The sequence below is a fragment of the Chiroxiphia lanceolata genome, chromosome 6, assembly GCF_009829145.1.
Source record: "Chiroxiphia lanceolata isolate bChiLan1 chromosome 6, bChiLan1.pri, whole genome shotgun sequence".
Lineage (NCBI taxonomy): Eukaryota > Metazoa > Chordata > Aves > Passeriformes > Pipridae > Chiroxiphia > Chiroxiphia lanceolata.
The window spans coordinates 10,686,567-10,758,655 of record NC_045642.1 but is presented as its reverse complement, the minus strand read 5'-3'; the positions used below and the strand labels follow the sequence as shown (position 1 = coordinate 10,758,655).

The 72,089-nt window shown below is 38.0% G+C and overlaps 1 protein-coding gene and 2 long non-coding RNA genes across 3 annotated transcripts; 2 read left to right on the top strand and 1 right to left on the bottom strand.

The window, feature by feature from the left end:
- The first annotated feature begins 5,343 nt into the window (after window positions 1-5,343).
- LOC116788358 lies at window positions 5,344-8,835 on the top strand. The gene is made up of 3 exons (XR_004357610.1): window positions 5,344-5,458; window positions 6,949-7,229; window positions 8,707-8,835. It is a non-coding gene; the product is annotated as an uncharacterized LOC116788358 (long non-coding RNA).
- Window positions 8,836-46,936: 38,101 nt separating this feature from the next.
- LOC116789101 lies at window positions 46,937-50,233 on the bottom strand. Its single transcript, XR_004357887.1, has 3 exons — window positions 50,055-50,233; window positions 47,788-47,808; window positions 46,937-47,142 (listed from the first exon to the last, which is right to left on the bottom strand). It is a non-coding gene; the product is annotated as an uncharacterized LOC116789101 (long non-coding RNA).
- A 558-nt stretch (window positions 50,234-50,791) lies between these two features.
- LOC116788043 (inositol 1,4,5-trisphosphate receptor-interacting protein-like) lies at window positions 50,792-51,920 on the top strand. Its single transcript, XM_032690341.1, has 2 exons — window positions 50,792-51,010; window positions 51,455-51,920. The coding sequence occupies exons 1-2, from the start codon at window positions 50,792-50,794 to the stop codon at window positions 51,773-51,775; spliced, it is 540 nt and encodes a 179-aa protein (XP_032546232.1). The 3' UTR covers window positions 51,776-51,920.
- The last annotated feature ends 20,169 nt before the right edge of the window (window positions 51,921-72,089 follow it).

Here is a 72,089-nt window from a genome sequence, read left to right as displayed (position 1 = left end):
GAAGCATGGAAATGTTTTCAGAGGTGGTATCACTGTTCTGCTGGTGGATCCTGGCAAACTAGGGCAAAAACCAAGTGTGCACCAGACTTTTCACTTAGTAACATGCTCATGACCAGACATCAATATATGGGGGTGAAGGGAACAAACCTGTGTAAAGTCTTGACTCCTTCAAAGTGCCCAGAATTTCAGAAGGACAGAATTTCACCATAATATTTTCAAAGAGATGGGAATTACTGCAAGGGGAAATGGCAGCTGTGAGGAAACAGCCAATGCTTGTGTTCTGTTTTGTGAAAAATGTGCCTGATGCTCTTACTCATTTACTTTTGCATTGTATCTCAACAGGACCAAAGGGAGTAATGTCTCTCTTGAGCTGTTGGTCAGAAAGGCAAATCTAAGTGAACTTCCAAGAACTGTTTTAAAGTGAGCAGTGTCCCCATGAAGGTACAGCAGCCACACCATGATGGGATATTTGCTGCTACACAGTGAAGAACATAAGAAATCTCTACAAGAGCAGCCTGAAGTGCAGTGCTGAGTTGATGGACAAGCACATGGAGAGAATAAATCACAAACTGTTCTTCAGGAGAAGAAAAGTTAATGTAACTCTTTGCTTGTCTCTTCTGACCTAGGGACCTTAAGGTGCTGTATGCTGAGCAGTTAATAAATATTGTCTTTTCTGTCCTATGTCACTGTAAAATGTCTCCTGTTGGATGTGAATCATGAGAAGGCTAATGCTCAGTGGAGATCCACTCCCCAAGGGAAAAAAACCAAAGTGAGAAACAGGATGTATGGAGGGAATCCAGCCAGAATGGACAAAAAACTTTTGCAAAAAATAAAAGGAATGATGATAGGTTGCTTTAAGCTGAGGGGGGGTCAGATTGCTGCATTGTAGTGCTCTTTGAGGCAGCCAGTTGTGGAAGCTGTAACAACAAAATACTAGTTTAAAGAGTTTTGTGAACAATTTGTGCTTTAGAAGGCAGTGATTTTTTTTTTCCCCTTTTATTTTGGGTAAACATACTCCAGGAAGCCTAATTGAAGGATGTGAATATTTCCATTGAATGTAATAAGATTAATCATGCCGGGAGCCAACAACACTGTTAAGTATCTTCCTAAACAATGACTCCAGAATCTCAAACAACATTTTCTTGGGCTTCCTTGGGGCCCTTTTGTTTTGCTGTAGTACCTCCAAAGGAAAAATTATGCACAGTAAATTACTGAGCTGATAAATCCTGTTTCTTTCCATGAATGCTGTCCATAAGTCCCCTAAACATCAAAACTTTGTTAGCCTTTTCAATTTTATTCTTCAGTACAGCCATCTCCTCTATTATTTCATCCATATTTTTAAATAGATTTCAAAGCTTATAAGTGTTTTATAGCTAAATCAGTAGATATTTATAGGTAACAGTAAAAAACAGTGTAAAATATAAATGCATATCAGAATACAGAAGATATAAGTAAATTAAATATGTTCCTATCTGCTAGGTGGGAAGGTGAGTAAAACCTTTACTCATGTGATACAAAGTTTTATTTTGTGTATCTTTCATCCTAGAATATATGGGAATGTAATTTAAGGTATCAGCATGGATAGTTTGTATCCTTTGGTGGAAGAATCTTCCTATCTTTTTTTCATCCATGGCTTATGTGCATGATTGAGAAGATTGTTCATTCTGTAAAGAACTGCGTCTTTGGAGAAATGGCACCAAATCAGTTGTGTTGATGTGAAACACATGTATTCCAGATGCAGGTAACAGAAAAAGTCATCAGGCTTTGTGGGACCTGGTTAGTTTGATAGTAGCCATCCTATTTCAAATCTCAGTTCTGTTTTTGTGAGCAGATTCAGGGCATCTTTATTCTAACTTTGTCCCACGTGCTTTGATACGTTTCCTGATCTTAAGTTCATGTTCTTTTCATTTGTGCTGTACTGGCCATTTAATCAAGGGAACACTGTATGTGCACATAAAGAATTCAGAGTTCAGGGCCTTGGTGAAAGCTTTTAAACACTGAAGTCCTTGGGGTGTGTGGTCTCCTTTGTATGGACACCTTCCTATTAGCAATAATGGCAATGGTGTCCATGAATACTGTCCCTCCATTAGACTTTAGGCAGACATAAAGCACAGCTTTTGGTCCTTGCATATCTGCTGGATTATCAAAAGCAAATATACACATGCTAAAATGAAAGTCCCAGGTTTTAGAGGACCAGTGAAGTGCATCAACTTAACTCTATCTTTGAAGCTGCACGGTGAGGTCTGAACATTTCTAGGCAGCATTCCTGACCTGGTGACTTGTGGGTCCAAAATGGGGATAAGAAAAGAGTATAAGGTGCCACGTGTGAAAAGATGTCCCTCTGTTTCTGCCAACTTTTATACGCAGATACTTTCTGTTAAAAAATAACCCATTATTAAAGAGATAGACTTTTAAACAGATAGTTGACCTGAAAACTGTGCAAACTGTGCCTGGGATGTACAGTGTATATGATTTTTAGATTAAAATTGGTTTTAAGTGAAAGAAAAGCTGGTAGCCAGTTTGGAATTTGCATTTTTGGCAGCTTTACACAAGAGTTCCAATTTGTGGTCTGGGCTGAGCTCTCTAGAGGAGACAGCTGAAGACAGAGTCACAGTCCGTGATTCATTTCATTTCATGACATTCTTTTAGACACATGAAAAATTTTCTGATGGCTGTTGTGCTTCGGTGTTTATGAATCTCACAGTGAGCAGCATAAATAAGGAAGCAACTGCCCATATTAAGCACAGGATCTAAGTGGCTCACAAGCAATGAATGAGCAATTAATTTTGATTCAGAAATGGTTATGGTATAGGAGAGAAAGAATGCAATTTGCAGCAAAGGTTTTAATGCAATCCTGAGAATATTAAATAGAAGTTTTGTTTTATTTGGCACTTTCAGAGGTCTCCCAGTGGAAGACTAATGTTCACAATTCAGCAAGGTTGTTGATCACCAGTGAGAAGAGCCAGTGGAATAATTAAAGCATAGGAAAAAATGTTATTAAAGACGAAGAGTTCCAGGAGCTCAATCTACTTAATCTATCAAATTTAAGGTGAAAGGATGGTTTCAGCAGTCATTATATGAGAAATATAATTTATATGTTCTCATAATATATGACAAATATAATTTTCCTATGGAGGGATTTCTGAAATCTGTCAGATGAAAATAAAGCGAGTTCTGATGTTTGAAATTGATAAATTAAGAGCCAGAGGATTCAATACTTTTGTTAACAATTGGACCTCCATTTGCCAGGGAAACCATGGATTATGTCTTGCTGGACACATCTTAAATCAAGAATAGATATTGCTTCCTAAAATGTGAATTTCTGGAATGAGTTGTGCCTTTAACTGTCTCTCTCCTGGCTCTTCCAGTTTTGTATTACTCTTGACAAGCAAGTATGTGTTGCAGGTTGGTTACAATGGTTTTACATGTGGGCTAATGGCCTTTATTGCATGCTTGTTTTTCCCTTATGACCTACTAAGATAGGTCCTACTAAAAGTGCATTTATAGAAAAAAAAAAATCTAAAACATTCCCTTTCCCTACTTAGGAGCCAAAACGCAATTGCACCCAGTTATCTGTATTCATGGAAGGTTATGTGCCAGGTCTGACAATGTTAATTTAAAGTGGGTTAAACTTTTGCACATTGTTTACAAATTGGGTTCTATAAAACATCCTGACTACATGGAAATGACAGTGATTGATGGGAAGTAACACACACACAATTAATACTGACTGAATTGCTAATTACAGGATTGACATCCCATTTGCAATGAGATGCTGCGGGTCTTTTGCAAAAAGAACTGACAGTGTTGTCATGTTACTTCTCCATTTCCTTCAGCTTGTAGTCTGATGCCCTGTAGTTAAAGTTCAACTAAAGATTCATTCTTGTCTTGTAAAATTCTCCTGCAATGTGAGAAAGGCCTTAGGAGGAAAAGTGAAGTGGTCACCACTCCCCAAGAATTAACTCTCTCCTGAGACTTTTTCCTATCAAAGAAGATAAATTGTGCTACACTGTTCCTGCTTGTTTTATTAGTTACACCAGCTTTCTTACCCTTTCTGCTTTGTTTCCCTGGCATGCAGAAAAAAGTAAATAGTGCTGATGCAGAGGAAGGTTGTGCAAAACTCCGGCTTGAAAAGAAAGTACACTTGAAATGGTACCTATTATTAAGGAAACCCTTGTATCTGGAAAAAGTAATTTCAGAAGCTATGTTATGGAGTTGCCCTTAAAACAGTAGTTACATGTACTAAATGCTGAGGTTCATGGAAATGGGCTGGCCAGATGCAGTCTCACAGATTTAGCACAGCCCAGCATCTGCTGTGTTGGCCTGGCCACGTGGATACCAAGATCAGTGCAGATACTTGATGACCACAGCAAGATTATCTGTTACAAGGTAAGATTTGAAAGGATTTAAAAGTAAATACTGTGATCTGGCATGTGTTGATGGGTGGTGAAGATAGAGAAAAGGGAACCCTAAGGAAGCAGAGAGTGGCAGCACCAACACTGACAATGGAACCAGAAGCTGCAGGGTATAAAAGAGTGTCTCTATGGGGTGTTCCCAGTGCTGCAGAATTGCCACTACTTCTTCACCACCTTAAAGAATAGGGAAGCCAGTGGGATCTATCCCCAGCAGTCCTGTGGGTTTTGCCTCAGGCTTTCTCAGAAACAGAGACCCTATTTTGTGTAAGAAAAAGAGTCTTTCGGCTCAGGTGATTTCAGAGGTACAGTGCATACTCTTTGATATGATTCCACCCTTCATCTGTTAGCATAATTAATTTACAGGAGTGATGTATAAAATGTGCTCCCTATGGCCTATGGAGAGGATTAAAAAGGGGCTCAATCAAATCCAGCAGAGTCCAGAAATATCCACAAGTCTGAAATAAGAGGAGTCTCAAGTAGTAGCTCAGAGGAGGCTGAACTCTGCATGGACGTCCTGGGGCAGAAATATTTCTTTACCTCTGGGGAAAACACGTGTGCAGAGAAAACCTCTGCATTCCTCCAAGCATTCTGCACATCTGCCTTGCTTGCAAGGAAGAAGATTCAAGGATGGCTTTTAACCACAAGACCTGCAAAATGAAAACAGTAGTTTTTTTTTCAAGAGATAGAAAGAAGCGGCTGTGTTATTTGCATGGCTTATCTGAGACATTTAGTTTCAATGAGAGCTGCATATGCACACAACCCAGTGGAAGAAACTTAAAAATATGCTTTCTTTTGGCATTTTTGGGAGGTGGTTGTAGCATTACAGATAATCTCGCAGAAAGATAGTCTTGGCTTGGGCTGCATCCTCCACATGGCTCATTAGTGAGGTGGGATGAATGAGTGGGCTCACAAGTGGGTAAAAAACTCCAACTCTTTAATCTTGAGGTTTTATAATTGCGGGAGTAGAGTCAGAAGGTGTTTGCAAGTTTCCTTCTGCCTTACTGAGGACTGGTGAGAACAGTGGGGGACAGAAATGTTGTCTTGTAAGTAATTATTCAAACAGTGGGTGATGTGCTTACAGCTTATCACCCTATCTGCACTATTTGTTTAGAAAATCAATCCCAAATGGAACTGTGTTTTACACAGGAAGCACATATGGTGTCAGACTCCCACGACACATAACCTCTTCCCTTTCAAGTTCAATGGTGACAGGAATGGAAAAGAAAAAGTTTGGTTTCTTAGAAGCTGTTTCACGACTTCCTCTGAAAGAATTTTAGGAACTCCAAAGTCTTTTGAGATAGAAAAGTAACTGATAATATTTTTAAGTTTTGAAATAAGAACAGTGTCTAGCAGTTGTTATTCTTTACTGGTCTTCCTAACAAAATATGATATGACAGGAATGCTAAGTGCCTTCATCTTAGCAAATGGACTTCTAATTCCTTCTTCAAAAGTATCTATTTTACTCATTTTGACATCTAAAATGTGAAAATAGCCAGTAGGACACATATCCATATCATTAAGAAAATTACTGTCCTTAATATCCAGGATCTACCAGAAGGAGAATATGCCCCATATCCATCGGTTCTTTTACTGTTCTTATTTATAGTATAAGGAATAGAAATACCATGGTGTTCAGTCAATTTTCTAGATTAAAATTTGCTTACATATCTGACACAAATAATAGGGATTTACTAATGGTAGAGGAAGAAATACAACACACAGAGGCTCAGAAGGGGTTTTGAATAATGTTATGCTTACTCAACCTCCTGTCCAGTCTTTCCCCAGATGAAGTCCAATGGAATATGGTTTTAAGATCAGAGGCAGGAGGATAAGGTACTTATGTTTGCTGACTAAGGTCATAGATAATTTTAATGGGATAGACTGACATGTTCAGTAGAGCATGGAACCTCTACTTTCCATGCATTAATGTGGCTGAACTCACAAAAGCCACCCAGGCCTGTCAGGGAAATCAGCACTTTTCTAGTTCACACTTACACAACAGCAGCATGTCATTCTTTTAATCCCTTTAGGGGGATGAATATTTTATGGCAGATTAGCTAACATGACATACCTAATAAGTTACTAGAAAATAAAGTGTGTGGTTAACATTATTTATGCTAAGCATAGTATGGGTTTATGATAACAGAAGTGCCTGATGGGGTTGTTCCACTGCAAGGAAAGTTACTGTAAGGCCAGCAGTGGTGGATGGAGGTGCAAGAGCTACTGTGTAACTGATTGTTTGACCTGAAAACAAGCACATTTCCATCCTGTAGAAGTGAAATGTTTTTCTGCTACAGCCAGCAGACACAGAATGATAAAGTTTTCCTGGCAAAACCAGTTTATTATGGTGCTAAAAGGAACATAAGACTAACAGTAATAACAAAAAAACCAGATTTCTCATGGAAAGCTGTAGGTGACTTGCAAGTAGCAAATGTGTGAGTGATCTTTCTTCTGGTTATTTTTGCGAAGTACTTATATGCATTACATGTATGCATTAGATTATTAATCTATGCATTACACATTGTCTTTATAGGCTTGATTTTCCCAAGAGTCATGTGAAAACACCTGTAATTTTTAATTGATTTAATTAATGAGTAAACTGGATGAAGCTGAATGTAAGTTTGTGTTTGGAAGAGGAGATGAAGTGGTGAAGCAAGAAAACCAATAGTTTTCTCTACTGGGAGAAGGGAAGAGCCTGTTTTCTGCTACAAAGCTCATGTTTGAGGAGAACAGAGGACACAAGTAGTTTTTACCTGAAAATGTGCTTGTATGTGAGTATGTGCAGGTGGACAGAAAACCCATGTTTTCATTCAGGTGAGCTTAATAAACCACTGCCACTGATGTCAGTTGAGTAGTGATAGTAACGAGCTTGTCTTGAAATTAGATTGATAACTCCAGAGAACTTTGTGATTATTTTGTACATTAATACTTGAAATATGTAGTATATTGAATTTATATTCAGTATAGATGCAGTTGTAATGTGCTGATGTGTAGAGATTGTATCCCACCAAAAGGTGGACTTGAGTCTTCATTTATGAATTATTAATTAATAAATAGACTCACTCTTCAATCCTGACTCACTTTTTTGGTGAAGCAGGCATTCCAAGTCATCCAATTTAAATGGGATTAATACTGGAATTAGAGTTCAGATCTTTCAGTGTGATCCTGTCTCTAAGTTGCCTCATTATAGTTTTTCTTGTGAATATAGAAGATCTAATTTGCAGTTGTCTGTGTACCTAATTACTGGCACTGTGCAGTTTGGGATGCAGAACCATAAAAGGTGATGAGGCACCTTGTGCACACATCTCATGGAACATGTCATACATGCTCACAGAAAGACAGGACATGTAAAGCAGGGATGATGTACAGGGAACCAGGATGTGATAGAACTTTGCTGTTTGGCATTGTCTTGGATCACAAAGCTGCTTGAAATACATGCTGATCTTTCACGTTTTTATTAGAAAGAATTGCCTCTGAGAATCACACTCCTCCTTTCTTTGCTCATTCAATTTCAGACCTAATTGTGAAGAAAGGCTATGAGCTGGGTTATCAACTGGTAAATCAAATCTGTTCACATCCAATAAGGAACCTACATATTTTATGGAAATTAAAAATATATTATGAAATGTAAATTATTACATTATTCAAAATTAGTGAATAGAGCACATAATTGCTTATTATTAATATTGAAATATAGTTACAATATTTAGTTAATGATTTAACGGTCACATACAGCTTCTAAAATGATACTTCTGATTAGATTCAGGAAAAAGCAGACTTTCCTGTACCTCAGAGAACATACAGAAGTTTCCAGATCTTTAGAAGTTACTGAACAAATAACTGGTAGGATGACAAAGGGGGCTGCTGTGTGCCATCTCCAGTACATTCCTCTCTGGAATCAGGATTAGGGACCAGGATACAAGAATGATAGGGAAACAGTTCCTATGACTTGTGGGTAAATAAAGCCTTAGGTTCCAACTTCAAAATTCTGTGCATGAAACTAACTTTCTTCAAATCAGAAGGATGGAGTGTTGAGATCAATATGCCAAAGAAAAATGAACACACTGGTGAACAGGTTCATTCCTGAAAATAATTTCTTTATTCATACCATGTAGTAGAAGAAAAATGAGAGACACCACACTTTGTCAAGCAGTATTAAAATATGTATTCATCTAGCTGAGAGTTTTAGGGATGCAATTTTTAAATAGTTATTTCAGTATTTTATCATTTTACCACTGGCTGCTTTGATTTGCCTAACAGGTTTGTGCTTTATATGGTTCTCTTTTAACAGGTTTTCACTGTATAGCTTTGATCTGAAATAACTGGGACAGAGAAGAGGTTTTAGCAGTTCCTTTCTTACACGGTAAATGGCATTTCTTTACAGATATCACATTCATAGATATATTAAGAAACCACTTTTATTCGGTCTAGTCGCATAACAGATGTGGAAGTTCAAGTATTCAAACTCTATAAATTATGTAGATACGAGGACCAAAGTTTTTTTTCTGTTTCCTGAGAATGTCTATTTTGGATAGGAATGGCAAATGAGCCAAGGCAGCTTACAGGAAAATGTACTTAGCTGTGTGCTGTGCGTGGTTAAGTATATCCAGACCTATAGTACATCAGGCCTCTGTTTGATTCCCATTGTCCTCAGTGAGCCAAAAATACATTATTCAGTGTTTTGCTGAACTGGGCCCAGCTTCATTGAAGTGCTTTGACTCCAAGTGTCAGTGTGGTTTATAACTTAGTGTTGATCCCACAAGAAGTAGGAGCTACATATGTTTTGAATCTAAGCTATAAAACATTTGATTGTGAAAGCGTTTCAGAGACCTCTTTCTAGTAAAGTCAAAAGGAACACGAGATATTCCCGGTAAAATGAAAGTAGGTCTTAAAGAACCCAGTACCATTTCTTGTTTATAAACAGAAGACTGAGAACATTTCAAAGTTTGAAAACTAATTCTAAGGGCAGAAAGTAAGTATTTCCATTTTCTCTTTCCTAAAGCGCTCGTTCATCTATAGAGCAAAATTGCTGTGGGAACAGAAAGAAACACTGGTTCGTATAAAAGCAAATACCTTTGCAACCCTGTAAATAGATTTTTTAGAAATGGAGAAGCAGTCAGAGCGTACTTTCTCTAACAATTCCCAGTTTGATGCTTAGCTAGGCCGTTTCACTCTATTTAAAAGTCACGATTAAAATAATATCTAGAAAGGACTGAAGAGTAGAATCTTTCCTGAGGGAAATGCAATTTCAACATTGCTTTCAGCCCAAAGTAACGAAAAAGTCTAAATATCAAAATGTTTTGCTGAATTGAAAGGCTCAGAAACATCTCAAATTCACAGTAAAGGAATAAAAACCTCTAATTTGAAATTTTTTTACTCTCTAAGTTGGTGTCTGCATAGGCCTGAATGGGAACTTCAGTTTTGGGTGTTAAGACTCTGCTTCTAGAGTTTCACTTTACCTGGGGGGTTACTTTGAGGGAGCCAGGTCAGGGAGCCAGCATGCCCAGAGCGGGAGGGATGACCTGGGACACAGTGAGAAGGGGTAGGGAATGGGATTAGCACAGGCATGTCCTCTGCTGGTGCTGAGAGTGGGCACACAAGTTGACATGGAGAGCAGGTAATCCTTGCTTGGCCATGGGGAAATTAAATAGTTCTTGGGGTCAGGAATTGTTTTGACCAAATCATGGCCAATGGATGGCTTGAAGCCTGTGGCAGGCAGGTGATACAGCTCTGAGTCCAAATATCCCAAATAGCACTTGAAATGGTGGTTTCTCAACAAAACCAGAATTGTAGAACCAACAAACAGAAATTTTGCTCTATAGTGACTCTTTGCAAAGGAGTTACTAAGGATTTAAATGTCTTTGTAGATAAGACTTCCCAGTTGGTATAGAATTATAGAATAGTTTAGATTGGAAAAGACCTCTAAGATCCTCGAGTCCAACCATTAACCCAGCCTTGCCAGGTCCAACACTAAAACCATGTCCCTAAGTGCCACATGTACACATTTTCTGAACAGTTCCAGAGCTGGTGACTCAACCACTTCCCTGGGCAGCCTATTCCAGTGCTTGCTTCCCTGGCACAACTTGAGGCTGTGTCTTCTTGTCCTATGAATAAAAACATGTAATCGATGAGGTTAATTCTAACATCCAACAAAACCGGTGGTAAATACTTGAACTCTTATCACAGATCAGTGGTAGTACCATTGACTTTATAAAAGATTTTTGGATATACAGTTCACCCAGTCAGAGATATCTATTTTTGTCATGGTCTGTTGGAGTTCAGCCTAATGTTCAGGGATTTTGGGTGCAGCAGGGCTGGGTGCTCTGTGCACTCGTGAGTGTAGGTACAAAGGATTTCCTGTTAACAAACCTTTAAAAACCCCATGGTCTGTCACCTCTGCCTTGTGCTGCCTCCTGCCTGCCCTCAGTTATTGGGAGCTGGAGGTAGGCTGTGGTTCCAAATACATTTGCTGCAAAAAGCCATAATCTTAAAATCTTCTTTGGTGTGACAGGAGGAGATGTCTGTGAGAGTCCCCAGAGGGAGTGGCAGCATTCCCTCACTGAGCCCTGGGGCCAGCAGCCCACGCTGCTGTGAGCTGTGCCTTCTGCAGCCAGCCTGGGTCGGAAGAGTTATGCTCTGTACCCTCCAGCCCCACCTCATGTTTTATTTCAGAAAGGCCAATTCCTTTGGTAATCACAACCCTTTTTTAAAAATATCTTTATATAGCAAAGACTACTAATCAGCCTGCATTCCTCTTTTGCGACATACATCGTGGCTGTAATTGCCACGATGTAATTGTAATTGTCTGTAAATATACAAAATACAGAAATTCTGCTTGGTTCTGTATGTGGAGCTATGGTAATGTCTCTGTGGAGTGACATACTGGTGTCCTGGATGTAACCTGCTGCCGTGCTGGGGTTCAGGCTCAAGGTGTGAGTGTTCAGAGTGGTCTGCACTTGAATAGTCTCTGAAGAGGAGGGGCAATCTGAAGCCAAGACGTCTCTAGAGTTGTCTGTGACAGTGAGAGAAGGGAGGACTTTTTTTTTTATTATTATTAACAAAGAACTAGAGCAGTAACTCATTTTTCTGTAACTATTGCAGGATTGTCCTCTACAGAGTTGTTGAAAATACGATTTCTATTCTGGAATAAATATATGATTTTAGCCTCAAGTTTGAAATGTTGTTTGAAGCTGTATCAGTTTTGTCTGCAGTGTTAAAGCAGAATAAAGATAGCAGAATCCTGTTTTGCCAAACCTGAGCAGAGTGACAGTCTCCCTGCAGAGAGAAATCTTCCTCTCCAGCCATGATAGTTCCTTTTGACCTGCTTACCAAAGGATGATGAAAAGCTGCAGGAACAATTGTATTTACAGCTTCTTGGTTGCATAATGATTTATTGCTTGCTAGGGATTTTATGGACATCGGGGAAAAGCTTGATGATGAAAATAGGAGATGCTGGAGGGTTGCGCTTTTCACTCCTTTGCAAAGAAAAATGTGTATTTTGTAGCATTTCATGTTGTATTGCTTATTTCTCTAGTCAATTTGTTTTTGTAGCAATGCAAAGGGTTCAGTTGTTACCTGCATAGCTGTAAAATGTGTTATTTCACATGGTTCTGTAAAGGAAATTGTAAGGTTTATAGGTACAGCCTCTAACAATTCATCGTCCACTGTAATGGAAATAAACTTATAGTTTAGTGTATTTATGTATCTCCACCCTTCTCCCAGCCTGTAAACTGAGGGTGAGTTAGTGCTGGCATTCTGCAGCACTTTGTTTTTTCACTACATCAGAAATGGGGAAGAGGCTTCTTACAGAGAGGTTGGAAGCTGGAAGCGCTCATGCCAACAGTGTGGCTTCAGGAAGTAGGCAGGAGTTCGCTGCAGTTTCTAATCACAAATCAGGCTACTGCTTTTGCTTTAGCATTCAAATGTTTTCAAGTTGTAGCCCAGAGAGATGCTCAGTGATGCAGACTTGAGGCAAAGGCACAAGTGAAGCTGGAGCCCTGTTGAACTCCGCAGGAATTTCTGTCATGGTTTTGTAGAAGGCTCTTATAGCGAGCCTGAGCCCTGTTGTACTGTCTTGGGGTTATTTCTTCTTCAGCAGTGACACTAGTTTTGGAGGAAAATAATTATTTTTATGGGGACTTTTATTAAAAGGCAAATAGTTGCTTTCTGCATATTTATGTTTCAAAGCCTTGGGTTGACCTTTCTTTAGCCTGCATCAAACAACATTTTGATGAACTTGCATACAAGCATTCCTGCACAGTCACTGCTGTTTTTTCACTGGTTTTCAAGTTACCTTAATGCTAGTTGCTGACAAGTGACTTTTCTAGCTTGATTTAAAGATATGTTTATATGTCTTCAAAGGTGCTGGGTCTCTGATGATGTCAGCCTCAATCCACACGTGCAGATCAGTTATCTATCTGCTTTTATGTGAACTAGTATATGTCTATATTGAGGCATGGTTTAGTCACTAGAATTTAGCCTGCATTTCTCCTCTTTATGGTGCTGTACAATTAGTTCTAAAATGTTTGATCTGCTCCCTTAAGCAGGTCACTGCAGAAATAAATAGGGGTCACTGTGGTGTTTACACAGTTTGCTAACGCAGTGTGTGCAAAGAACACGCATGGTTTTTGGCTGACTCAACTCTGACTGTTGAGTCTGTTGTTCATACACCCCTTCCCTCAGAGCAGGCAGAGGTTCATTATAGTAATGTGCTCATGCATCCAGAGCTACAGCGGCTTTTGAGAAGTAGTTTGTTTAAATTAGGAGCTTTTGTTTCCAAAATACGTGGTAAGTTATCAGCATATAAAGTAGACCTCATGAATAAAATGCAGCATGGATTTTCTAGGTGTTCCCTGGTAATTTCCTACATGTCTGGCTTCACCTCATAAATAATGTGATGTTTCTTACCACGGAACAGCAACATGTCTGTAAATAACCAGCTGAGATGCTGTACATTCAGATACTTGCTTAGCTGGTGATAACTTTTTCCAGGTGATTGTATCCTTGCTGAATTATGCAATTGTGGCCACACTGAATCTAATCTAATCCATTCATTTATTTGAATTATTTAATTTTTATTCTAGTTCTTCTTATTGGTATGTGCTTTGTAGTAATGAGTGCATTTAAGAAAACAAGCACTTTTTTGATAGATTTGGAGCTGAAATGTTCTGTCTTTCAAGGCTGTTCTATAATTCTTCTGTGCTAGGTCTGGGTAATCTGTTTAGTTCTGTAGAAGTTTCTTTCTGTATTACAGTAGGTTCTGCAGATTCTGCTCAAATATTATTTTATTCATATAATTGGATTCAACAAAAATGTTTGTTATGGACAGTGTATATTTTTCAGCACAAATAACTACTGAAAAGAAGCCATTTATAAAAAGCAAAACCCAAACAAACCCCCCCAAGCCTATCAGATCTTAGCATTGAGTAGTTAATACTTAGAATGTGTAAGAAAGTGTCACATCAGTGTTACAAATTTGAGACTGGTATCTCAGTTGAATTTGTCTTAGCTTCGGTTATTGATTGATATATTTTTCTTTGATTATTTTTTTTTTTAATTAAGAGCCAAAACATCTCCTCCTCAAGGCACTATAACCAATGGATTCAGAGCAGGTTGCTCAGGGCTTTTTTCAGTCTGGATCTGAAAACCTCAAAGGGAAGATATTCCAGGGGCTCTCTGGGCAATGTGTTCCAGTGTTTGACTCTCTGCTAGCTGAATGTTTTTCCATGTGCCAGGTCACGACCATTTTCTCTCACCTTCCTGCCAGGAACCTCAGTAAAACCTGCCTCTGTCTTCTTGATCACCTACTCTTAGGTATTGGAATAGGGCAAATAGGGAATGCAGTCATCACTAACAAGCTCAGTAGAGATGAAATCCCATTTTGTTTTGCTGCAGCAGGAATGACTTGAAAGAAAATATGTTAAAGAACCCCAGGATACAGATTTGGAACGCTGGTGGGTCAAAAATGCTAGCATTTATCTGATGTTGTGTCAACAGTAAGCTGTCCTAGAGGCCCAGACAAGAATCCCAGGAGTAGCTGCTGTAGGCTGACTGTGCAGGAGTCACCCAGAGATGTGTAACACAGCTTAGTTCAGTTCAGCTGGGTCAGTTCCCATTAATGATCACTCTGGAGTGCTCTGCCTGCGTTGTTCTGCTCAGAGCTCTACTCTGCTCTAGTTAATTGTGCCTTTTTTGGGATTCTGTCCACCCAGCTGGATATTTTTGTGTAGATCTGAATGGTAAAGAGCCCTCAAACATTCTATCTATATGGGGCTTGAGTGTTACAAGATGCCAGTGATTTCTGACTCACGATGTTAACCAGTCTGCTGTAGTGCAACAGGAATAGACAAAAGCTGCTAGGAAAAGTATGAGAGCTCAACTGAAGGATAATAGTGTCAAGTGTCATTTTCCCAACACTACTTCTTCCACAATTGCAAAAGACCAAAAAAGGATTAAAAAGTAAGCCTGCTTCGTTTTAATTTTGTAATCAATATGTAATAAATTGGTCTGTTTATTATATTGATGCTACTCATAGTTTCTTGTACATTCTTGCATAGATATTTTACATGATTATTTGAAGTCTCATACAAAATTCAACACATATAAAGATATAATGTAACTGATACATTTCTAAGAGAAATTTCAGACAATCTGAATGGAACTCTTTCTGGAAAAACATGAATCATTAAAGTATCACTGTTACTTTGAAAAAGTGTGTTGTAAACATAAGAAAATAAACATTATAATTTAAATGAATCTTTATCATACAATTCATAAAGAAATTACAATATCTAAGACAAGAGCCAGTAATAAGAAGACTTTATATATAGACCACCATATGGGTTTTCTTTGTATTTAGTAAAAGCTGCTTATGATAATATCATAAAGCTTTGATAATTCAAGGACTGTGGTGCTTTTGAACGGAACAAACAGGGTTCTGAGAGCACTTTATAAAGGGACAAATGCATTTTTTAAAAATAGGAAGACAAGAAAATTCTCACTCCCAAATTATCTTTGGCAGGGTCCGGTCAAATGTTCTTACAGAGGTACTTGAGTACTGCTCTGCTGAAGTGGGAGCTCCATCACGGACAACACTCAGCCTTTCTTCTGAAAGAGGCACTCCAAAATTCTGGCTCTTAAGCAGAAGAATATAGCAGCCCACACAGGTTTTACAAGGATGGACAGCTGCTTCTGTTGACACAGGGAAAAAGTTCCTCAAGCCACTCAATTTGCTCTTGGCAGATCTCCAGTTTGTACTGTGTGACAGGACTATAAGGCTGTACTAGGGATGTTTATTTTTAAAATTCCAGGTTGCTGCCAGGTAGAATAATGAATGAGTCTGCAGTAAAGTAAGCACAATGTGCCTTTCATCTGATGATGTATGATGGGGAGAGTGCTCTATCTGTGATGTTAAAGAATTTCTGTGCTACTTTGTCTCATTTTATCTCAACTATGCAGTGATTGAAAAAATTAATAAAATGAAAGATGTGGCTTCATGTTTAGACACCCATCAGTCTTAGCTTCAGCTTGTGAATGTCACACATTCTGGGATTTTTTTTTTCTCCCTCTTTTATGGAATGGTTTTGTTTCCAGAAAAAAAAAAAAGCATTACTCTTTTGCAAAGTAGACATATTGGTGTTTCACTTGAAATAGCAGTACTTCCTGACCATGATTCTGTGACTGTTTTTGGAAAGCACAATCCACAGGGCACTCCAGATGATAATATAAGCAGTGAAAATTGAACTGTTTTGGTCTGACTCCTTTGGTTTTAGTTTAATTGCCTTCCCTGTGTACTGTAAAGAGAGAAGGAGCTGAAGGGAGCTGGTGCTGATGCATCAGATGTGTTTGTTCCTTTCCCAAGGGAACTCAACAGCTGATGCTGTACAGTTCTATCTCAGCAGTGCATTTCAGAACCTGGCAGGAGAGGTAGGGCAGAGTAGGGACTGATATTGTTCAGTACAAATACACAAGTGTCAGGCACCTTGCAGTTGTCCTTTTGTCAGAGCCCCAAAAGCTGATTCATGGATGTTTAAAGTGCTGCCACAGTTACTGATTTGAAAGAAAGTGGTCCTGCAGTGGGGAGGTCTTGTTATTGGAAGAAGTTCATCGTGCAGTATGTCAGGATTAGTGTATACCTGTGCTGCTAACTTCTTTAGCAGTTAGTTAACAAACATAAATTTTTGAAATGACATCAAAAAATACATCTGGAAATTTAGTTTTCTTAAAACTTTTGTTCACCAGAAGATGGTACTAATGTAACTGGAGTTACAGTAATAATAACCTCCCCCCTTTTGTTCCCTCCAACCAAGCAGATACATTTGTGCAAGGATACCCATCCATGCTGCAAGTTAGTGCCTAGTGCTCTACAGCTGTCAGAATTTCTCGACCTGGGAAATGAAATGTTTGGTATAAAGCATATTTTATACCTGCATAATTGTGGCTATTTCTGGATTTTGGAGTAGAAACAGCAGTTTCAGGACTGGAGAATTCATACCAGTCCCAGTTTGTACCTGCAGACTGATATGTTTGCAAAAGAACTACCCCTACCGCTTCCGTTACAATTTCCATTTAATGTTGCTCAGATAGAAAGTGTGTAATATAAGGATCTCACTTTCATTATCCCTGATGCATGTCTTATTTATGTGCTGAAAATATGAGATTACAGTTTGTCTTCTGAAAATTACCGATCATTCCTTTAGCTGAGGAAATGAGTTGTACTCCTCTGCTCCCTTGCATTATGTATTTATATGTTGCTTCAGGTAGGGTTGTCTGTAGCACTCTATTATTGTAATACCTTTTAACACTTTTTAAGAAATCTTTTTGGTTCAATATTTCATTATTCAGAAAAATTTTGAAATATCAGAATATCTTCCTCTTTAGATGAAGAGCCCAGGCAGATATAAAACATGACAACTGCATTTTGTAGTGTTGTGATATTAATGCTCTGAATGCCTTTAATATGTGGATTGTTGGTAGGGTGCTAGCTTTACTGCTTCTGTCATCCATTACCTAAAATTGAGAATCATTCTTTTATTTTTATGGCAAAGCTATTATGAGCTTATATAATACTGCATTTTTAACCAGCAGTGCTTCAGGCAATACTCCAGCTTGGAGGTAAAGGGCTTGTTTTGGCTTAACTGATATTTTCCCAAAGCTTTTATTAATGCGTCCACTTAAAGTTATGGTCACACTAAGAGTCATAATTACAGACAGCATGGAGACTCTTGATAGGAAAAAAGGAAAGAAAATACATCAGGAAGATCAAAGAAGCATCTGAAGTTAATTATAAATTAGCACTGAAGTGTAGCCATCAAACAACTTTATTATTACTGGAGGTTTAAAAACCCCAGTATGACCTTGCATGTTGGTTAACTTTACACCAGAGTCCTTTCATTGTGTCCACTTATACCTAAGATAACTGAGGGATGAGTGACTTCTATTCTAAAACACAGACACTAGAGATGTCATTTCCACAGGAAAAGTTCCACATTTTTAGATATTCTTCACATCACAGCACCATCTGCAATGAGAGCAATTAGAGAAACCCCATTAAAGTAAGATGTATGATTGACGAGTAAAACTGAATTTCACTGTTAAGATATTTTTTTCCATGCTCAGATCAGGAAGGAAAACATTATCATTGATTTTGTTTAAAATCTGAAACCTATCAGAACACGAGTCATTGTTCACTGTGTCTCTCTACCTGCAACCAAAGGTACATAGTGATAGTCAGGCTCTGGTGAAGGTCAGACACCTAAATCATAAGACAGGCCTTAGTGGAGAGCTGGCATTTGCTAGTGATGCCACAGTACCTTCACTGAAGGAATTTGGACAGCTCATAGACTAATAAGAACTGAAAGCTGTTACTTAGAGTTTTGTTTTTTAAAGAGACTCATTCTTTATCCACAAGTGATGCTGTTATCCACAAAGACCCAGTAGAAAGTTGACTGAATCCAAGAATTCTGCTTTAGAATCCATCTGGTCAAGAAATAAGTATTTATTTGATAACTTTTAATCACCTACCTACATTTTCTAAAACATGTTTTCTGTCTATTTAAAAAGTGGAGTTTTATAGTCATGCTAAATGAATTATTCACAGGGAATAATTTATCTGATTCATATGGGCTTATTCTCTTGCTTATGAATCAGCAGGGAGGTTATAATTAGAACCAGCTGAATAATTTTAAAGGTATCAAAAGGTCGTTTACTCTACCACTGGTGGTCCCTAAGATTTCAGTGTAGCTATTGCAGTATAAGGTTAAAGAGGTACAATCTTGCACATTCATTACACATTAAAAAGAAAATAAATAGGGAAGAAACGGTGAATAATAAATGACCGTATAACAAACATCTGGAATCTGAACTTAATTTAGACAAAAGATATTATGTCCATTTTCTGAAAAACAGTTTGTCAAATACAGTCACATTGATTTAGAAAAAAACTCAACAACATTGACTTTATCCAGCTGGATTGGTGTCACTCCACACAGAAGTTTATCACCTAGACAGAGTTTGCAGGAACTATAGAGCAGTGCTTCTTTAGTCTTGCCATTTTCTGCAGGAAATATAGAGCAGTGCTTCTTCAGCCTTACCATTACAGATTTTTTCTCAGGATCCCCATATCAATCTCCGTAGGACTGTAGAAATTTTAGCACTTTTGTTTTTGTCATATCACTGTGTAGACGGAAAACAATTTATTTTTTGCAGCAGTTTGTTATATATTTGAAGATTGTTATCACATATTCTCTAAATGTGTTTTCTGTAGGCCAAACAATGCTGGAGCTTTCAGGTTTTCTTCAAAGAACATGGTCTGTAAAAGTCCATTCTTCATGCCACTATCTGTTTTACCCCCTATGGATCTACCTGAAAAATATTATTAACAAAGAAAAAATTATAGACTTCGATGCTTGAAAAATGAAAGGAATTTGACAGCTAGACAATTTTCACATCTTTATGCCTCACAATAATTATTTCCTGTGTTTTTTTGGAAAAGCTTAATAAAGGGTATGTCCCTTATAAAGAAATTTTCATGTGAAAGGGGAAGTAGACTCCCAAATTATATGTTTGCAGCAAAGTTGGGGACCATCTTTTTTAGTATGGAATCAAGCTTTATAATGTGTAATAAGTACTTACAGTAACAATAGAGGAAAACCATAAATAAATGTAGAGTATGCAATGGAAATCAGAAACATGAATATATATATAAAAATAGTTGTACCAGAACGTGCTTACTTTTGTGTAATCCTCGATCTCTCTTTGGCAACCTTTTTATCAGCCCTATACTATCTAAAGATCCTGTTTACTACCATGGGAAAATCAGCGGTGGAAGCACTAGGATACCACTTGGTATATCCTGATGAAAGGGACAAGCTTGGCCAGCGTGACAGCTCATTGATCTTCAGCTGCAAGATGTGAGTTACTGCTGGAGGGTTTGTAGGAGGTTTGTAAGTGTCTCTATAAACAATGCACTGAAACAGGTCGTATAATAAACAATGTTCCCATGTATCATTGTTAGGAAGCTACTTCCAAATGTATGTATGCAAAGTAAAGCTGGCAACACAGCATGTTTTAGGAGGTGACTAGATAGTCTAAAATGTGTTATTTTGGGGTCTAATACTTCTGAGCTTCTGACTCCCCACTGTCTCTTCAAGTCCTGATCTCATATTTACAACTCAAGCAGTTCCAATAGTATTGAACAATGTCATTACATTGCCCCATAATATTCAGAGCAACCAACTGAGTCTGATGCCTGGAGTCAGGCATCAGATTGAGCCATATTGTAATAAACATTCAACAATAGATGATGATATTACTGCTGTTATTATTATTGTTATTAACTTATTATAATTAAATTCTAATAGCCAAGCCCAACTTTTTTTTTTTAAGAACACCGGTCCTACATGCACACAATCCTTTGACCAATATTGCTCATAGAAGAAAATATATTTTCATTTATTTCTGGGGAATTAGTTATACACATTTTTAAAAGTGTGATAACTCTGTTTCTTGCCCCTTGCTTTGATTTTTGTTTCTGGCTGTTGCTTGCAACAGCAGTGAGTATAAATCTACCAAGTGCCCACCTGCTGGCTTTGTGGATCATTTTCAAAGTTGTCACTAGCAGGTATCAAACTGGTCAAGTGCAAAAGTGCTGATAGGAAAAGGCTGGCTACTGCAAAAGAAACTGGGTTTGATTACAGTAGATGTGGAAACTGATAGTTCCTAAAGTGTATGAAACTGAGTTATCTCTCATTTACACCAGTGTAAAATAGAGTAACTCCATCAAAGTCAGCAGTGGTAGCCCAGAGTCACATCAAAATGAATGCCATGAGAATCCCTCAATGATGCATTCTCCCCTTCTTAAATCCGTGGTGGCCATCCTGAACAAAACTTACAGTGGAAGCGAAGTTCATTAATATTTCAAGTAGAAAATGTATTGGCATCTGCCAGACTTTCCATCCCAGACTAAGGTTCATTTGGCTGCAAGCCAATTGCTTCACAATAAATGCTCAAGTTTGTGGATTCTTGCAATTGAAAGCTAAGGAAAAAAGTATCTGGAGGAATGTTTTTTAATCTTCTCAATGTGCCTCTGAATTTCTCACCATATTTGATATCCTCAGGCAATACTTGTGTCAGTGCTTTCTTTCTGAGCTTTTAGTCTGCATGACTAAGTGCCTTATGATTATCTCAGCAATACAGGTGTGGCCATCAAATTTTACTGCAAAGATTTTAAAATAAGAGGTTTCTGAGGCACAAGATGAGCTGCTTATAGCATAAAAAAGACTACTGTATCAATCTTTTGATGGCTACTCTTACTGTCCTCTCTATTCCTAAGTCCTGTAAATTTTCCAATTCTAAGTAGTGTTTATTGGAGAGATTATTTTAGTCAGATCCTTATGCATATTTCTCTGCCCAGTGGCAAGCTTTGTGTGCCAGATGCATTGGCTTAGTTCTCAATATGTTCCAAGTCTTTTTGTCTGCTTTTCAGGATGATTTGGCAGATGAATTTTTTGTGCTTCTGTGATTAATACTGGAATTAGTGGGGTTTTTTTCTTCTTATATTATTATATTTAATTATTTCTATGGTAATTTTTTTCTTCAGCTTTTTGAAACCTGTCTATAAACATATCAGGGGGAGCAAATTTTAATGCACCTGCATTAAGAACCCTGGACATGACTTCGAGTACATCAAATTTGAAATAATAAATCCACTTTTTAATTTCCTTCCCAATATCAGTGATGGATGCACAGAGAAAGTAATTGTTTAGAATTTAAATTACTATCTCATTAATTTTTTTTCAGTTTGGACAGGTTTTTTTCATTTAAGAAAGAATTTACTGTTTTATTAAAAAAAAACCCGAAAACCCAACAAATCTTTAATCTTAGTATTCCAGGCTTGAACTAAATATGATTCAGTTTTAAAGTTTTAAGTAACGTGGCATAGTTAGTTATGCTTCTGTTAGGCAGTTTTCAGCTTTTAGCAGTAGCATGTTATTTGTTATTTGTATGCTATGTTAGCAATGTAGCATACATTGTATGACATGCAAAAAGCATGTTGCAACTGTTGGAAGAACTTGAAAGACCCTTATTGACAGACAGGTTGAACTTAAACTGCCAAATGCCATGTATCTGCAATATCTGCTCCCAAAATGAGCTGCTGCCTGGTTTTCTGGTAATTCCATGCACCCCTCATAATTAGACAGCTAAATTTAATTCTTCTTTTGCTGTACTGTTCATGTGCTGAAAGCTGATGAGCAAAAATCAATAGCACTTCCTTTAACATAAATGCTTTTAAGGTAATTGCTCAGGAATCTTAAGCAGGTTTGGGATGTGTTTTTTTTTCTTTTTTGAAGCATGATCTTTCATAGGAAGATGATTTAAAAGAAGCTGTAGGGTGTGTAAGTGACGTTTTAATAGGAGGTTTGGTGCTGTTTGAGGCATGCTTAGGATGTAATGAGTTCTCAGAAAGAATTGACTTGTGTGAATCATAAGGACAAATGCATTTCTTCAAAATAGGCAACTTTTCTTTTACTATCCCAGCCCTGTTACTTCAGGGACCAGAGCATCCAGTCGTGTAATGGATGCCATTTACAAAAAGAAATAGTTTCAGTGAGTCACAGAAAATCCAGGATCTAGGAGAAACTGAGAAACCCCAAGATGACACTTTTGCAGGCTACTTATGCATTTACAAGTACACAGCGTCTTGTAAAAAAAGAGAATGCTGTTATATTTGGCTGGATTATTTTTTTATCAGACACTAAACCACTGTCAGAGTTATGTTATCAGAACACTTGCTTGTCACACAGTGACATTTGGTCCTTGTGGTCCTTTGAGAGGATGCCCTTCCGTGGTGACCCTGGTACCCACAGACCATAGTGATTTCCAAAGTGATTATGATATGGATGAAGTCCAGGCCCAGGGTATAACTGCAGAGCTCAACAGTATTCACTCCTTACACGTGGCTTTACCATTGTACCTGGAGACTCTCAGGTCAATATTTCTGCTGGACTTCATCATGCATCCTGGCCCAGGTTCAGACTGCTTTTTTGACTGCCTTAAGGTGGTGTGAGGTTTTTGAGGGATGGTGACAATGGGGGTAAATCCTGGTTGAAGAAGGCTGAAATCTGAAAATAGATCATTAGTTTTTTAGAGCAATAAGAGTCACAGAATTAAAATTACTTTTGTGCAGCTGACTAGCAGATAAGCAGTAAAGCAAAAGATGGAATCGCAGTCTCTTGGCACCATGACTGTTGAATAAACTCCTTGATCAGATTGTTTCAAAACAGATTAGTCAAATAGTTATAAACCACATTTGTATGCAGGCCATTGTATAAATGGTTCATGGGAAACTGCCAGCAGGACTCCAGACTGGACCCTTCTGTTTGCAGGAATTGAGTCAGGCAACTTCTGATTTGAAAGCAGAGAGCAGGCTGAGCTGGCTTCCTCCACTTCCATAGCAATTTAACAGACTATCTCCTTTCCATTTCTCCTTCCACTTCTCCATTTCCCCAGCCTGACACCCGGTCAGAGTTCAGTTAAGTGATCAGATGAAATGGCACCGTGGTGTTGACCCGCTTTGCACCACTTGACTGAAGGGTGGTGCATGTGCTGTCCTCTATTTCAGAGTGGTACCCACATTGTACTGCACCTGGGCCTCTTGATACTAAATTAATGAGATTTTAATTCTAAACATGTTTCTTTTGTACAAAAGACCACTAGATATTAATCATAAAAACATTTAATTATTTTTTTTTGCCTGAAAATGGATGACATTGACTTTTGCTTTCCTATAAAAGATAAAGTTTCCGGGGTCATATTGTGCCATTTATTTTTTAAGCAGAGATTTACCTTAAAAATGAAGTTCAATTCTCAATTTTTTTTGTTTGTTTCTTTCTTTTCAGCATGTTTTCTACCTCATGTTCAGTTATACTAAGGCCTGTTCAAAGTGACAGTCAATTATTAGACTGTACTGGAAACCAATTTGCTATTTGTCCAGGACTCTTGCAGCACTCTGCTCCAGGGATAAGAATTATCAGTTTATAAACACTGTGGTCTTTGAGGTTCATTTCAGAGTACATTTAGGCTTCTACAGCACTCCATGTTCTCTCTCAGTGAAGAATAAAGTAAGTGATGCTGAGTTTTGCAATGAGGTGAATGACTGACTGTAACGTGTTGGACAGATGAGATCACAGCTCCTCCTCTGATGAGGAGGAACTAATCCAGAGACTTTAAAAACTCCTAGAGTAGGTAACAGAGCGTGTTGTTAGAAGTGAAAATTTAGGAAATGGAGAAAGCCTGCGATAATGCCTGGTCTCTGTCTGCCCTTGTCTTGTAAAGTTGTGTGTCAGATGTAGGGTGCATTAGTAGAGTGAGTGTTTTACATGAGTTTTGCAGCCCCTGGAGAGGTTTTCAAGTCATAATTGGAGGCAGCCTGAATAACTATGAATCAGTAATGAGAAACATCAGACCAGAATCCATTTAGATTAATCCACTTCCCAAAAGAAAGTGAGTGAGAAGCACTGTGCAGAACACCAGTAGGGGCACTTGCTCCTCCCTTTGTGACTGCTGGTGCTTGTTTCATCCACAAAACCTGTGGTTAGCAGTGTGGGCAATGAGAACACAGTTGGAACTCAAGCTCCAACTCTGTTATTGATCTGAGAACTAAATTATTTTGTTCATGGTCCTAACATTTAATTTGTCTTACCCCAGACAAAATTTTACCCAGTGAAACAAAGGTTTAAGCTTTTCCTACTGTTCTCTCATAATCTTGGAATCCAAATTCTAGTCTAAATGATCTTTTAGGCATTAGAGTGGTGCTCGTTTTTTTAATAAAAGGCATGAGAATCCCAGCATGTCTGTTAGGTTGGTTGTTCTGCAGCTGCAGTGAACTGCATGAGTAACAATTCTTTATTGGAATCATAGTCCATGATTTTGAGAACACCGGTCCTACATGCACACAATCCATCCACTTCCCTTTAAACTAATCCCGTTTAAAACAATAAAGAACTTTTTTTTACCCCAAAACCCCTTTCCAGGTTTGGGGAAGAAGATTTACTATGAGGTCTATTCCTTAAATTCTTGAAAAATCATGTTCAGTTTTCACCTGTAGACCTGGCTCTAAGAAAGGTACCTGTAGAGATTTTCATACTGGGGCCTAATGTTTTTCAAATATTTTAAAGTCCTTGTTTTCTATGTTTTGTTAAGTTACATTTTCCTATAGAAATCATAGTTAGTGATGTCCAGATCAGTAGAATCCCAAAGATTTTGCTATGACTTTACTCAAATTGGTTCATAACATTGTACCTGCTGGACAGCTACCTGTGAAATACTTGTCAGGTTCATTCCAAACTGTATAAACAAATGTCACTGTTGAAATAATTTTAAAATTTGTATAATTTTGAAATGTGTATGCTTTGTCTGCTTCTTTCTTGGATACAGAAAACTGCTAGCTTTCCATAGTCTGATTAGTTCCTAAAGCACAAATAATAGCATGGATTAACCTCACCTGGTTTATAGTGGTTCAGTCAGACCTTAATGCTCAGTACAGTGACATAGAAATTAGCCTTTGAAGAATAATGTTTACAGCTGCTAGTGAGATAGATAAAGAATTTCCAAGTTTACCTGAGATTGTTTGAATTTCCCTATGGCTGGTGTAAATGAGATTCAGTGAGCATATAAAACAAGATTTTATTTTGATTTTGGATTTAAGTCAGGTTGAGGTTGATTCGTGGACTGTGGCTCAGCACATCCTACCTGATCCAATTATAAGATCAAATAGACAGAGATAGGCTCTACTTCTGCTCTGAATACACAAATGTTGCTGCCATTGAGGAGAACAAATCCCTGAATTGCTTTTAAGTACTTCAGAAAGCAAAAGCTGCTTACTTCAGTTGACTACTTTGCACAATTAGTGGATCCTCATCTTAAGCTAATGGCACTTACCTGCCAGTGCAAAGCCAATTAACCAGCTCTCAAGATGTCACAAGATAGCAGTAATTTCTGTCACCACAGGAATATTAGTATACTTCAGAATTGGAAGGGACCTGAATGAATGTGGTTATAAGTAAGTGCTTACATGCTTATGCATTCAAAATCAGTTTTATGTGCATTGGTGTCACTGTAATACTGTAGATATACATTAATAATGAGCAGTATGTGCCATTTTTTGATGGCAGTGCACATCCAGGAAGATTACACTAAGGCAATGAAAGAACCCACCGATGACTGAGGTTTATGGGGACTTGATTTTGAAGCATTTAAATGAAGAGGTGGTACTTGGTTCACAGCCTCTAAGCAGCTGGAAGATATATTAATGTCACCATAGTGAGATTACCAAACAAAGACAGTGAGACAGCAGGGTAATCGTGATGTGGGGAGCTGGAGACAGGATTTGGCTTCTTTATTTTCCCCATAGATGAAGAATTTAGTTACTTGTTACAGGAGGGCCAAAGAAAATTATTTAGAAGAGAGAATCTTGGAGGACGGTGTCAAGGTCAGTAAAGACATTGCTGATAATAGTGATGTCTAGTTTGGGAGAGGGAAGTGGCACCTGAACTGAAGCAAGTGCTAAATACTCTGTAGTCTGGATAAAACCTGTGAAAGTTCGAAGTCCTGCACATGGGCCTGCTTTCAGCTAAGTGACAGAGCTCACAGGCCAGCCCCTGTCTCCTCTTCTGAGCAAGGAACTTGCTTGAGGCAGAAACAGTCGCTTCAAAACAGATGTGCAGAAGTGAGGGACAAGGGTGGAAATTTCTTTAGGAACTACTGTGAAATCTTAATCCCCTTGCACGAGAATTATAACTCTCTCATGAGATATCTGCAAGCAACAGGACACAAAACAGAAAAACAGAATAGTTTTCAATGTCATGGGGATCAATGGCCTGGTAATTTGTTTCTTCTTTTTTCCTTCTGGATATGTGAGGTGTCCTTTCGGGCACTATGGAAAAGCAAGAATGTGTTCTGGTGCTTTCTGTTCAGATAGTCTGAATCACGTTAGGAGGTTTCTGACTAAGATGCAGCTGGTTGCATGTATCTGGTCTGAGTCTGAAACAGCTTGTTGTATATCTATGTGTGGGAACAGAAAGAAGAGTAGGATATAACAAGGTTTTGCTGGCTTCAAAGGGCATGCATGTTCACATAAATAAAAAAAGAAAAAAACAACCACCTACCCTTTTATTTTTCTCAGGTGCCATCTTTGCTTTGACACAACACATCAATCCTAATTAGGAGCCTAATTGAACAGCTCAAGGAGCAATCCATATTAAGCCAAATGTTCTTAAAGGTGATCTGTCAGTTTTCTTTTTAGGAAGCTGCCAAAGTCATATCTTTAATTGCTTCCTTTAAATTGATTTCTACAAAGATCCGTCAGCTGGATTTCAAATCAGCACCTAATGGAATATCTGTGTCCTCCAGGAATTAGTAGCCTTATAAGTAATTCAAACCCCAAAATGACTAGGGTGACATCTAGTAAATAAACGAAAACTGCTAGGTGGAAAAATATTGTTTAAATATTTTAAAAAACTCCAAACCTCTCAGCTAAATCCCAAACTCTCTCTGGGACACATTTCAGCAGGTCTATATCAGCTGATTTATGACAGCTAAGGATCTCATGCTTACAGTAGGAGTTAAATTATCAGTTTTCCTTTTCTGTTGTAAATAATTTACATCAGCATGTGAATAAAAGATAGTATGACAAATACTGTAGCCATCAAGAATTGAAAGAATGATAATGGAATACTCAAGAGCAGTGTCAGCAAATAATCAGTATAAAACCCCAGTGCATTGCCAAGAGAAATCTTTTATTTTTAAGGAAATTAAATGGAAAATTCCATAAGACTTTTTAGTTTTCCTGTGATAATTTAAATTAAAAAGTTGTTTTGGTGGATTGGGTTTTTTTTAATGAGCATTCAGCTGAATTTTTTGGTCTTAATTTCTTTGAAGCCAAATGTTTGGCCGATCCTGATATTTCTGTTATAGATGGAAACAATGAACTGCTTTGTTGCGAAGCAAAGGAACAGCAGCAACACTCTCTTCTGCCTTAACTTCAAAAGCAAGTTCTAAACTTTAGAAACATTTGATTTTGGGTCCAGTAACAGAATTGCAGTCAATACCTGCATACTATGTTTGCTACAGCACTTCTAATTAAGTATTTTTGGCATTAAAAGTATGTCTTTAAACCTAAAAACCTCTCGATTCAATGGCCAATCATAATATTTAAATGATAAAATTTTACAAAGTTACAATGATCTGTTACTTACATTGAATATTATAGGAAGTGGTTGAGTGACAAATGGGATTGAAATACAACTGTCATCATGTACTGTCCTTTCATGGAATTGGAGCACCATGCTCTTCCAAAGCTGCCATTTTCAACTTACTGTTGGATCTGTGAGCCTTGCCTTGCTGCAGGCACAGTTCAAGTATGTCAGGGGGGCTCTAGTTACTCACCTCTGTGTCTGTTTGAATCATGTCTTTGCATTTTTCAATGCTGTAAGAGAAGATTTTTTTTCTTATACTGCCAAGATCTTGTCCCTGTCCGTTATATGAATTCAATCAAATAATCCCATAAATCAAGTAAATATTTAATCAAGTAAATCGAAGTAATATTTGAAAGAACAGGTGTCGTTCAAAAAAAGGCAATGAAGTATTAATTAAACGCAATTAAGCTTTTAATTATGTAGGACCCAGCCTTTAGTAACTATAGCTTACAGACTAAATCCTTCTGCCAATTTTAAATCTGCAATTTAAACCGGTTTCCTTCATTCACTAAGATTCTTCTGAGGGGAGGAGAGAGTATGTTCATAACAGCTGTTATTCCTAAAATGTCCTAAAGGTGATCTTGAGATGACCCAGAAGATGCTGCTCTTGTCCAAAGCAGGCTTGGGATAACAATGATCTTTCACTGAGCTTTCTTTGCTACAGTGAGGGATTTTATTAAAGTGATATTTCTGTTCTTCTGTTAAAACCATGAAAGAAACCTCTTTCTTACTGGATTTGTTTGTAGTGTGAGTTTACCTGGAGGATTATATGTGAGGAGTCACACAGGTATGTTCTTTGGGACCTTAGCTGATAAAATTTTTAAACTTTGCAAAAACACAGTGAGTTTTATAGAATGAATTATTAAATATGAAGTCTAAGAACACATCCAAAAACAAACAGGATTTTTTAAAATAAAGTCCTTCCTCAAGGGACAGGGAGGATGACAGTCTGCAAAAGCTTTCCTTATGTTTAGAGAAAATGGAAAAAAAGATTATCTAATTCACATATGGTGAAAGTAATGGAGACGTGCTTGACATCTGGAAAGAAAGAATGGCAAGTGCTCAAAATTCTGCTGCTACATCAAGCAAAACCTCTGTGCAGGGAAAATAGAAGATAAATTGGTCTCCAAAGGAAAAATGTAGGTTTTATAGTAGAAGTAATTTTTGAAAATACCTTTAAATTCATTTAATAGTCCTGTAGCTTATGTGCATAAACTGTGTGCAGCAGTAATATTTGGGAAAACTATAACTATTCACCTATATACCTTAAGATTTGCTCAGTTTGGGTTTGTTACTAAATACTTGTACACTGCCCTGGACACTCTAGGTAAGTATTCTGATATAAACATGTTTGGAAATGTGTGTTAGATTTATGGTCAGCTGGGGCAGAATAGATGAAGGACCTGGAGCTTTGCATCTTGTCAGAATGAGAAATAAGCAGCAGCAGAGGTCATGCATTTTGACTGCATGGTGGATATTGATGAATTTGTTTGGGTAATTTTCTCAAAAACAGGTAAAAATAGAGGATTTAGATTTTCAAGGAGACTACATATTTCCTACCATCCCACAGCTCATATAATGCAGGTGACCTTGTCAGGTGGCCAAATAGTGCAACATCTGCCCACCTTCCTGTGCTTGTGAATGTTGAATTCTGAAGTTCCTAACTTCATAAAGATTCCCACTGTTGGGCCCAGAGGACCAACATCTTAAGACACTCTAAATATAGGTTATGGGGGATGGAAACTTGCATGAAAATGTAAAAGTTTTTTATAAAAAAGAGTGTAGAAAGGGTTTTTTTTCTTTATAAAATCTTGATCCTGTGTTTCAGGGTTTGAGAACTGGGGTGAATTTATACGTCATTTGCCCTGACTGAAGTAGAACAAATGTATTGTGAATCAGGGTTTTGGCCAGGTACATCTGTAATTTGTCAGACTGTGACCACAAAGCTACAGGTGCCAGTCTTTTTCTCATCTTTCTCCCCTTTTCACTTTTTAAGAGTATCATGTCTCATACTATCAGAATCTGACCTTGTTTTCCACCTTTGAAACTTGATGAGTGTCAGATTTTTTTTTTTTTCTCAAGTGAAGAAGAAGGCAAGACAAGGATACTCATCTGAGAAATAGGTGATGGGGTTTTTTCCCTAGGTTTAACCCCCTGTATACATTTCTGAACGTGGAAAAGAATTTTAGAGCCCAAGAGTGCTAACTCAGCTGCTCAGTGTCAGTAAAGCTAAAAGTTATGTACAGATAAAAAACTTTGCTCTACTTTATTTTTCTTGTCTCTTTGAAGGACAGGTGGCTCATGGGGACAGTAACTGGTGGTGTCTCAACACTGGCTTTCAAGGTTTTGGGCAGCTAATTCAGCAGGAGAGTGGTACTAAGAATTGTGTCCAAAGGTAGCAAGCGTTGTATACTGCTGAAATCTTGCCTGCAGAAGTAATTTATTTTCTGAGAGGCAAACACATTCAATAAAATACACCTCCAGTTATGCCTTACAGCTGGAAACCTTTAAAGCTTTTGGTATCAGGTAACCACTCACTTTCAGTCTTACCCCACATATGCCTCATATTCCTGTGATTTGTTTATTGCTTATTCTAATGTGTTACCCTAACTGCAAGTATACATCTTGATTTGTCAAGTGTCTTGGCAGCTAATATGCTGCTATACCTATGAGAGACATTTTCATAAACAAATGTTTACAGAAAATCTTATATTCTCCTATATCATGATGTAAAAATTCTTAGTTTATTAGTTTAAATTCTGTTCAGAATACATCCACCAGGACAGCAGTTGAGATTAAAGAAATGCATCTGGGGAAATAAAGACCTAAAACATACAAAGCTGAAAATGGTAAACACCTAATAGCTATTGCAGTCTTGACAGCAGACAGTAAAGTCACTAAGCAAGAGAAATTGTGAGCCTTTCACTGTTCATTTGTCTTACTACAGTGTGTGCAGCTATGAACCTACGGTTCTCTGCTTTCACTTTGGCTTTTTAGAGCCCTTCTGATGTGTGAAAGCAAACTCATTTTGTGGTAACAGTTTTTGTAGCCTGGTATAATCCAGAACTCTTATGGAGTAGTCTTTCTTCATGATTTTCTTCATGAAACTCATTGTTTTTAGCATGTGTTTATTCTTCACATGTGGAAAAAGAGAAATGTTGAGAATCAGAGAGCAGTGTCAGTTAGTGCCTGATCACCAAAAAGAGTTATTGACTTGTCCTTTTTCCAAGATGCAGATCCAAGCTTATCCACAGTATTTCAGAACTTTTACAGGCCTCACACCCACCCATTGATGTTTGTTAAATTTCTCCTCACCTTTTTCTGTCTTCTGAGCCAAGAGATATCCCACTCATGTGCCTTTTGTACCATCAGAGTGGAAAAAACCCACAGTTTTCTTGATGTGAAGTGATTTCCCTTCAAACTATCTCAGTTGATTTTGTGACTAAATTATATCTATCCTAGACAATATTCCTCAGTCATTTCTTCTGTAAACTCTGAGACATGCACAGTTCCCACAGTGGCCTTCAAAGGGATGAATTTTGTGCTAAAGGACCATCTTGGGAACAGGTTCCTAGAGGAGATCTCACTGTAGAAACTCGGGCTGCAAAAAGGTATGAGGGTGAGGCACTAGCTGTAAAGAGCAGCTGACTGAATATCCCCAGGGGGAGAGAAAGCTGGCCTTTCCTCTCTAGCCAGTAGGAGAGGGGCCAGAGGAACTGCAGTGCTGACTTTTTCTCCGTGTCATGGGTGCTCTGGAGACCTTTTATTTTAAGGTATTTTTTGCGTTTATTTCTTCTCTGCGTTAAAAAAGTGAAGCAAGTGGTTGTCTGTCATCTTCCTTTTAAATATATTTCTTATGCACACCTATGCCAGCTTTGAAAAAGCTTTGTCTTACAAAGCAAGCCTTTTCAAGCATAAATTAAAATTGGATAAACTCAGGTAACAGTCACAGATATTCAAGAGATGGCACTTTTTCAAAGGGATCAAGGTAGCTTTTAACCATCAGTGAAGGGGAGGGAGTTTTTTAATGAATCTTGAGTAGTGAAAGCTGATGTATCTTTTGAAAACTAAGTGAGGGACATAAATTGTGCTTCTATGAGGTGATTTATGAGTTTTCAGTACTTTTATATTAACAACAAAACCAAAAAAACACAAACAGGAAGAAGACCCCCAACCCCTCCCAAAGGATATCCCAAAGGATATCCAATCCCCAACCCCCCGCTTTTTCTCTAACACTTGGTATTTCACTAAAGAAACATTGCTTGAATGACATTTGAATAACAGCTTACCAGCAGATAAATATATTAGGTATGTTAATTATTGATCTTCAACAACCTGTGATTTACAGTGCTTTTATTTACTTATGATGAAATTGAGTATTTATTTAATGTGAAGGATTTGTGTGTCTGAAATCTTTTTTCCGTCTGTATTAGCTGGGTTAATGAAAGACATTGTTTTTCCATATCCATCACTCCTTTCTCAAGTTATTTGTTTAATTCATTTAGCTGAGAGGTTTCTAGAGAGAATACTCAGTCCTAGCCTCAGAAAAGTCTGAGTCCATGGGCTGGATTACCCTCTCAACTTACCTGTCACTTCTCACTGACTGTAGAGGAGGTGGTTATGGGTGACTGTGGTCCCTGAAGCTTGGGGATAGGAATCCCCTCAGAAGTGCTTTGTAAATGAATCCTCTCTACAGAGTGGTCATTTGCTAGGGAGAACAGAAACAAATTTTAAACACTATGTTTTTAAGAAATTTTTTTTCAGAAATGACTGATATTTCTAGGGTGTGATTGTTTGTACTAAAAAACATGTCAGAGCTGTGATTCCTATTAGAAAGCGTTAAGCACCTACCTTTGGAAATCAAGCCCTCTTAAAGGTATTTCAGATTAGTCATCTAGTCATTAACTGTTGCTGACAAGGACACACACTACACTACCATGTTTCATTTCAGCTATGCTGCACACATGCATTTAAACCCCAGATATCCCAACATGTACCCAGGGGCTGTTCTTAGTAGTGTCTATTTCCACATGGTAGAAAGAGGGGGGAGAGGTTCTTTTTAACTAGAAATACCCAAAACTCATATAAATAAAAGAAATGTGAATATTAGATTGGAGTATTTAATGAACTCTAGATTTTCAGAGCGGGCATTCAGTTACTTGCCGCAGAATTCTAAGAGCTTCTGAGTTATCAGCAATTTAACTTTTGGCACATGTCTTTTGGTGTCATTACAGTGTCTTCATGTGCTACAGCATCTTTAGACTTTGACTTACTGATCCTAAACACAGAATTGTATTAAACTGCAAGGTGTTTGAAGTACAATTGACATCGAATTAATTGAGAATTCTCCCTGCCACTCGTTATCAAATTTCAATGATTGGGTTTGACTTTAATTATTTAAATAGGTTAAATGATACAGGCCCTAAATAAAATTAAAATATTAATTCCTAATATTTTGCAATCTCTACATTTTATGTAAATCAATATGACTGTTGAAGGAGCCATATTTATTATCTGAGGAGTATCTTAGCAATTGCTTTTAGATTTATATCACTGCAGAAACAAGGTTACTTTTCATAATTCAGAGGAACCTTAGTGGAATATGATGTCAAATAGAATCTCATTCCTTATTTAAAGTATCTAAACTTTTAAATACATCTGTGTGCAGAGCTAAAGGCAACATATATTGCATGAAAGACTTCTACAGACAGTTCTGTGTCAGCATTATAAAAAGCTCTCTAACTGAGGTCTGAACATCACAGTATTCATATCTTATGTTACTGGTTTAATAACAGCATTCACTTTAAAAGGTAATTTTCCCTAACATTTTTTTCTTATTAAATAGAGTTTGTTTAAAATCAGCCTGTGGGAATGATACTGTGTGTGTATTTCTCGCATTCCTTATTTGCACAGTAATAAAAGATTAGACAGAATTAACTACTTGTTGCATATCTTCAGTATGGTGGTTGGTGCTACAGCTGAAGAGAGGAAATTGCCAGTCCATTGTATTGCTACGTGCTTTATACTTTCTAAATGTTGGGTTTTATTCTTGAAATCTATCCAAATAAATAGGAAGAGGAGCTAGATGGGCAAAATCCTGAAAGTAGTTACACAGATAATCAGGAAAGGATATACAACTTGTTATTAGGGGAACATTAGTCTTCAGGGGAGATCTACAATGAGCTTTTAAAGTCCAAGTAAAAGTAAAATCTGTAAGTGTTGCTTATTAGAAATCCAGAGCAGCAATAGGAGCATTTGTGCTATGGCCCACTATAATCTACTGATCTCTCTGTTGCAAAGGTGCTGTTAATTCAGTTCTTTTGTTTCATGGGCCTGTCACATCTTCCCTTTCTGACACAAAGTACTGATTTGAGTGCTACCTGTGCTCTTGCTTGCCTGGGCTTTTTGATTAACCCTAAGCTGTCAGCACAATTCTGCCTGTTTGTAACACCAGTTCCACTGGCAGCTCATTCACATGAAGAGGGAAGGGCTTTTTCATCCTTGGTGTATTTTCCCCCCCTTTTTTCCCTATTTACACTTCATGCACTAACTATTTACCTTCTGTTGGCTCTGGAGCTCAGGGACCCATTTGGGATAGATATAACTCACAACTGCTGATGTGGCTTTATTCATTACATAGAGAGAAAAGTAGCAGAGAGGAAAAAAAAAAGGACAGTTTCCTGCCACTTTAGTGAATTTAGTTCATGCATTGTTAAGGATTCTGGAAGCACAAGAGCCAGGTTAGTGAGGGGAAGTGGTCCATCAGTGAGGCAGAGGAGTTGAAATGTGGGAGGAGATGGAGGAATAAGTGGAAACCTTGCTCATTTTATTACATCTATTCATGAAATCAAACTACCTTAAACTATAATTTTAGTGTAGTTGCAAATCTGATTGGATAACAATTCATTGGAATTTAACTTAATTTTGTCAGCTCTGACAAAGGGGTTCTGTTATATGTACTGGACATGCTTTTAAAAAAGAAACTGGATGTTTCTTTTAGAAATGTCTTTTGATATTTGCATTGCCTGATTTTATCTTATGTGGGACAGTATTTCTTCATACAAATTACTTTGGCTATATGAGGTTTATTGCTTTATAGGAAAACATTGATTAAAGAAAAGTCTAATGTTTAGCAGTTTGTTTCTATTAAGCATCTATTTGTAAGCAAAGTTCATATTTATTCAGCAAAAGGTTGGAAAGATAATGTCCTGTCAGTTCTTCCTGTTGAACATGGTTTAGCTGGTTTTGTGTTTTAACATTCAGAGGTCCATTTCATTTTCAAAAGAGGTTAGACCCTGATTGTTAATGCACACTTATGAGGTTGAAATAATACAGTCATATTTCTGCCAGTCTGAACAATAAGAGCGAAAGCAAACAATAAAAATCCAGCGTATATACTTTTGTTATGTATGCATAAGTACAACCAATTTCCTGCTGGGTCTTGCATATCACACACCTCTATGGAATCCACCCACTATCCAGCTCAGAAACTTGGTCAACATCTAGGGAAGAACTTATTACAAGTTGTCTTGCACATCTTCCATTATCGTTTCTCTCTTGGATATTTCATTACCTTTTCATGACCCTAATTTTTTTTTTCTTCCTTTTACACAAGAAATCTACCAGGGTTGTCTTTTATTCTATATAAGAAAGGAACTGTGCACAATGAAATTCTAGTTCTGTCAGTTGTCTTAGGGCTACCAAAATGACAATTATTTGTTACTATAGACAATGAAAAATTTTCCCCAGGAACATCTTCAATATAAAACTTTCAAAGTTTCCTTTGGAAGCATACATCTTTTAAGCCATGATTATGTTTGTCAACAAACTAATTCTGCTTATCTTTTAGAGTGTTGCATGCTGAGGAATATGTTGTTAAATAACCATTCTCTATTTTTCCTGTGACAATGGGCTAAAATACAGCACACTTTCCTTTTAGGCACTTATGGCTGGATCCTGAGGTATAGATAAGATGTGTCAGCTTTCTGTTGTCAAAGACATAGCCCACCAAAACAAAAGGGAATTGTGGGCTGTATTCAAAGTTAGAAAGAATGGTTGTCAGGCTATTGCTGCACTGGAATTAGAATAAATATTTGGTATTCCATTTGTTAGTGAGTTTAGCAGGTGAAAACTGTTAAACGTTCCTCAAGAGATAATAACTTCAAAAAGGGAAAAAACTACATGGGCGGTGGGGAGTTGGGGAGTTGTCCAAGCTTTTACAAGTTTTTTTTGAAATGCTATTTTAGCAATTCCTTCCTAACCTTCTTATTAAAAAAAAAATAAATTAAAACAAAGGTTGAGCTAGTGATCTTTTCCTTCAGATGTGTCACACAAACATTGCTTCATTTAATTTTTGTGTTCCTTGTCACAGACCAAGGTAGCTTATCACAGTTTGTAATTTATGTAGTAGAATTGGTAAGAATGTACATTGTGTTCTAATGCTGGGTGCTGCTCAGCAGCATAGTCTGGGTAGGATGTTAACCAGGACAACAAAAGTGCTGAGAAGATCCACAGAGAGCTCCTGTATCCACTTCAGGTTTACTTTGGGTATTTTGTTAGTTTATAGGGGAAATTTGAAATACGACATTCTGACTGCATCCCATTTTCTGGAGCAGTTGCATATTCTGAGTCAAAACAGAACAGGCTTGGAAAGAAGGTACAGGACTTAGAACATGCAGAGGATCTCCCACGATCGAGCACCATAGTCATAACACAGCCAAATACAAAGGTTGCTAAAGAAATATGCGTTTAAGGTGAGATCACATTAAAATTTGAGAAAAAACACCTTTCAAAATACTTAGTAATGCTGTGCCCTCAGTTCTTTTCCTGCAAAATAAGTATTCTTCCTTTCTGGGAGATGAACCTAATATAATCAGGGAGTTGTATATTCTCAGAAAAATAGACCTCAAGCAAATTATTAAAATAAAGCACTTTGTTTTGCTGTTAGAGGGTACTCCATGCTGAGGTAACATCACACTTCTCTCACCCATGTTCACCATTTCCTTTGAAAGGCTTCTGATATGTTTGTGTCTGTTTTTCAATAATTTTTATTACCTTTTGAAAGGCAAACAAATTGCATTTCTTTGTGTGCAAGTAACCTGCAGAGTGATGATCTGGACACTGGGTGAAACCCTGAGTTTCCCTAATGCATGTCCTCTTTATCATGGCATATTATTTCTACAGAACTTTGGTCTTTTTAACTGCTTAACAGACTGTGCAGGAACACATTTTTTTCCCATTGAGAAACATGAACCTGCCTAAGATATTACACCATTGTTGTAACGTCAGTTCCAGGGAAATTGAAATCCCATATAATCAATGATACAGACTCTTTAAAAGCCTCTGTTAGCTGTATAAACAGCTGTATAAACACTGGCAGATGCTTTTTTTTCATTGTGCTCCAGAGGTCTACGGCCACTTCCATTATCTTTTTTTTTTTCACCATTCCATCTGTAACCTTAATCCAAATTCTGTGAAGTTGCTAGTTTTCATGTGTCCTTTTTTTTTTTTAATTAATGTATTTTTTTTTCCCTTCACTTATACAGCCACTTTCCATTCCTCAACAAGCCTGAGTTTTAGCTAGCACGTGTTGAAACTGGAATATCCTACCCAGCTTTTCTACTATGTATTTGCCTATATAATCAATTCACAAAGAACAATACTTTTTTCCACTGCAGCTAGTGTCATAATGAGCCACTCACCACCATTGAATCCCTATATCTATATCTAAGATAAATGATTTTATTCTTCTTCTTTGTTCTACAAATGTTTAGTCTCAGGTATTGTAAATATATTAATGTAGTTAATTTGTTTTCTGAGTGTTACTGCATTGTCTTTGCTGGCAGCCCTGCGATGTTCTTACTGTACTATACTTTGAGAAAATAAAACTCAACTCTTCTAGTGAACAAAATAACTTTTAATAACTTGGGAGTAGGGAAGGTAACACAGAATGAGGTGACAATTCTTGGAGCTATTTGTATTTCCATTCTTAGTTTGTATAACTGTTGGGCTTGGATTTGTGGACTTTATTCTTAGAGAATGAGCCCAGAACCATTTTTTGTGGAAAAAATGATAAGTCATGAGTGCTAGTTAGTGAAGGATCCTGATGGCAACTGAAGGGCTTTCTCCAGTGGAAACCAGTTTCTACAAAGCAGCTCCAAGTTTCAAGGAGGGTTTTTCCAATTCTGGAGTCTGCTCTTGTTTATATAAGGAGAGAGGTGAGAAGGGTTGTGCTGTAGCTGCAAGCTGATGAAAAAAACTAAAAGGGAAAGATGTGATGTGCTAATGAACTACCACACTAAAGAGGATGGGCTCCCTCACATATAAACTGTCAAGGTAAATTGTTTGAATACAAGATCATTTTGGAGTTAAAATTATTTCCCAGTGTTAATTGCTAAGCATTCATTAACTTCTGAGATATTACCCAAAATAATCATCTGATTTATAGCAGTCTTTCACTTTGAAATCAGCTGTGCCTGAACAGACTGCAGAGAATACCAGAAAAGAGGTGGAAAGATTCCAGAGGAATAAGAAATGAAGTTCATTCCAGATATAGGAAAACAGGGAAAAATACAACTAAAACATTTTCTGTTCCACTCTATGATTTTATGAGTGTTTTTATGTCTTTTCTATTCACATGTCTATTTTTAAAGTGTATTAATGTTTAGGGGGAAAAGGCAGTACTTCACAAAAACTGGTAATATATTCAGACACTTTTGATTACTACTGCTTTTATCCCCCCATAAAAGAAACAAAAAAACCCCATAGCAAATAAATAGTCATTTCAAGTGCTAGTAAAATGTCAAAACTACAAGAAAAACTACAGAAATTGGTGATCAGTGAAGCTGCAGTCACATTCTGTTTCTGATTCCTATCCACACCTCAAAAAAAGAAAACACCAAAAAAAAAAAACCCAAACCAAAACAACAAACTCAAACAACACCTACATAAAAAATCCTTCTATGTTCTCTTCTAATGTAGGGGAATGTTCTCTCCCAGAGTAATCTTTTGAGTGTATTCAGCGGGTTTGTGATGCATAAAATGCTTGCATTTCTTAAAATGCTTTTAATGATGCCAAAGAGAATAATGAAATAAGTTGAGTCAATCTATTCACCTTGCTGAATAAGGAAAAATCTGATAGGGATAAACAGGACAAGTACTGAAATACTCTCAGTACACCAGAACAGGGGCTGAGCTTGGGATCTGGACTCACAGTTTCATCTCGAGATGCCATTCTGTGCCACACTCCACCTAGAATCAGTGTTGCATTCTTTACATGATTTTAACATGCAGGAAGGATGTTGCTCAAACTGATGAATTTAAAGCTGAGTTTGTTTCTGTGCAGAGATGCCGTGCAGGCAGCAAAAAGATGTCTATGCTGTCTTCCATGGGCACAAGAGAACACAGCCTTTTAGAAAAACAACCTTTCAGCTCTGCACAGTTGTCCCCCAGCTGTGAGCCAAATGTTTTATTATTGTCTACCTATCCTGAATCTATGGTTTGAAGAAGATAGGATACTACTGTCTTCTGTTTAGTTCATAAGAATGAGGTTGGCATTGTCCTTTGACAGATTCTTATTTTGTTGCTGTTAATTCTTATATTGCTATTAACCTTAACTGCTGGGCTGAGGTGGAAGTCTTACAGCTAAGATTTTTGGGGAGCTGTCGAAGTGAATAAACTACCCAGGGAAATGTGGAGTTGGGGTCAAAGGTGGACAAGAGAGAAGGAGCACAAAGGACACAAGAACAGAGAAAAGTGGGACAGGAATAGAGCAGAACCTCACGGAAGAGTGCAGCTCTATGCACTTGCTGCCCTTAAAGTCCCAACATTTAAACTTTTAAAAAAGAGTTGAGCTCAAACCATACTTGCAGACCCTCAAATCAAATTCTTGTCAAGTTCAGTTCCACATTTGAGTTTGTATCTGTCAGATGTGTTTATCTCTATAAAAAGATCAAAATGAAGCCTAGAATTGAATGTCCAGAATGTCTGTAAGGCCTCATCCAGATCAAATTCTGAGGGTTTTTTCATTCTCTTATAGATCATAAGAGATTCCTTAACCATTTATTTTACCTAGAATTTCCCAAGAGAAGGAGAAATTTTTATTTCGAATAGGCAAATCATTTTTTCCTTTAAAAAATTTACTCAGTAGAATGTAAGCAAAATTCAAAAATTAAGTGCATTCTTAAACCCCTGAAATGAAACCTATATTTACATACTATACTGAGAAAAAATGCTTTTCTAATAAAGAAATAAATTCTTAATTAAGGCACAAGTAGTGATCTGGGATTGGACTTTGTTGACTGAAGAACATTGCTACTACTATTAGTAGTAGTAATAACACCAGTAATTATTGAATAATATAGTGTTCTGGATGGTATGAATGCTCTAATTCCACTATTTAGATTTTTCTATGGAAATGTAGTTAGGTTTTTTTTGTTGTTTTGTTTTGTTTTTTTTCCTTTCTTCCTCTCCTTTCCACTCCTCCACAGCCCAGTCCCCTGGTATATTGATGTTTGTATCATTTTCTGTGACAGAACGCTATTCCTTTTCTGAGAATTGCATAATTTTATCTGATAAATGACTATGGTAAATATGTGGTTTCTATCATAGGTTTTATTTTTCTAGCATTTTGGTAAGATACAGATTACAGAGCACAGTGTCAGCTACTCATACAGACTTGAAGAAACTTTCCAATGCTGTTTCAGTTGCTTTAGAATTTTAAATAGTATTTTACAATATTTTTATTCTGAATATGAAAGCTAAATTATCAAAATTTAATAGAAAATCCAGATTCACAGAGAAAGGCAATATGCTTTAAAAGGGTATTATGAAGCAGGAATACAAGGTTCCATTTTAGATTCTGTGGGGTTTGGTTTGATATGACCTGATCATTTACTACATCAAATGAAATCTTCTGTGTGGATCTTCCTTGCTCTATGTTGAAGGAGAAGTCAGCCACTGACAAGATATTTGGTCTGTGTTTGTGCTTTTTTGTACAGTTTTGCTGCTGCTGAGAATCCTTTTGGGTTTTGTGTAGTTTGTGAGTACACAGTAGCTGTTGAGACCAATTTGATTATTATATCAAGTGATGATTATTACAATACAGAGACAGGTGAATGGGGGTAGTTATATAAATTACACTATTACCTCTTTGTAAGCTAGCTAGTAGCAGTTTTAAATTGTATATAATTTTTATGTGATAGGACAGTGAAATACCATACTATGAGAAGTGTACAAGTAAGGCAGACTTATGGCTCTGAATGCAGTTTCCCAATAGTAGTGTATTTTAATTTGAGAGTTCAATCATGTGACTTAAATGTTCTCTGAAGATATTTTTATATGGTATATGTGCTTTTGTATTATATTCAATAGGTACAGTAGGACCTTCCACTGTGTTCCAGGTTTGCTTTTGATAGCTCATTATCTGTGATTATATTTGATTCAATAAGGCTGTGAAAATCTTTATTTTTTTTTTACTTTATTGTATTTTATTATATTACATAAAATACTATTTTATACTTTTCACATTAGGTTTTCTAGTTTCTTCCATTTCTTCACGTAAAAAGGAGTTCTTGTGTTATAAATTGATAAATTTTCCTGAAAGGGATACAGGAAGCATGCAAACTAAAAAAAAAAAAAAAAATTGGAAACCATTCTCTATTTGTCAGAAGTTAGTTATGGATGGAGAAGCAGATTGGAAGAAAACTAAGTAAGTAAATGAGGTAAGGGAAGGTTGCTAAGAGTAAAAGTAAATTTAGGATTGACACCCAAACTACTAAAATATTAATTTAAAATTATTTTTATTTGTGATTAACATGATAATAATCCTCTCTACCTAGTTGTAATGTAGTGCACTGTGCATGTGAATTGCTAAAATTAATGACATTTGCAGTCTCAAGGACCTATCAGAAGTCATGAGATGTTTACTTTTTAATAACCAAGAACACTGTTTTGTCAAATTATTTCATCTGAAAGGTAAAAAAAACCAAAAACCTACAAATTTTTTCAAGTTACTTTTGAACCATTCCCAAAGTGGTTTTTTAATCACAGTTTTCAGTATGAAGGGTAGCTGGATGGAAATATCCTTGGAAATGGAATGCTTTGTAGATTTGAGAGGTCATGATTCTGTTTGCTGCTAACCAGGATAGCAGGTTATTTAACCTTACTGGCATTACCAGCTTGACAGTGAGTTTCAATAAATACTCATCTGTTTTGTGTGCTGAGTGACCAGCACACCATGGTCTGTGTGGCTACAGAAGCCCATTTGGAACTCTTTGGCACAAATAATTGTGGCTTCCTCAGTTGTATGTCAGGACAGAGCATTTTGGCCATGTTTGGTAACTATCTTGCCAACAGTTTAACAGTAAATCTCCGGTCATTTTTAAGTTGGAAAAAACAATAAAAAGCAACATACTTTTCAGTAACTTAACCAATTGAGGTCCATATTCCCTTAAGTGGTTCTGAATGTCTCGCTGGTTGGATACAGAAGTTGGCAGCTCTTTGATCTGATTTTCTTGGACTGACAGCCCTTACTTCTGTTGGAGTAGTTGGCAGTTGCATTATTGATTTATTTACTTCAAGTGGAGTAAGCAAGTAGAGAGAGAAACAGGATGAGCGTGAGGATTAGTTTAGACCCTGAAGAACACACACAAAATCCTTGAAGGTTGAAAAGTCATGGTATTTAACCAATTAATAGTGCTATAAATTAAGCACTTTACTATTAAATCTACAGCAACTCTTTTCATTGGAAGCACTGAATAGCAGGCATTTAATTTAACTGAAACTCTCTGCAAGATCTGGGAACAGATATCTGGAGTGTTTAAAGTGGTTTTATTTTTTTGTGAAAAAACTGGCAGTGACCTTTTTATTATGTATTTGCTTTACTCACACTTGAAAACAGTAGGATCAAAATCAATCTATATCAGTGACTGCACACAAATTTGATACACACAGAGTCTTTACCCAGAAGAGGTTGTTGTGTAAATATAGAAGACAAACTGAAGGTGAGAAAATGGGAGAATCGGTATTTCTATTTTAGAAAAGAAACACAAGTGGGAAAATAATCAGCACTTTACTTAGACTATTAGGGGTCAGTAATGTCACTGGAACTTGGCAGGTGAGTTGCTTGTGGTGAGTGTTAAGGGTCAATTGTCTTGTTCGGTACACTTGTCAGAGTCACCGTGGACACCTGGACAGCCTGGAGTGTAACTGGGATCTGTTAAGTACTTCAGTGCTTCTCTGAATGGTGAAATCATCCAGCTGTCCAACATGCCAGGTGTCCATAAGGCAGTGCACATCATGGAGTTGTTCAGGGCCCCAGGTCCATGAAAAGCCAGTAAGGAATTGCTGTGAGGAAGAGGGTAGCTGATCAGCTTCAGTAAGAAATGTCCAGCTTCTGTGATTTTACAATAAAATGCTCAAAGAAAGGTGAAGAGGAAATCAAGGTCTGTGGTTTCAGAAAGGCAAAAGAAACCTCTGACCATGTGATTTCTTTCCCCAGAGGTGTGTTCAAATTTGGGGTTTAAATTGGAGGAAATTCAAGGAAGAATGTAATGAAGGATGTAGTTTTTTACTTAAGAGCTTTTTTGAGAAATTTTTGCATTTGATGTTTTTAATCAACTTTACAAGGAACACTAAACTGAACTAAATTAAAAGATGCGTGGAACAAAGTTTTAATTTGATTAACCAAGATAACTGTGTGATTAACTGTTGTTCCTTTTTCTCATACTCACCACTGATCTCCCTTAGGTACTTTCTGTGTTGCATACTACACTCTCTACTATAGCAAAATATGTTGGCTGGTTCAAAATATGGCCTTAATATGTGGGGCACATTATTTTGAACTTGCTGCTAATGCAATAAGAATACTAATATTTTCTGTGATCTGTCATTTGAGCTTCTCATTTATTGCTCCACATATAAGTTATAAGCAGACATGTGAATGCTAAAAAAGTATTCAGAGCTTTTTCGTCACTAAATAAGTAAAATATCAACACTAAATCACAAATATTTGCAAATGTTTCAAGGAATTGCAGTGTCAAAAAGCCTGAAGTTCATCTGACAAGATCCAGTGCTGATAAACAGCTGGTTCTTCAAAGCTGGTACATGCATAATGAACATTTGCAATCTGCATTGCAGGCTTTTGAGGAGGTGATTGGAACCTGACAGTGATAGTCACATACTGCAATTTGCATTTCAATGTATGAATAATTGATTTTAAGTATCTGTAAAAAATCTTCTCTCCTAAAAATTTGAACAGTGCCTTTTCTGGTGGTGGGCAACAGCAGCATTTTAACTAGGTTAGTCTCACTAGCTCTGAGACCTGTTAATTTCTGTGGAGTTCCATGATGGTGGATTTGTCTTGCTACCTTCTTTAGTAACCATGTCTTGCTATATCCAAATGACAAACTACTTAAGTAAATTCTTCTGGTCAATTAAAAACATGGACAAACTAATTTTAAATTGTTTATGTTCAGCAAATGAAGTAATATGCTAACATCTACACAGTTAAATGACACAGTTTTCTTAGTAGAAGAAAAAATCTTGAACTAGCACCTTTGAAAATTACAGACATTCTGAAAAGATTTAAACTGAAAATTGTGCTGCTTCTTAGCACATCTTGGACATCTCCTTGAAAGTCTTGCAAGACAATTGAGCAGAGTGGCCATATGAGGAACAACAATGTGAAAAAACCCTGCAAACCTGCAAACTGCAGACTTGTTCATTTTCCACTGAACCATCTGGTGCCCTCCAATGAATCTCTCATTGACACACTGTATTTCCACTTGAGAAGGAGCAATGAATGGCACTATGACAAGTTTATATCTGTTGTTCAAAACAGTGTAATTTTTACTACTAATTCAGTTTCCCATAGTTGTAATTTTAAATGTATGTTTAAATGTCTGTAGAAGCTTTTAAGAGAACTTGGAGTCCTGTTTATTTTGCAATCCCACCTAAGGCAATACTGCTCCTAATGACTCTGAGACTCATTTATTGCCTAGGACTCGTAGTGTCTCACTATTCCAGGCTGCTCAAAGGAAGAAAGATCTTTAACAATGGCAGAAAGGTGTCCTGCTCTCCAGTCTGATATGCTGTGGGAGCTTCCATTTTGTAGATTTGAATTTTATGTTTATTTTTTTATCTCAGTGTGATGGTTTTAACCCAACCAGCAGCTAAGCACGACACTTCCCCACACAGTGAAGAAACTTATGTGTTGAGATAAACAGTTTAATAAACAAAGAGGGAGAAAAACCCCCACAAACTAATGATGTGAAGGCCATCACTAACCACCTTCCACAAGTAGACTAGTAGGCCTCACTAGAGTCCAAGCAATGTCTTCCTCAAAATCCCTTTAATGCTGATCATGATGTTGTAGAGCATGGAATATCCCTTTGTTCAGTCTGGGACAGCTGCCTAGGTTGTGTCCCTGCTCAAATTCTTGTTCACCTCCAGGGGCAAGCAAAAGAGAAAGCCCGAACACTGTGCAAGTACCGCTCAGCAGTACAGCAATCCCAGGCAGACCCAGTGCATTCAGCTTCGAATAACGTTCAAATTCATACATATTCAAATAACATTCACAGCCAGTCATCAGCAATGGAGTTGTAGGTGATGGAATGAAGCATGTGTTCTGCAAGTCAAGGCATTTTTGGGACTTGCACTTCTTCCTGGCGTTCTTGTCAAGCGGATAATGTAGTATTGATATTTTCTCTATTAAGCTGGTTGTTTTCTAGTAGAAAACAAAGAGAAAGAAAACTTCTGTGTCCCTTGTTAGTAATTTCATTCTATTGAACAAGAGTGTTTAAGGGAAAAAGTCATGAGCTGTGGCTCATAGTCTAAAATCACCGATGCCAGCAGTTTCCAAATCATTGCTCTGGTTGTTGTTTATTTAAATATGTATGTTATTCATCTGCATGTGGAAGGAAGCATTGTAGGGCAAGATAGCAAGCTAAGTAATTACAATTATTATCTCCAGTGCCTTTTTGTATTTTGTTGCTATAATTAAATCACTAGAGCATATTACTGGGAATATATTGCTAATAGACCAGCAGTGTATGATGCATCCTTTACTATTTAAAGGGTATATATATATACATAGTTTTTTGGAAACCATACTGGACATGCTCTCATGGGAGAGCACACCACTCTCACCCCTCTCAGACTTCAACACGGATGGAACATATTCATGAAGCTGTAAGAGAGAAGTGTACAGAGAGACAGGAGTCTGTATGCAGGTACAGTGTGAACAGATGAAGGTGTGGTAGAATTAGTAAAGTTTCGTATTTGCTGTAACTAAGAAATCTACTCTGCAAAGGTCATAGTTTGTGTTTCTTAAGTGCCTGAGATGTGGCACTCGCAGGTGATAAAACCTTTCAGGTAGGTAATTCAGTTAAATGGATCTTGGCATTCTCTGATATTAGCTCTTTTCTTGTTTGGGGGTCGCTTCAAGAAGTGATTTCTCTTGAATCTGTGCTTAGTTGGTTGTTGTTTGAGTCAGGATGTGTGTCTAAGATTTGCTGCAAAGCTCCTTTGGCTCTCTGCAAGATACTGCAGTTTAATGCAATGAATACTGATTTAGGCCCATTTAGTGTCTGAGACAAAAATGTAAGTACAGATAATGCTGACTCATACCTTTGACCTGCTGGAACAACTCTCACTGCCTTGAAACTAGCTCTTACCACTATATCTATCTCTGTTTCTGTTGCTGCAAATGTGAATGATACCTGTCCTGTAAAGCATTCCGAGATCTACTGTTGTGTTATTGTCCCCAGTAAATTTTCATTAATTCTTCCACAGAGTTTGGTCCCCACAGAGTGCCAGAGGGAATGTTCTGGAGGATCTTCCTTCTGTTCACACAGTCCCGACATCAGACAGTCCAACACTCTTGGTGCAATCAAATATCCGTTGCCTTTCCTCAGGAATGGACTGAGGGATCTTGGATCAGAAATGGACAAAGGTATTGTTGATGCATTCAATTGCTGTTACAGAGCAGTAAGTTCACTGAATTATTATCTGTGTTGTATTCATATAGCAATGATTAAAGTCTTACACTTGGCTGAGACATCAAATCTGACATAGGTTATTTTTGAAAGTTTCTGTTGCAAAGATCCACAGATGTTCATTTGTTTACCTATTCCAAATAATAGGAAGCTTTTATTATTCTAGCCTGGGAATAAAACAAAAGGGTTCAGAATAAAACAATAGATCTTCAAATATAGTTACTGAATGTGTTTTTAATTTGTACTATTTAGGCTCAGGTTATCCTCCAAAAAGGGTTTAAGCTGAATTAGCCTTCTCTAACAACAGTAACTCAAGCAATTTGAATAATTACATAGATAATTTTCAGAATCATCTATTACAAGTTGAAAAGGTTCACCCCTCTATGTATGATTTCTGTATCAACCCTCTGATGCAGAAAAGAGCCTCTCTGAGTCACACAGTATCAATCTGAGTTTGCTGCCCTTAAAGGAAATGGGAGTTTTTCAATCAGAGCAGACATCTCTACAAAATTGAGAAAAAACCCATAAATTCTGTGTGTGTTGAAACTGCTGAGCGGAAAAGGTGAGTTGTCAGTGGAAGGTATTGCTGAGCCAAAGGTTCTTCTCTTCGTTGCTACTACTGACCTCTTGTATGGGACCTTCTCCCTGTAAGTGAATTACATCAATTAGCCAGTTTGAAAATCTGAATGGCAGCCTTTGAACTCCAATTCTGTCTCTGTTTAGATACTCCTGCCAGGCAGAACAGCAGAAATCTATGTTTGTTCTTACTTCCCTTTCTAATTTTGTCTCCTAAAATGCCTTTTGTATGTTGTTAATTAGGACATTACAGACTATCCTGCAAACTGTAATGTGCAGAGAGAATAGAAGTTACTAATTTCGACATAAAATCCCTTCTCTCTTTCTTTTAAAAAAGCCAGCATAGTGGAAAGAAGTAGATTTCATGGCTGACTGTAGTGAATTGAAATTATGATGAGTATTGAATGAGCTGCCAAACTGTACATCCTAAAGATTTGTCTTTGGTAGCCAGTTGGCTGGCAAACTAACCCTGTTACTTTATTATCCTGAAAGGTATATGACTTGTTGCTTCACTAAGCTATGATACTGTAAAAGGCTCAGGGATATCATTGGAATAGGCTTGAATGCTCTATTTAAATGCATGTAAAATGTACATTGATTTGGTTTGGAATTCAAATCCATAGTTTCTGACTAACCTGTTTGTAAAGGGTTGGTCACAGAGAATTTTGAGAGAAATGAAACTGTAGACTTGTTTTGCATTTGCTCTGAAGATCTTCTCTTTTATTTTTGCCTCCTTACATTGGCAGTGGTTTTGTGTTCTATTTGTTTGCTTGCAAAGGCAGCACAGCCCTCTCCATATTTTGTTTTGCAAGCTGTTCTTACTGAAGACTTCTTTTTTTTCATTTTCTAAATCATCTGAGTCATTAGGCTTATCTTTATGTGTCAATGGATGTGCATAGTGATGATGAGGCAGAGTAATCCAGTACTTGTACTTGACATTTGTTGTGTCAGGCACTTCTCAGCATTTCACATGTACATACAATGAGATTTTGCAAAAGCAGTCTGCATTTGCCTGAGTTTGTACTCTTTTAAACCAATTAAACTTAAAATTCTCCCCACACTATATAGGCCTCTATACTGTATATGTATTTCTTCATAAATTTTTTATATTTTAAAATTATACCCAAGAAACTTAGCATTTTTTTTATACAAAAGAGTATACCTGTGAAAGATTATGAAGGAATAAAATATATCTCTTTGCCATACTCTATAATTTTTTTTTGTTAAATGGTAAGCTATTTTTAAAAGAATACCCTATTTCCCGAATATTTTTTGGGGCTTTTTTTGCCATGCTTATCCCACAGAAATCTCATGCTGTGAAAGATACCCTTTAATTATCTTGCTGTGTGGAAGTTGCTTCTTGGAAATGGATGGTGCAATATGTGGTAGTATTTAATTTCTTGTGATCTGAGTTGAGATCTTGACTTGGGTAAAAACTAATGGGAAGTCTGTAGAGAAGGGAGAACCATCTCTTTGAAGAGGCTAATAAAATGATAATAAATAGGTGATAATTTAGCAAAATAGGTGTATTCACTTCTTCTGATTGAAGTAAGCAGAGATTTGCTCATAGCTGCTTTTCCACTTTTCTATTTGTTTATTTACCATGAATTCAAACTTTACTTCTACAGCAAACCATATTTGCCAGCAAGGAAACATAACGATGTTGTTCAAGGTTTACAGGTTGTTCATGGGTTACATGGCTACGTTTGCCACCTGTTAAAGACTTTCTGTAAGAAAAAGGCAACTGCTTTGTTCCCTCTCTCAGATTATTGCACTTGTAAAGGAGGATAATAACACACCATTTGTTGATGTGGCAAACTTTGAATAAAAAGGGAAAGTCATTTACAGTAAATTTCTACGCTTTTTCCTAAGGCAGATCTTCCACCACTTGGAAGAAGATATGATAGATGGTGGATGCATCTATTTAAACAGCAGTCTGTGTCCAGAGAGAAGAACTCTACCTGTGAGTTACTAAACTAACTAAAGAGAAAAAGGACACAGTGTACTTGAAGTTAACTAACTCAGAATCAGAATGTTCTCTGTAAAAACCGGGATTTTAACAAACCAAACCAAATTTTTTTTTTTCCCTACTGGAAAAAATTTGAATACTACATTTTGTAAAAATAGTCTGAAATGTTTCATTTCAAATCCACTAAATAACAGATGAAACAGAATTTCCACGTTGGTGAATTTCCCTGTTAGGCTTACTATCAATCAGGAAATGGCCAGATTGTCAGAACTTCTACTTATGAAAAATTATTATGTAAGAATTAAGCTAAGATCACATCAGAATTGAGAAGAGAAAAGCAATTGACTGAAACACTCGAGACAATTTGTGAAGTGGAGAACATTCTCAGGAACCTGATGTCTCAGCATCATCCCTAAGTGAAAAATGAGCGCCAAAATCTGGGGTTTCCTAGGATTCTGTGACTCTAGGATTCTGTGGCTGTAGGAGTCGAGGATTCCATGGCTTTATGACCCCAGGACTTGAGGACTGTCTCCAAGGCAGTGAGAGGAGGGAGCTGCCACAATGCAGGTGCACCTACCGCTGAGAGGCACCTGCTGAGAAGTGACCTTCCACTGTCCCCTCAGGTTCAGCCAAGGTCTCTCCAACATGTGTCTGCATGGAGTAGAGGGAGAGTTTGACTTAAACTCTCTCTTTTGAGATTGAAAACATATTGGAATAAACCAGAGTGTGTAAGGGCCGTAGCAGCAGTTCCTGCACAGCACTTGGCAGCTCCTTTCCTGCGAGCAGAAGGGCCTGCTGTCCCTAAGCAGACCTGAGCCACCCTGGGGCCAGGCAGTGCAGGCCTTGAGGGCCAACACACAAACCCTCACATCCAAGAGTGCACATCCAGCCCTCTGGGCTTTGGGATGTCTTGCTCCTGTGCTGGGCACTCTGTGCTGCTGCTGCTGGCAGTGTGGTGGCACTGGCTGAGCAGAGGCACCAGCAGCCCTGCAGGCTGTGAGGCACTGGGAGGTCAGGGCAGAGCCCACTGGCCCAGTTTGGGCTCACAGTTGAGGACGGAAATGGAGAAGGGAAACTGCTCACATGGTCTGGTCAGAGCAGGTCTGTGGGAAGGAGGGAGGGCTGACGTACCCCCTGGCCAATGTGGCCAAGGGAAGGGCTTCGGGAGAGCCAGGAGGCCTTGATGGAACCTTGAGGACCTTGATGGAACCCTTCAAGGACCCAGCTACCAGTCTGGGCTCAGCCCACACCAAGCAGGATTTCATCAGGCTTTGGCTCAAGACTGTTGGAAGTTTTGAATTGGTGAGAGCAGCTGGAAACATGGGCAGTACTTTCCTGCTCCCCAGCCCATTTGTGCTCAGCTGGACAACATCTCCCTTGTCTGCCTGCAACCAACTAGTCAGGCCCCTCCTTTCCTCCTCCTGGTCGGGGGACTTTGCTTTGTTTCCCCTGTCATCTAACAAGCTGAGCTTCTCCTCAAACAGGGTTGTTCATCTTTTACCGCTCTCTGTTTCACATCTTCCTCACCTGCATCCTTACCATCTGCTGATCGAGTCTCTTTGGGCAGCTGGGTTTTGAACTTGCAGCAACAGGGGTGCACTTAGGAGCACTTATGGACTCCAGCATTTTTATCAAGGCTAGAAAGAATGCCAAAGCTTGTCTTGCAGTGGGGAGCTTCTTTCCTTTCCCTTCATGAGGGAATCTAATCTACGTCTTGGGTCATTGCACCTTTCTTTGTCTTTCAAGGAAGGATATGCCATGGCTGCTGGAATCCTCCGGATGTACCTCATGCTAATGGCAGTTGTCGGTGTCAATGAGCCTTTTCTCTCTGATGAGAATGGAGTTGTTGCTGAGAATGGGGACGAAATCCTCCAGAGAATGAAGGAACGGGAGACGAGCCTTCGGCTGCACCAGTTGCGCTTAGAGCAGGAAATTGCAGACCTGGAAGCCGGACAGAAGGCTCTAGAAATGCGTGAATTGGAACTGGAGAGAAAGATCCAGCAGCATATGTTCAGCGTCCTTTCCTTGGTCATCTTGACACTGATCAGCCTCTGGAGGCAGAATTAGCAGGAAGTAACATCAACACAGTGGAGAAGAAGAGACTGACACAGTGGTCCTGGGGAAAACATGGGAAAGAGTGGCCTTCCCTGACAAGGCCTTTTGTGCTATTTAGGGGCATTTACAACCTCTGAGGGAGACTTAAACAGCTGCGGGGAGTGTGAGCAACCAGGAGTGTGGCAAACGGGGTGGGCAACAGGACATGGCACATCAGAAGTTTGTGGTGCTTTAGTTTGGGGGGCATTTCACACAGGCAGGACAAGTGGGAATGGCTCTGAGTCACTGCAGCACAGCCAGTGAACTCATTTGCTGGTCTTCACACTCACTGAGAGAGCTCAGATATGGTGTCTGCTTGGCACAGAGCCAAGCTGTCTAAGCTCACCAAAAACTATGCAGCAACCCAGACAGAGCTCCCAAAAAACCATGCAAAACGTGGAAAAAAACATGCATCTGTCCAGGCTTCAGGCTGTAGGGAATGTGTAACCCTCTCAAGGGATTGTAGCAGTGATGGCAGTTGCATCAAATGTTTCCAAGTGGATGACCAGCTCAGCCTGGTTATGAGTTACGAGATGAAGTAGAAAGGCTGAGAAACATTAAAGAATCTGAGTGGGACATAAACTGGTAGGACCATGCTTTGGCCTCCTTAAGACAGGAGCATCCACCAGAAATATTTAAGATCAAGGGGATCCTCTATCCATCCCCCAGCAAGGAGCAGGTACCAGTTTTGAAGCAAGAAGCGAATGGAGGGCAGTCCATACTCGGGCAGGCAAGTGAAATCCTTCTTCACCCACAGCACTCCCCCTGGTACCTCTGCAGAATAGGTAGGAGGCTTTGTGTGTGGAAGACTGTAAGCTTTGTGCTTTATTTCCTATGAGAAAGAGAAAAGCAAGATTTTTCACTCTTTTGGCCCATCTTATCTATGCAGAAGTGAAGGGAGGCCTTGCCTCCATTTTGAAGGTGTTGAACATAAGAAAGCCAGTCTGTAATATCAACTGAAGGTTTAAACACAAATAAACCAGGTTCAGTAATTACAACCAACAAGAAAAGTCTACAGCATATCTGCTTTTCAAATCTCCTTTCAAAACAAAGACTACACCATCCCTTTCTCCATCAGGCTTTGCTCATGATGACAGTGTGTTTTGTGATAAAACATTTCAGGCAAAATCATTTTCATAAAACAGTCCAGCATTTCTCATCTGAAAATGGGAATTCTGAGCCGCCTCAGTCTAAAACATATTTCTCTGGAATAACTGCAATGGAATAGCCATAGGGTTCAGGGTGATAACCATGGATACCTGAGGATTGTAACAGAAGCAATAAATGTGAACCATCCATTTAAACTGTGATAAGGAAATGTGGTATGTTCCATTAGTCCTTAAAATAGAAAGTCAATTCCACCTCTGGCTTCAGTGGGCTGTGTGGCACTCATGGTTCTTTAGAGGAGGCTTAGAATATATTTGACCAAGGGAAAGAATCAAGGATCAAGAGTTTGAAGGACTGAATAAGAACAGTCCACATCAGAATTGAGAAGAGACAAGCAATTGACTGAAACACTCAAGACAATTTGTGAAGTGGAGAACATTCTCAGGAACCTGCTGTCATCTCAAAGTCAAAAATCAGCACCAGACTCTGGTTTCCTAGGATTCCAGGATTCCATGACTCGAGGATTCTATTGCTGTAGGAGTCGAGGATTCCATGGCTTTATGACCCTAGGACTCGAGGACTGTCTCCAAGGCAATGAGAGGAGGTTGGTGCTCGAGGGAGCTGCTGCAGTGCAGGTGTATCCACCGCTGAGAGGCACCTGCTGGGAAGTGACCTTCCATCGTCCCCTCAGGTTCAGCCAAGGTCTCTCCAACATGTGTCTGCATGGGGTAGAGGGAGAGTTTGACTTACACACTCTGGCTTGTTCCAATATATTTTCAATCTCAAAAGAGAGAGTTTAAGTTCCTGCACAGCACTTTGTAGCTCCTTTCCTGTGAGCAGAAGGGCCTGCTGTCCCTAAGCGGGCCTGAACCTCCCTGGGGCCAGGCAGTGCAGGTCCTGAGGGCCAACATACAAACCCTCACATCCAAGAGTGCACATCCAGCCCTTTGGGCTTTGGAATGTCTTGCTCCCGTGCTGGGCACCCTGTGCTGCTGCTGCTGCTGGCAGTGTGGTGGCACTGGCCGAGTAGAGGCACCAGCAGCCCTGCAGGCTGTGAGGCACTGGGAGGTCAGGGCAGAGCCCATGTGCCATAATGAAATAAGACAGACTAATCCGATGTAATCAACTTTTCTGATTTGTGACAGGAACAACTTTGCAGACACCGAAGTCAGTGCAGAAGGAGGGGGGCGTGCTCCATGCTCAGGGCAGAGATTCTCCTACAGCCCACTGTGCAAACCATGGTGAGGCAGCTGTCCCCCTGCAGGTCATGTGGGAGACCCTAGCTGAGTTTGTTTTGCCTGTGATGATAATTGGTGAGGAATCCCTGTCCTTAACTCATGAGGCTTTAATTGTATTTTCTCTCCACTGTCCAGTTGCAAAAGGGTGGGATAGAGTATCTTTGGTGGGTGCCTTGCATCCAGCCAGGGTCAACCTACCACAGAAAACTACTCGACCCTAAAGATCCATTTCATGTTCATGCCCGTGTATTTCTTTATGCATAACTTAAGAAGTGAATTAACATATAGATTAAGGTTTAGATCAATAAGGATTCATCATTCTCTGGCATTTAAGGGTTTTGAGGCAGAATTGCTACTGAACATAAAATGATAGCTTTTCTTGAAACATCTTAGGTGACATGACCTAGGGGAGCTACAGTCCAGTGTCTCAGTATTTCACACCACCAGTTGTTTAGTAATGTTTTGGTCCTTGTGCTGCTTAAGGAGCCAGCAACCATTACATTGTCTGAAACATTTTAAACTTGCATTCTAAATGCTGGTATTGTATGAAGAGAATACAGCTGGGCTTTTCAGGGCTTTACTTGTAGGTTTAGGAAAGGATAACCAGCTATCACTGTAGCTCTGCAGCCCCAAATGCAGCTCCCTAAACATGCAATTCACAGTGCCTGTTCTCATTTACCCTGGTGAAAAATGTAAATATGAATTCCCTTCTACTGTTTTCTCTGTCAATGTTCCTACACAGAAGGCAAACTCGGCAGCTGTATGACCCAGATGCCAAGTTCTGGAATATTTTCCACTTGTAGAATCTGCATGTTGGTCGCTTATTTAAACAACAACATTTTCTATTACCTAAATTTTAATTGAGCTGTTCTGTTCAGGTTTATAATTATGATCATCCAGTGTTTTTCTTTAGCAGTAGGTGCAGCCATAAATTATTATATTAAGTGTAGAATTTCATAATGGTTCAAAGAACTTCTCAGTAAACAGGTTGTATTATAGACAGATGCTATGCAAGAAGTTCTGCAGGATGCTCTTTTAGTTTCAGTCAAAATGCATAAAGGAATATGATGTTGCCATGCTACCTATTTTAAATGGTACCTTGAACAGTTTCTGGCATCACTAATGAAGGTTGTACTGTGCAATGCACTGGAACTGAGTCGAGTCATCGGATGATCTGCAGTACTCATAAACCAGATCTGATGGCACTCTTGAATTCCAAAATTTTAAACTATGCATGGATAGTGAACTGAGTCTTGTTCCTTGTTTAAATCTATACCTTTAAATCTATATGGAGCACCTTTCTTGCTGCCTACTTTCATGCCAGGAAGGATTTCCCCCTCAGTACATGTATGAACAAATAACGGGAAGGTCAGTGTTTTCACGAATTGTTCGCTGTGGCAAGCAAAATGATTTAAAGCTGTGTAATGTTTTTACTGGCAGGTTTCTTGCATTATTAAGGAGAAAAGAAAAGGGAGAAAAAGAGTGCCTGAATAAGTATAAATTGATGCCTAGCAGATACATACTGCTGGCAGTGCTGATGTTAAAAGGCAGTAAGCATGTTACATTTCATGTAGATAAGGTAGGTTATTACATAGTGAAATGCTTATGCATTTAGTTAATATACTTAATTGAAGAGATAGTGCTTAATTTTAGATCAAGTGCCCATCTTTTTTCTAAAAATTTTCATAGGTTACCTAATTGTTGCTGGTGGGGAGTGGGAGATCTAGCTGTTCATAAGCTCAGGGCAATTCTCATTCAGCTCAAATTACTATCTGTATTTAAACAAACAAAACACGGGACCATGTCATTAAGGTCATAACTGTCTTGTACCTCTACAGCATTACTGAGATGCTTTGTGTTTCCTTTAATGTAAAAGATCCCTTATTTGTTAGTAATTCTGTTGATGTAACAGTTGTTGTGGTTCAGGTGAATCCCCTGAGATGACACAGGAAAGTGCAGTTTATGAGAAGCAGAGTAAAACTTGCTGAGAAGTAGGTCAGGTAAGAGCAAGGTGGAATTGGTGCAAAGTAAAAGGAAATTGGAGAACAATATCTATATCAAAATAAAGCAGGGTTTCATATCAAAGGCCTACTCGACATGCTTAGACCTTGAGCTTAATTTAGATTTAAATATAGTAATAAAAGAAAATGTTGGTTGTGGATACATTGTGGTCAATGCTTTGTCTTTTTTCAGTACTTTTTTAGTTAAAATACTTCTTTATTCTTAGAATAAAAGTGAGAGATGTTCTAGGTCTGGTCTATAATTTAAAATGGGCAGGGAAAGCAGACATTATTCATGTGGACTTCATTAATAAATGACAACAGTAGTATCAGATCTGTAACAAAGAGTGAAATAAATCAGTGCATCGGGTCTGTAGCTCTAGAACTGAGCATTCAAAAATTAAAGTGTAGGTATCTGTGAGAACTGTTAGCTTGATAATTGATAGTGGCAGACAGAGAAATGTTGGTAGAATCCCTTCTGCCAAGAAACCTTGACATTTTCTGAACTTAAAACAGGTGAGAGTAAGGATGACTGTGTGTGACTCAGGTCCACCTTTGACAGAAAATCTCTAAGCTTGATAATGAACTGAAAACTGTTTTAAGAATGCCGAGACAGGACAAAATTGTTGCACTAGTTCTGAGTGCAGAAAATACAAAGCTAACCACGTTAAAAAATATTGTGTGGGCTGTTACATATCAGGACTCAATGGCTCTTAAACCTGTAAATTCATTACCTTTATCCCTGCAACTTAGGTCCAGACATTTTAGAAAGCAGCTCTGTGCAGTGACAGAAATACTCAAAGTGGACTTAGCTGAGAGCAGTTCTGTTCTGCTCCTTCTGTAACTAGTGAGAGAGATTAATAGACAAATTAGAGGCGAAAAAACACCTGCTAGGTCATACATTCAGCTCTCTCAAGACAAAAAATACAAGAAGATTTATTACTGATATAAAACTGTTTTGACTTTGTAGCAGAACTTGTCATCACAGCAAGATCTGCCAGTCGGATACTTGATGCAAAGCAGCTGTAAACAGTTAACATTGTTTCTGGGGCTCCCATTTGCAACAGGTGACTGCACTTTAAAACACATACTAGTAGGAGGAGAGCGTGGTAGAGCATCATATGTGAGTTTGGTGGCAGAATGGAGACTCTGTAACAACACTTTCAACATACTTTTTTATGTTGTCCTGTTTTTCCAAGTGGTGCCTTCCAGGTGGAGAGCTTTATCACACAGTATGGTTACGTGGCACCTGAGCCATAATAAAGCCATTGATCCTTATTCCTTTGGAAATATATACAAATGATACATTTCAGGCTGGGTGGCTTGCAGAGAGTAACTTGATTTCAATTTGCTGCCTGCAATTTACTGACTATTGCTAATTTGTTACTAGATTTATGTATGTCAACGCACAGCTAGCTCTTGAAGGATACCAGTCGTCAGTACTATTTGGAAATACTGTCCTTTCCTTAATAAATTGCAAGCAGAGAGAAATAAATCAATTTGTCTGTCTGAAAATAGTACTACTAAATTGGTCCTCGTGAGACCCCTCCTGGAGTACTGTGTCCAGGTCTAGGGCAGTCAGCACAAGCAAGATGCAAATGTGGAGTGTGTCCAGAGGAGGGTTATGAAGATGCTCAGAGGACTGGAGCACCTCTCTTATGGAGCCTGTTTGAGAGAGCTGAAGTTATTCAGCCTGGAAAAGAGAAGGCACTAGGGAGACCTTCTAGCACCTTCTAGTACCCAAAGGGGCTACAAGAGAGCTGGGGAGGGATTTTTTTTACAAAGGCATGTGGTGATAGCACAAGAGGGAATGACTGAAAGAGGGCAGGTTTAGATTACATGTTAGGAGGAAATTCTAAGGGTGGTGAGCCACTGGAACACCTTGCCCAGAGGAATAGTGAGTGCCCCATCCCTGGAAGTGTTCAAGGGCACATTGGAAGGGGCTTTGAGCAACCTGATCAAGGAAGATGTCTCTGCCCATGGCAGAGGGGATGAAAAGGTCCCTTTTGACCCTAACCATTCTATGATTCTGTGATAATCTGTATTTTTGGCTGTTTACCATTAAATGGTACATTAATTTCTTTTAATTAAGTGGAGAGACTACTCAAATGTTTTTCTAATGTTTGCAATGTAATTTCAAAGTGGTAACACAGTTTGCTTAAATGTTCAGTGAGGCAAAACCAGCCCTGAACCATCCTTTCTCTAGAGATAGTTGTCTTCTATAGCTTGGCATCTTCTCTAGGACCAAAGACTCAATTAAATATGCTTTATCACCAGTGTACCGTTCTCTGGCAAAACCAAAATTTGAAGGAAATACCAAAAGATCTCAGTTTCTAGGGTGGATTGTACTAAAGGGTTTTTATTTTTTTTATTGTTTTTTTTTTTTTTTCCAGAATAAAGCTGGGTTTTCACTCTACCTTTCTAATCCCTCCTTCTATTTCATTCTACCTCTCTTCCCCTCACCAGAAAGGAAAGAAAATAATACAACAGTGTTACCAAGCAAACTATTTTCCAACCATCCAAGTACCACCCTGTGCTACGCTGTAATAGTCACATATCATTATAAACTGGCTGCACTGATGAAAGGGTAATTTTACTTTGCTAAGTCTCTCATTTATCATGCTCCTTCAAGTGTTAATTTTCATAGCACTCAGAAATATGCCAGATACTTTACAGATATGTATAGAATTAAATGGTAAGGTAGATAGGCTGAAGCATTTAGGTATAAACAATTATGCTATATATGAACAAAGTTCACAAGAACAATTTCTGTGAATTAGGAGAAAATGAGAAAAATAAAATGTTTTATTTTGTAGTGTTTAATTTTGGGCAATTTGTAAAGTTCAGATTATTTTTTCTGGGGAAAGTAGCTGAAATTGATGATTTCTTTTTGCTAAAAACCTGGGACATTTCATATTTTCTGTTTATTACTCATTGCAGTAACAAATTGACTGGAATTTAACAAAAAATAATGGGTTTGTGCTATTAAATACGGAAGTGTAAAAATGCAGTAAAATAAAAGCTGTTGTTTTTCAGAGGCAACGTAATAGACTAGATAGGGTGTTGGGGGATGAGACTTTTATACCCTTTAAAAATGTAAGGTTTGGGTCAAGTCTCTGAGAATCATGGACTAATGTCAGGATGAGAAGTGCAGCATGATCTTTATAGCAGGATTCATGATTTTCTTGTTTATACATCATATATTACTCATGGAGATGTGGTGCTTACTGATAGGCATCTCTAAGCCTGAAAGTCAAGATGGGACATCAGAAAAAGATTCTTGCATTAATTGTGCTGAGACCTCTACTTGAAAGACAGAAAAACAAGGCCCAGGCTCCTTTTATCTTTGTTTAGGCGGTATGTAAAAGCTATTCTTGGAAAAATATAGAATTTATAATAAAAAATGGTTGCTTTATACAGAACTAATTCCATTAAGAATTATGAGACCATCCTTATACTTCCTTTTTTCCCCTCTCCTAAATGGGTCAATAGCCATTTAATTCCTTTGCTGGAAAAAATAATGTGATTTTAAATACCCCTCAGGCAGAGTTAGACACCAAGACCAGATTTCCTCTTTGTCTGTACATTTTTTAGCCACTGAAATAATGAATAAAAAGGGTCATATCATCAAAACTTTCCAATATAAAGTTTGTCCTAGAATATTGAGGAAAAGCATGGTTTATTGCACCAAAATCTCTTCTCAGCTTTTCTTCATGGCTACCTGAAGTCATCTACCTCAGCCTGGTAGCTTTAGTGGCCTAGTAGATGACACCCTATTCTCTTCTCTGATATGCATGAAAAACAGGAGCACCTCTGGAATGTTACAATTCCTACCACTAGTGAGAACCACACCAAAGAACAAGGTCCTGTGATGCCTCTTATCTCCCTTGAAGACACCTGTCTAACCTTAAATTCTGACTGCCATAGACAGAAATTTTGAAAGCTCCTGTGAAATTGTGTCTGGATACCTTGAGAAAGAGATTGTTCATCAGTTCTGATAAACAGAGGTTTGCTAAGCAGAATTAAGGATTTTAATACACTTGGTTTTCCCCGTGTTTCTTTATTCCACACAGGAACAAAGCTATGGCCGCTCATTTCTGATTGAGCTGATGCCACTGTGGTTCAATCAGTATATATTTTGTTTCTTTTGTTAGAATTTAAGTACCAGGCAGGATTTGTCTCTGTTATACTGTGTAAGTTCAGAGTTGCTTAAACCTGACAAGATAATTTTGTCCTCAATTCAGTGCACTCTTGCTTTGTTTCTATATTAAAGACATCTAATTTTGTTTTCTAGTGTTAGTAGTGCGCCTTTTGCTGTTAAAAAGGTTATAGTGCTTGGCATCATTAATTGAGCTGCATCACTGCTAGTAACAGGGTATCATTCACATACTGAGATAATATATTATTAGTAGGACCCATTAATTAAGTGTGCCAAATTGTTTATAATTAACAGAAGAAAGTTATGACATTATAAAAACCATTGCAGTAGCTGATATAAACACTTTTGGCAATGATAGCAATGCCGAGTGTAAGCACTTCCAAGAAGTATTACTGATATTAACACAATAATGATCACTATTCATGTCTGACAACACTGTGTAGATGTGGCAATTATTGGTTTTATGCTCTTTTAAGTCTACTTTAAATATCAACGTGCAAGCAGAAAACCATTCTGAGGCTCTAAAACTTAGTGTCACAAAATATGCGTGTTGCATAGTAAAGAAAACCTCTGAAATCTCACCACACTCAAATCGAAGAAAAACACTGCCTGTGCACTTTCTGACACCATTGTGCACTTAAAGTGGGGGATTGTGCTTGTGAAATAAATGCTGAGAACAAGAAAAATATATCTTGGCTCATAAAGCATGAAAAATGGTTCTTGCATTTGAAGGTTGTATAGGTTGGGGCTTTTTATAAATTGCTCATTAGCATTAGAATTTCTGTTTTATCTCTAAGCTGGCAAGACAGTGATCTTTCTTTATGTACCTGCAAAAAAGCAGTCATTTCAGAAAAGAGAATTACTGCTGCTTTGTCTATGTCTTAGCTATGCTAGAAATACGATTTCCCCTCCTTAATCACAAATTACTAATAACTTAGGCTTGTTACATCACCTCAGGAATTTCAAGCTACTCCTTACCTTGCCATGGTTAGTACTTTTATTGTCTTTTGCAAATACCACTATCTAGTTGATGATTTAAACTTTAGCTCACAATTATGATAATTGTTCAATAATAATGTAAAATAATTATTAAAGAAAATAATGATTGATAACTAAATTGTCCTGAATGCTAGAAATACTGTAACTGACAGGAAAAAATAATTGGGATATAAAGTAGCCAGATGTCTGTTCTTTTGGTCTTCACAGATGGGAAACGTCATGATGTAGCAATACAAAGATGAATGTGGATTTACTGCTGTCTTGAATTATATTTGGTTATTGGTATCTAGTTTGCAGGCAGATTGCAGAGTTTTTATTCCTATACCCATAAATTTGTCCTGAATTTCTCGAGTATGTAAATGATGGTAATCCTATTAATTTTGAGGGAACCTTTTAATAATCAGCAGTTTTGAATGTCAAGCTGTTTGAACCTAGAAAGAAGCACAGTTAACACTGCCTACAGGAAAGACTGAAGTTTTTTTGGTGGGCACTGTGGGTTTTTCACTGTTACAAACCAAAACAGGCAGTGTTGGAAATAGTTTTTACACAAAATCTTTTGGGGAAAAAAAAAATCCTCCAGTGAATCAGTACTAAGTAGAGAGCATATGTCTGAGTTTTGAGAACATATTTTTATTTCTATAATTGCATGGATAAGACAAAGTATGCCTGTTATACAGAGACAAATATGTTGTCTATCCAAATGCAGCTTCAGTGCTTCAGCTTCTAGTTCGGAATTCTGCTCATAAAAAATGAGAAAAGTAAATTCAAAAGCTTGCCCAAAAATATGTCAACAACTAAACCTGCTCTTCTCAAGGTTAAGTAATACTCTTTCTCTCTCTGCTACATGTAGAGGCAGTGAGGAAAAAGGAAATAATCTCAGTGTTTCTAATACAGACTAATTTGGCTGTGACTTTTTTTCTGGATTACAAAATGAAACCCTTGTGGTGTTCACTGCCTGGAAAAGGAGAAGTGGTTCTTGGATGCACAGTAGTGACTGTGCTTAAAAGCAAAAACAAAAGTCATTGCAGGTTTTCTCATTACCTAACAGTAATAACAGGCATTTCTTAAGGGGATTCATTGAAGTGCACAGCAAGGCAGGAAAATGGTGAAAGGAAACAAGTGTGTATGCATGAGAGAAACTCAAATACAAATGCATTGAGCTGTTGTGAATTGGATAAACAAACTATGTAAATGACAAACTTAGATTTAAATTATTTTTATTTCCTCATTTATTCCATAGCCAGAGGAGATTATTACCAGTTGTCCAGTTGACAAAGTTAGAATCAATGTTTTAGATGACCTCAGAAAGAAGCATTTGCTTTACTTTTGGCCATTGTTCAGGCTGTCTTCTCTTGCTGCAGGAAAAGAAAGCTCTCAAAGACTAAAGGAAAATTCTCATGTCACAAGACACTTCTCATCTGCTTTGCAGAGAGACTTAACCTAGGATGTAGGGACTCAGTTGAAGAATCAGAGTTCACTTTACTGAAAAAGAAGTGTTTGATTAAACTACAGTGGATCACAGAGGTGAGGTGTCTCTGTTCCTAGACCTGGGAATACCTGGACTATAAAGCTTCACAGACACATGGCAAGAAATCTGGAACAGAACTGTGCTGCACCTCACTTAGACCAAGGAAATCTTTGATTCAGATGTTTATATGCTTAATATCCCCATAGGTACTCAGTTTTCTCACTCAGAACTCTGTTAAGGAATGTGACTGCTGTTGGATGTCCCCAGCTGAAGTTTTAGTCTATCAAGGCATTCAGAAGCTGACTACACTCAGTTTTTCTTGGAACCCAGTCACACACTTTGTAGGCATGTGCTCCTGATGGAGCAGAGGACAGGTTTTTTCCATCTATCTTCAGTGTTTTACTTTACCTGAGAGGATTTTCTGATATAATTTTCCAGCCTCTTTGCGGTGATTCAGCAGTTCACAACCTGAAGAAAATCTAAGGATGTAACACACATCATCTTCCAGGCTTGTCCCTTAAATAACAACTTGAGGGTACACTGCTTTTATGATCAGAACATCCTGTTGTGACAGTATGCTCATTGAGAGGCTGCTTTACAGCTTTATCCCTGTTTAGATCTTTGCTATGTGGAAAAGGCAACAGGCAGAAAGAGAAAGTAATTTTATTCTCTGGAGTGCAATTAGTGAATAGACTGAGATCAAAGACCTTCCACAGCTGCACAAAAGGCTTAAAAAGAAATTTCATTGTGCATCCTTAATCCAATAACCTGTATGGAGGACATTTTCAATATTATGCTTTCAACAAGTGTCACACCATCCTGCAGTGTCCCTCAATATTCTCAGACTAAATCTGTTAGAAGCAAAATTCTGTGCTCTTTCTTCTTCTGAAAGTCAGTTAAAAGGGAAGGAGATTTATTCCCATTAAGGTGCATTCTGGAACCACTGTGCACCTGTATGAAAAACAATGTGAGGTCTCACACTGCCTCTTCTCCAGATGTCTGATAGTAAGATTTTGTTTGCTTCGGTTTCTGAAGTAAGAAATTCCACCACATGCTTAGAATTTCTACTCTCTTTCTCTGATATCCTATTGTTATTCCAGGGATTGCGTGTTGATGTGGTGAACTGTCCTCTAGTTCTTAAGCACAAAGATCAATCAATCTACAGCTGAAAACACACATAGCATCATGATAGACAATGGCAAGGATTTAATTTAGTTCAGTATATAAATTCTGAGATATTATAAGATTTAGTATTCATCTACAGGTAATGCACAGCATCACATATAGAGATAAGTGGCGAAGCAGGTTATTTCAAGGTCTGAAAGGTCAAGTCACTTCTCATCTTTGGAGCTGATTGTCATTGCTGCTATCTTTAACAAAGCCTAATATCTGACATCATTTATGATGATAAATAAACAAATCATGATGCAAATTCAAGGGGGAACATTAATATTAGAGTCATAGAGAAGCTGAATATATACTGAAGCAGTAATAGTTGATTCTTATTTACATTACACTGACAGTGGAGATAAGCAACCTCTGAATATAACTGTATGTGCATATAGCAGGTATAGATATTTTATTGCTGCAGTCACGGAGTATTGATATACAAGCACTGAAAAAGCTTCTGTCAGTGGAAATCAAATGAATCAACTAGCTGGCACCAACTTCACCTTGACAAACTGGTACTGAATTAACTTTATAGTGAAGTTTTGTAAGTAGGGTTATAGAATCTTAGAACCACAGAATCATTTAGATTGAAAAAGACCTCTGAAATCAGCAAGTCCAACCATCAACCCAGCTCTGACAAGTTAACCACTAGACCCTATCCCTAAGTGCCACATCTGTATGACTTTTAAATACCTCCAGGGATGCTGACAAACACTTCCCTGGGCAGCCTGTCCCAGTGCTTGACAACCCTTTTGGTGAATAATTTTTTCAAAAAAGCCAATCTAAACCTCCCCTGGTGTAACTTGTGGCCATTTCCTCTCATCCTATCAGTTGGCCACGATCTTCTCTTGGGTAGTTGTAGAGAGCCATTAAACACCTAAGTCTGCTTTGCTTCCTCAGCCAAGTTCTTCTAACTTAGAATCCTAAACCCACAGTCTTGGAAACATATCCATGACACCAATTGCTTTAGAAAACCTCCGTGCCTGTTAGTGGGATATCCTTGTAATAAATAAATCAACTTGATAACTAGCCCTTTACCACTCAGACTTAAAATTGCATGCTATAGAGATAGAAGGTTAAAGCTGGGTTAAATGACTTGTAAAGAGACATTCCTTTCAATCTCTGCATCTCTCTAAGTAGTCTGTGACCAAACTCTGCAATGTACAAGGTGTATTTTACATAATCTTTTTAAGAAATGGTATGAGGGAAGACAAATTCAGTTGCAATGTGAACACTGGTTAGTTGAGAAGGTTTTTAGTACATAGGATAGTGAACAAAATCCCATACCAGTTTGGTTTCATAGGTCAAGGTGACTACTTAGCTAGCTTTTAACAAATTATGCATACATTGTCTACTGTTTACTGAGTATGTTTCGTATAGAAGTAAAATAATTTTCTTTTAAAGATGCAGTCAGAGAAGCATTAACCAGCATTAATATTTCCAGAGAAAAACACAGTTACAAATGTGTAAAACTAGACACCTAGATATTGGAGAAGAACACCTTGATTTTGAAACAGGATAAAAGACTTAAAAAATTTATTATCAACAACAACAAAATTATGCCTGTGGTTATTACTCTACAAATAACAGAATGCTGAGGAGTCCAATTAATTTGAGAGTAAAATTAACTACACAGAGTATCAGGCAGCTACCATTAACATTCAGGTTTGAAATAGTAATGCTTTTAGTACTGTGCCATAAATTGCTTATACAAATGCTGTTTTTCTTAACATAGCACAGTCTTAACTTCCTCACAGTTTCATAGATTTGTAATGGCATAATAGCCACTTCCCAAATTTACTGAAAGGGGAATGAAATTAAAGCACTAATACACTGTCATCTCTATATTGTCCACATAATGAATATTTAAAAAAAAAACAACTTAATTATGAGAGTCAAGGGACTAACACCACAGTATTTGCAAAACATCCAGTTAAGTTATATTTCCAGTTCTATATCTGATTTTAACAAACCAAACCAGTAGCAGGTCCTGTGTATGCCTGAATGTAAACCAGCAACTGTGCTTAAGTTTCTTTTGCTTCAGTCCCCTGAAATTCTCAGAATAGAACCCAGCATCAGGCTCTTCAGAGGCTGTTGTGTTTTTTGCTTTTTTTCTGTTTTAAAATAATTTTCCAGATGGGAGCAACACCCAACTTGTTATAATCTTTACCTAACATGTATAACATCTTGTTCTTGGTGCCAGTGAACATTCTTTCTTACCTGTTGTTAATGTTGACTGTGCTTGTTGCGAGTAAAACAGAGGGGGGGAAAAAAATCACTCCAAATTAAAGTTGTTCCACACTTGAGAAAAAATAGTGTTCTTACTGTAAAGGAATTAAAAAACAGAAAAACATTCCAACTAAAATACATCTAGACCCTAAGCATTTAAGCAAGTCACTCTACTGCTTTGTATGACATCTTGGAAACCCATATAAACACTGAAAAGGATTTAACTTGTCAGAATATACAAGAAAAAGATTACATCATGGCAACAAAATGTCAAAACACCATGAAACATTAAGATTTTCTGAATCTTTATCATAGCCTGAAAATGCTAGTGATACTGAATTTGTTGCCAAAATTGTCATCATATTCCCCACCCCTAGTTCTTCCTGCTTCCATGATTCCTTGTGGTGCACTCAGTCTTGAAAGGAAATAAAATGAAACAGCAGAGGCTTGATAATTTTCTATCAGAACAAAACTTGTCTGAACTAGGATTTACTACAGTCAAAATGGAGATAAGCAAGCTGTGGGATGTTTTTTTTGCTTGTGGACAACTTTATTTCATGGAAAATGACCTGAGGAAGAAAATGGTTCATTGTAAACATCTTATTACAAGAGGAAAGAAAAAACACATACATAAAGATCTAAATACAATATCTAAACATCTTCCCTAAAGCCAGCAACAGTGTCTAACGAGTCTGTGTAACAGCTCATGTGATCATTCTGAGATATTTAAAAAGCAGGATAAACTAAAAAAAAATGAAAAGGATGTGCAGTCAGCATTCTTAGAAAGCAAGTACTGCCAACTTACAACTTTCTGCCAACAAACATGATAAAGAACTATTAGGTAGCAAACTTAGTGCTTGGATAATTTCACTAGTATCAACAGAATTTTATTTGCTTATAACTGAGTTGTTTTGGGCCCTCTATATACACAGATTAACTGCAAATGGAGAATTTGCTGCTGCATTCCACAAAAAAGATGAAGTGATTCAGGAGCTTATATTAAGCAAAAGAATCCACAGTGAGTAGTGAGTCTCTTCAGCTTCTACAATGAATGAAGTTATGCTATATCAACATGTTCAGCACCCTCTTAATTTCTTCTGAACAGGTTAGTCACAAAAAAGTATTGAATGGGATGTCGTGGGTTTTTTGCATTTACAAAAAATTGTTACCTCAATTAGAAGCAATCTAGCAGGGGGATTGACACATCTTTCACACAGATCTAACAAACATTTCTGTTCTTACGAAGGACAGAAACATTTGCCCACAATATTGGAAGACCACAAATACAGAATAGTAAAAAAAAAAAAAATAAACTGAGCTACAGGTTTTACTTTTCAGTACTATCTGTTACCCTTACTTGGAGAGTCTTACAGTTTAACAGTGATAGTTGACACACTCTCTTACCCTCTCAGTGAACATTTATATTCTACTAACATTGGTTTTCAAGGTAATGTTTTGTGCACTCTAGAATGCACATTCCCTCCTGGACTTGAGCTCAAAAATATATGCACATAAACTTACTGCAAGCACAACTGAAGAGGTTATATAGAACTTTCATCCTCCACATTAATTTATTGTCATTTCATCCAAATGAATAATGAGAAAACTTCACTTATGAAGGTATGTCATTAGTGCTGAGTGTATGGTGTGAATAGTTTAAGCAGTTAATCTCTGTATTCCCTTATTTTTACTTATTTCTCAAAGTTTCTCTTCAACTGAGATTAAAATATACATGTTCATCTTATGAACTCCTTGAGATTCTGATAAAAGCAGATGACAGATATAGAATGTTTTCATCTTGAGAATCATTGCTCAGACTTATGGTGACAAAGAGCACGTGTCCATCTAAATGCTGTTACACATTAATCTTGCCTTAACCTTACATCCCACGGAATCTTTGTGGACCTGCACGCTGAATTCACACCAATACATCATCATTTGGTCATTTTGTCAGCCAAACAGGGCTTTGTCTCCTACTCCCTTGTCAGCCTGAGAGTTAATCACACAACTGCAGTGTGCTGACACGTTTTTTGTACTTGAGTCTTGTAAAAATTTAGAGGCAAAAGCAAAGACAGCGGTTTCCATTCCAAAAAAAAGGAGAGACTTCATGTATTTAACAAGAGTTAAGTCAACTTAGTTGTGTGGGAGTCCTGACATGGGTGACACTGGTAACCAATGCAGGTACTTGAACAAATACAGCAGTGGGGTGGGCTGACCCTGGCTGGACACAAGGTGCCAATCAGACCTGCTCTATCTGTCCCCTCATCAGCTGGACAGGGGAGAGAAAATACAGTGAAAGGCTCGTGGGTTGAGATAAGGACAGGGAGAGATCACTCACCAACTACCATCATGGGCAAAACAGGCTCAACTTGAGAATTATTTTAATTTATTTCCGATCAAATCAGAGTAGAATAATGAGAAGTTAACCCAAATCTTAGAAACACCTTCCTCCCACCCCTCCCTTTTTCTGGACTCAGCTTCACTCCCAGTTTCTCTCCCTGCTCCCCCCAGCAGGGCAGAGGGACAGGGAATGGGGTTTGTGGGTCAGTTCATCACAGGTTGTCTCTGCTGCTCCTTTCTCCTCACACTCTTCCCCTGCTGTAGCATGGGGTCCCTCCCATGGGAGGCAGCTCTTCACAAGCTGCTCCAATGTGAGCCCCTTCCATGGGGTGCAGTCCTTCAAGAACAGGCTGCTCCAGCCAGGGTCCCCCATGGGGTCACAGGTCCTGCCAGGAGCCTGCTCCAGTGTGGGCTTCTCGTGGGGTTACAGCTTCCTTCAGGCATCCTGCTGCTCCAGAGTGAGTAATTTCCCAGGAAGATCATAATATATAGATAGACAAACAAAAAATGCTCTGTTTAGTAGTATTTCATAGTCAGTTTTGCCATCATCTTTGGACTGCAGACCTAAATTATTTTCAAATAAACCTAGAGATTTCAGTGTTACAGGATTTTTAAAAGAGTTTCAGGGAAAGCAATAGTAATTCACTTTAAGAGCTCAAATAATTCCATCCACATACAATGCATTCTTGCTTTACATCCCCTTGCAGCTTTAGACTCTAATGAGTCTGTCCTTCATACTTATAGTTTTTTCTTTCAGTAAAGTCTAGCAAAAGTGAACATAAATCACCAGTGTATTTCTTTACTGACCTACCCATTTAAATTCAGAAATTGTGAGATTCTTAAATGCAGTGAGCTCTTTGTTAGAGCAAATATAAAAAAAAAAATAAAATTCAGTCCTCTGTTTCTCCAAAGAAAGAACTTTGTAAGGTACCTCACACTACTGTGTCTGGAAACAGGAAACTTTGCCCTATGTGCCACTACTGTTAAACAATTCAGGTCAACAACACAAATTGCAAACTGCAGAGACCTCCAAAAGCAAGTTAGGAAGAAGAGGTGGGGCAGGGGAGGGTGGAGGAGGAGAGCTGAGAGTGTGCCAGGTGCAGGGAGTTGGATGGGATGGCACTCTGCTGTGGTGGCGGGCTCGCTGCAGGAGCCAGAGCACTGCCCCGGGGGCTGGAGAACAGAGCTGCTGTGGTGCTCAGTTCTGCTCCTAGACTGAGGTGTTTGTTATGGCTGTGTGTACTCTTCTGCTACTTCTTATAGGAATTTTGTTTCTTGCTCTTCTTGGTCTGGTGTTTCCATTAAGTACCAAGTGATGACCCCTTTGTTTTCAGGTGCTGCTGGTTGCACTGGGGTTTTTTTCCATTCTTGCAAGTTGAGACTCTGCAAAGTTACTGGGAAGGCATCGCTCTGTGAGGAAATTGGAGAGTGATAATAAGGTTAGTGACTTTGATCAATACATTTTTTGCCTATATTTGAATATGTTTTTCAGGCATTGCCTTTATAATTCTGGGAGTTTCAGAGCGCACAATGACTGGGGTTTGTTTCTGAAGTAATGTCACAACTGATATTATTTAAAAATATGATGAGGTAGTTTAGAAAACTTGTGAGTAGTGGATAAGGTGGCCATTATACCAAAATTTAAAAAGCTTTTCTATTATATGCACAAAAAGGAAAAAAATTACAAGTTTCCACTTTTTTTTTTCAGTTTCTCATTAATTTACACCAGATAAACTTCTAAAACCCTAATATACTGAATTACTACCCCAACACCAAGCTGTACAGAGCTGTGCTGGTGATCTTAATAGGGTAATGACCCCTCTATTTGTGCTTCTAGTTGTCTCATCCTAGGAAAGAAAAAGAGATGCTGGCCCACAGCCATTTGGACTTTTTTCCTGAGTTTCTGATGAGTACAGAAGTGCAAGATGAATTTAAGTCTTTAAGTACTTGAAGATAAGTACACACATCCAATTTGCTACCCTATTGTGAGAGAGAACCTTATCTTTTCCAGCTTTTCTTTTTTTTTTCCAGAAGGCTTTCTTTCTCTTTTTCTTTTTTAAGCTCTCTGAAGTCATTGTATTTGTCTTCAAGGTCTGTGATTATGACTGCTTCCAAGGAAAAGTCTCAAGGAGGGTTGAGATTCTTTAATCTTTGCAGATATTCAGCTGCTTGTCAGTACTGGGTTTGTGGTGTTGATATTGTTATTTTGTGCTTGTCATGAAAGCTTAGTTTAGTATCTATGACTTCCTGGTTGGACAATTAATTTAGAAGTAATGATATATGGCTGCAGTACAAGATAGTTTTATACATATATTAAAAGTTTATACAGCTTAAAACTATGTCATAATTCTATACTGCTGCTTCTGCATTGGTGCTTTTATGATACAATAAATTGTGAAATCAGAGCCATTATTCCAGTGAAATAAAGGAGTTAGGAACCTATTTTGGAGATAGTGACTTAATACTGCTGCTGCATGTTAGATTAATCATTTAATAACTTGCCCCAGGGTATCTGCTTCAGCTTTTCAAGTGCCAAAAAAGGTGGAGACTATCTCAACCTGTGGGGTGTTTTTTATGGCCACGTACATACCTTAATCTGCTGAATCAAAATGTAGAAGAGAGAAGTTAAACATGTCATTGTTTAACCTGCTGTTTTGGGATTTTTAACCTAATTCACATAACATCCAGTAGTGATGTGCTCTAACTCCTTTATTCTACATCATATTTTGGCTAAATAACAGATGTGTAGGTGGCCATGACAGCATGTGGGAAGGATCATTTTTAGGCTACTCTGAAGATGGATTAAGAAATCACAGTAACAGATTTCCCTGAAACAGATTAAAACCCCCCACATTTACTCATCTGACTTCTAGCCCGATGAGAGAAGCCTTAAAAATTAATCTTTTTTTCAGTTCATGGTAATTAGGATATGGGAACTACGCTCAGTAACTTGATTGAAATTTACATTTTTGTGAAAGCCAAGATGTATTAGAAGCAGAATGTCCCTTTGAAATAATCCACACCAGCATCTGGACAAAAAAATTATAGCAAGTTTCCGAAACTCCTGATCACAGTAAATCTGTTGGTGTTCTAGTGTGGTGGAATGAGTCTGATGCAGAGATACCAGTGAAATGCTTTGGTCTCAGTTGTTCATGGAGCTATTCCTTGGCTTGTCATTGACTCTGATCATAGATAAAGGTTCAGGTTTCAGTAGTTTTTATTTTTTTCTAATCAGGCAGTCATTGTTTTCTGGAGACAGAGGCTATGAACTCAGCAGCCTCTCTATGTGGTTTTTAGCAGGTGTGTGATTCACTGTTTATTGGTGCTTTAAGCATGTGCCTTCTTTCTACTTATTTCTCTCCTTTCATAGGCTTCTCTTGTGTCTTCTACACCAAACTATATATGCTTTTCTATATTTTCTGGATAATATGAAGTATGTAGGTGATGAATAATACTGAATTGTATGAGAATTTTAATTTCATTCTTGAGTACCTCTTTCACATGAATCTAAAAGGTTACTTGCTGAAATTATTAGAAAATGAAGTTACAGTAAAACATCCTGGATGCTGAGTTAGAG

Coding starts and splice junctions, on each gene's coding strand:
- LOC116788043 (XM_032690341.1), top strand. CDS start 50,792: ATGGTCTGGTCAGAGCAGGTCTGTGGGAAGGAGGGAGGGCTGACGTAC. Junction 51,011..51,454: donor CTGTTGGAAGTTTTGAATTG/GTGAGAGCAGCT, acceptor TTGTCTTTCAAG/GAAGGATATGCCATGGCTGC.